Source organism: Crocuta crocuta, unplaced genomic scaffold (assembly GCF_008692635.1).
Source record: "Crocuta crocuta isolate KB4526 unplaced genomic scaffold, BGI_CrCroc_1.0 scaffold57, whole genome shotgun sequence".
Lineage (NCBI taxonomy): Eukaryota > Metazoa > Chordata > Mammalia > Carnivora > Hyaenidae > Crocuta > Crocuta crocuta.
Genome location: NW_027532163.1, coordinates 4,387,884 through 4,459,972, shown reverse-complemented (window position 1 = coordinate 4,459,972; position 72,089 = coordinate 4,387,884). Strand labels below are relative to the sequence as shown.

General features: G+C 40.6%; 1 protein-coding gene across 1 annotated transcript; it reads right to left on the bottom strand.

Moving 5' to 3' along the window:
* Positions 1-17,400: 17,400 nt before the first annotated feature.
* Positions 17,401-48,972, bottom strand: SEPSECS (Sep (O-phosphoserine) tRNA:Sec (selenocysteine) tRNA synthase). The gene is made up of 11 exons (XM_077776607.1): positions 48,805-48,972; positions 48,283-48,437; positions 45,804-45,922; positions 45,333-45,491; positions 42,380-42,533; positions 38,895-38,997; positions 32,876-33,005; positions 32,655-32,746; positions 21,329-21,422; positions 19,430-19,520; positions 17,401-18,037 (listed from the first exon to the last, which is right to left on the bottom strand). The coding sequence occupies exons 1-11, from the start codon at positions 48,970-48,972 to the stop codon at positions 17,719-17,721; spliced, it is 1,584 nt and encodes a 527-aa protein (XP_077632733.1). The 3' UTR covers positions 17,401-17,718.
* Between the last annotated feature and the right edge of the window lie 23,117 nt (positions 48,973-72,089).

Genomic DNA, 72,089 nt, shown 5'->3' with positions numbered 1-72,089 from the left:
ACTGGGGGAGATACTCCTCCCGTATCACCGCCATCTTTGCTTCCTGGCTGAAGTCAGGCCCATGCCCACCCAGTCATCGTCACCTGCACGGCCAACCACGGGCCTGGCCCAGAGCACGGACCTGATAGGTGGGTGGGTGGGTGCTGGTGTGTGCATAGAAGGAAGAAAGAGCCAAAGAACTAAGAAGATAGAAAAGTAGAAAGAGGAGAGAAAGAACGTGATATTTTTTAAAGGTGGGGGTGGTGAAAAGAGGAAGAAAAGATGAAGGAAGACAATGAGAGGAGAGAAGGGTCAGAAGAATAATGTTGAGCCATTTTTCTGATGGAGACCCCTAATTCTTTATCACTGATTGGCCCCGCCTTTATGGAAGCCTAGCGAATCAGACTCCTTTTCTGCCTGATTCTGATACTCTTGAGACCTGATGTTTTCCATGTTCAGAATTTGGGGGTTTAAAGAAAGATTCGACGGCCCTCTCCACCTTAGCGCCATCTTCTTGGAAATCGTGAGAGCCCAGTGGAGGAAGAAGTGAATGCCCAGGCCGAGGTGTAAAAGAAGAAAGATGAGGCCGAGGTCCAAGCTGCTTGCTTGTGCACCCATAGAAGCCATGGGAGCAGAAATAAGGAAAGCCAGACACCAGGGGCTACACGCCTACTTTCTAGAACTTGATTCCATCATCCTCTGACTACAACGACCACCTTTGAGAGACCCGCCTCGCTCATACCAAAACGGTCCCTTTTGGTCTTTTGCCCTGGACCTGTGACTCTCAGGACTACTTCTGGTTTCATCTGTGGCTAATTGTACCACGTGTATAATAAGTCATGGATTCTGCCGTCTTAGGTGAAGAAAAAATAAATGTTAAAGAGTACTGTGGGACACAGTTCATATGGGGTAAAATCTTGTACACAAACATACGGTTATCTCTGGAGCAAAAATGGATGAATGTTCACACAAAGTGGAATAAATGAAGACTAAAAGAAGCCCTACGTTGTTCAAGTCAAGTCAGATTTTTTTTTAACTTTAGATTTTCACAGGTTCCGGGTCTGGGATGATGTTAATAGAGTGTGGCTGTGTAAAGGAACAAAAGCCAAGCTGAGGCACCAATCTCTGCTCACGCTTCTCATTCCCAGGAAAGGAGAGTGCTGGGGCAGAGAGCCTTTTCCCCGCCTCTGCTTTCTAAGGTCATAGCCAAGGTGTCTTTGGGGTGGGGTTTCCGAAGAACCTATTGAAGACAGACTGTTCGTTCAATGTATAAAAAGACAGTGCTCAGTCCAAAGATGAGAGGCAGGAACAGAAGTCTTCTCAATGAAACTCAAATCATTGCTTTAGTTCCAGACTCCTCCCCGTCTCCCCCTCTCCCCAATAAAACACATTTCCTGGGAAAAAGCTCTATACATCTTCCCAGCTATGCCAAGCCCAGCTGTCCCAAGCTGCAGATGGTCTGGGCCGTATCTGAGTGGAATGCCTGGGAGCCCCCAGCCCAACTCCCAGGACCTAGGAAGCATTGAGAATGTTTCCCTCCCCTAGGATTTGCCCTTGAACCTGGCTGACTGTGGCAGCTGCCGACACAGATCTGCTATCACTCAAGGATCACAAAGCTTGTCCAAGTTCAACTTCCTCCACCTCCTCAAGGGGTGGGGGTTAGGACAGGGCAGAGGGAAGATAGTGAGATTCAAGGCCAGGCAGGTTTGGCTTTCAGTCAGTCCTTGCCACTTGCCTTGTATCCTTAGGCACATGACTTAGTCTTTCTGAAGTTCAATATCCCCCTCTCTAGAGGAGGAATAATGATTTCTCTTGCAGGATTGCTGCAAAGATTAAACCAGATACATACAATAATATACAAAAAGCCTAGGACCTTGGGAAATAGCAACAATTCCTACCTTTGCTGTTCCATGAACCACGCAGTGATATTCTTGGAGCCAATAGCCCATAGTTGCCTAGGTGGTATGTGGGAGGTGGGGTGATGGGGCTGGAGGGCTTGGAAAATGTTTGGAGCAAGTCTCCAAGCTTCTCCTGCACTGGTTCATACTCCCTAAACCTTGGGCAATTTTACAGCTGTGGGGGCCCTCCAGGGACTCTCCTTAGAAGGTTCTCCTGGGTGTGGGGCTAGTTCCTATAAGGGGAGGTTGATCTCAAAACCACTTCTTCCAAGATGTCGGTGTTTGGAAGCAGTCAGTGATGCTCCCGCCAGCTCATCTGTGAGTGACCTTGCCTACCTGGAGGAGGTAGGCCTCATAGCCTCTCTGCCCCAGTGCAGACGCCCCATGAGCCCAGGCACATCTGCACAGGGCACAGCCCCTCAGTTCTTAGAAGGTCAGCTGGTGCAATGGTTGGCAGCTCGCAGGCCCATCATGGTCAGGGATGGGACCCAGCTAACTCTGAGCACTGGAATTGATGCCCAGGACAGCACAAAGGCCTCTGCTGCCTCCCATCCATGTTAGCTTGGGTCTGGAAAGACTGACTACATATGGCCCCTATTCTCTGTGCTGTGCTCTTTGCTCCTGGTGTCTCTCTGTGGAGCCTCCGTGGTCCACGTTGATTGCTTGAGTTCCAGCCATCACATCCACACTCTGCGTGCTTTCCAGAGGCCCCTGACTATTACTAAGTGCATGCCTTATTGATATGGGTGCTGGTTTAGAACATGTCCACAGATTCTTTGACCCTCCTACAGAGAAAGATGCAGGTGTGTGTCCCCTCCCCCTGAATCTGGGCCAGCATTTGTGACTCAATAAAATACAATGGAAGAGAGACCACTAACTCAGATCAGAAAGGTCATGCAGATTCCACCTGGTACTTTCTGGCTGCTGGCTCTGCAGGTTGGGGGTGGGGCAGGCATCACTTAAGAAGCCTCAGGCCCCAGAACTGCCATGCTGAAAAGGCCATGCCCAAGGAGGGACAACATTGACATTGAGACCACTGGATGGGAATCTGAGGGCCCAGTACCAGCTGAGTGGCAGGTACACTTTCTCGCTCTAGTTTGTGAGGAGACAGCCGGGTGCACTGCTAGGGTGTGGGCTCGAGAGACGAGAGTCAGGATTCACATGCTGCTTCATCCATTCACTGGCTGTGTGCCTTTCACAGGCAGCTTTATCTTTCTGTGCCTCTGTTTTCCCCATCTGTAAAATGGGGGTAATAATGTCCCTACTTCACAGAAATGACGTGAAAATTAAATTGGTTACTACCTGTGACAGACTGAGAACCATGTCACACTCAGTATTACCTTGTTCTCTTTACTCCCTGGCACCAATTATTTCCTGGAATTAGTGTGCTTCCTCATTTATAGCTCTTTCTCCACTAGGGGGTGAGTGTTCAGGGCATGCCCCGTGTGTACAATTCTCACTGTTGGGTCACCACCACCTCGAAGAGTGTGTGCTGTATAGCAGGAATTGTATCAGTTTAGAGTAGGTTTGGCTGTGTATAACACATGGATTCATGACAATGGTAGTTTTGTTATTTTAAAAATTTTTTTAGTGTTTATTTTTGAGAAAGAGAGAGACAGAGTGTGAGCGGGGGAGGGGCAGAGAGAGGGAGACACAGAATCTGAAGCAGGCTCCAGGCTCTGAGCTGTTAGGACAGAGCCTGACGCGGGGCTCAAACTCACAAGCCATGAAATCATGACCTGAGCCGAAATCGGGCGTTCAAATGACTGAGCCACCCGGGTGCCTCAGGTGCCCCATGACAATAGTAGTTTTAAAAGGTAGCAGTTTATCTGCCTTTTATGAAGAATGTCTGAAAGTGTACAGCCCAGGGCAAGTTTTGTGAAGCTGTCATCATCAGAGGCCCAAACTCCTAACTACCTACTCCACCTGGCTTAGTGTGTCCACTTCGTGGTTCAAGATAGTTGCTTGAGCTCCAGCCATCACATCTGAATTCTGTGTTAGGATCAAGGAAGCACAGGAATCTGTATTGCTTCCCTTTTAAGGAAATGTCCCAAAAGTCTCATACAATCACTCAGCTTACCTCTCATTGACCTGTCCTTTCTACATTTCTTCACCTAACTCCAAAGCATGCTGGGAAATAGAATTCACTGGAATTGTGCCATTATTCCCAGTTAAAGCTGGGGTTCCAGGGGAGAGGTGGAAACATTGAAAAGAAACTAGCAGCCTCTAGCCAGCGCTCAGCAAATCTTAGACAGATAGATGAATGGTGTAGCCCTTTCCAGTGGGCTTGCCCTAGGGAATTCCATGGAACTGAAGGCCAGTTGACCTCTAATTTGCAGATACCAGGCTATGACTACCGTCTGAGTCAGAGTCAGAAGGTAGGAGGCAGGCTCAGGAGAGAGGGATGGGCAAGGCAGAGGCAGCCACTATTCGCTCTGTGGCATACCCCCTCCTTCCCATAAGGAGGGTCCCCAAATCACGGCCAGAGCAAGCCCTGGGCACAGAAGAAGTGACTGACCAACGATGGGCTGTCTGATGGGGTGGGCGTGGCCAGAAGCTGACCTCCGCCCCTTGCACTGCACCCCAGGACTTCATCTGCTTGGTTACCGAGGGTTCTCACCATCCACCACCACAGGATGCACAGTGTCACCTTACGCGTGGTCAATGGGAGCGTCCGTGGTCGCCTGGGCAGGTGGGGACGTTCCAGCTGACAAAGGAGAACTTCAGGCCCGAGAGGGCAGACACTCCACCTCATCTCTTGGGTCCTGAGAGGCCTGCTCTCACCTCTGGAGCCGCACCCTCTTGGCTCAAGAGCGTAGAATCATCTGAGGTTGGTCTCCTGAGGATTCCAGAAACAGGTGCCAAGCCACAAGCATCTGCTTCTGAAAGGGGAGAGCAGGGAGCCAGATTTGGGCAAATCTAGGCCAGCCGCCCACATGCTGAGCAGACAGACTCAGGACTTTTTCCTGGATTCAGCTCCTCAGCAGCTTTCCGTGCTCCCAGGCGTCTTCCTCTGGCCTCCATCCCAGTCTTCCCCGGTGGTGCCAGAGCCCCGCAGACAATGTCTCCTGGCCTGGGTCTGAATTCTTTGGGTGATGGGATTGCAACGCTCTTTCTAAAGTTCACACCCTCTTAGCCCTCAGGAACGAGAGGTGCATATTTGGCTAATAGACAACTACTCCGCTGCCGCCTCATCAACACCCACCCTGGTCTCCTCAGAACCTGAGCTTGGAGGTGGGCACTGATGAGGTACAGAACGGGGAGTCCACCGGCCCTGCAAGGGTGCTGACCCCATGCACAGCACCAGGGCATGCACTGGACACCTCTTCTCCTATCTTCTCATTCCTATTAGGGGGAGACTAGTGTAATTGCCCCCATTTCAGAGATAAGGAGACTAAGGCCAGGAAACACAAATTCCTTATCCTGATTTCGGGTCAGAAGACCTAACATGCAGCCTGTGCTCATTTAGCTTGAGCCTTTCTTATCACCGATGAGATGATTTTTAAGAGCGTATCTTTGGTTTTAAAAAAAAGGATTTCTGCCCTGTGGGCATGTCTGGATTTCTCTTCCGTGCACAATTTTTCATTGGCACCAGGTGCGGAAAAGGCTGAGGTTGTCTGGAAGAGACATGTATATGTGGGGAGGACAAGCCATCCCTGATGTAGCATCGGGTCACGTACCAAGGGGAAACTTATGACAGGCATTGTTCCAAGCACTTCATGGTCATTACGTTGCATCCTCCAGCTCTTCCAGGGAGAAGCCATCACCTTTTCCATCTTGTGGTTGAGGACACTGAGGCTTATCTAGACCGCCGGCCCCAGATCACACACTTAATAAGTGGCAGGACCAGCTCTATCTAAATGTGCACAGCACGGCCCAGAGCAAACCCCGACCGGCCTCCTTATTTTCGTACAGCTCACGAGCTAAGAATAGTTCTTACACTTTTAAAAGACTGGAAAAAAAAAAAATCAAAAGAAGACGACCATTTCACAACTCATGAAAATTATCTGAAATTCAAATTCCAGTGTCCATAAATAAAGTGTTACTGGAACGCGGCCATGCCCATCATTTACATATTGTCTGTGGCTGCTTTCGAGTAATTGCGGCAGAGGCCGTATGGCCTGCAAAGCCTAAAATATTTACTACCCGGTTCTTGACAAGAAAGTTTGCCTGCCCCTGTTCTAAAGCAGGATGCTGTTTGAAACCCTCGTTCCAAAGTTTCCAAGAAACCTCCGGAGGCCTGAGTCACAGCCCCGCGTGCTAAGGTTTCAAAGGCCCTACCCCTCGGAGTGAGGCCAGATGAGAAATCTAGGTCATCAAATGCCTCTTGGGCTTCACGGCAAACTCGGGATCATCGCCACATGCTGCCCGGCCCCGAAGACTGTCCGAAGAGGAAAACGTGATCGTGTATATGAAAGCATTTTGCAACCTGGAAAGCGCTCTATAGAAACGAGAGGGATTACCGCATTATTTGATTCAGAAAGAGGAGGTTGGTATGAGGGAAATAAGCCAGTGAGCGGAGGGGAAGGGGGTGGAGGGGAATTCTATTTTGCTTCTGCATAATTTATTAATAAAACAGACCAAACCTGCTAGAAATGGCCTTTGTCATAAACCCTAGGCCCCTGGCTCACGTAGTGGTTTCTTTGGCCTTGCACAGTGGAATCCACCCTTAAGCCTCTGCCCTGAAATGGGTTGGGTTGCGGCAGGGAGTGGGGCTGGGGGGCTTGTCAGGTCGGGCCTTCTTCCCAAGGAGTGGGCTTCCTCCTCAGGGGCTCATAAGATGCTAGGAAGACATCCCTGCCCCCAAACATGCCCTGTTCTTTCTGCATGCTGGTTTGTAAAATTTCAAGAACTTCGCTTCTATCTTTATTCCAAACTTGTTAAAACAAATATTTCTAGAACAGGCAAACCTTAAACCCAATTGGTTATGTCTATAGTGTTTAGCGAGTTCATTGATCATTTGTTCACCAAATGTTTACCAAGGTCCTCCAATGTGCGGAGCAAAAGGAAGAAAATGTAGGAAGTAGGCAATGACCCCCTAGAAAGGAGGCAACCCGAGGTACAAGCAGTGGAGGCGAGGAGGGTGAAACCGAGTCTGGTGCCATCGCCACTGTGCTGAATCGACCCCATTTTTCAAGGTATCTGAGGGAAAGAAAGGCGGAGAAGACACTGCAGCAGGAGTCTCAGAAGGTATGGTTAGGTCCGAATAGTTTTGTGATTTAGGAGGGAGGGCACGAGCCACATCTTGAGTCCGGAGGGATATTTGGAGCTGCTGCTGCCTGGTAATCCGGGGTGGGGTCCGTGGCTGTGGTGAGCCCCTTCCCACTTGCAGGAAACCTGCTGTCCCATTGGCTCTGAGCACAAAAGCCAGGCTGGGACCTGACAGTAGCTCTGCTCTCCTATGCCCCCCGCCCGAATCTCCCTGCTGGCACTGTGCGCGCCTGACACTCAGCCGATCTTTTAAAAGTGAGAGACAAACAAAACTGTGTGCAGAATTGGATGTTTATTTCCACCATCTGCGTGGCAATACAAGTTCAAGTTATAATGGCATCCGCTCTCCATCAGTATTAGGGAACCATTTAAACATCCACAGCCATTTACTGATTATAAACACACACTAAAAAAAAGGCGGCAAGTGGCATGTGGCCCCGCACCTGCTGCCTTTGTGTGCGTCAGTCAATTTCATGCCTAGGAAGTGCTGGGCTCCATGGGGATGGCTATATAAGCAGTTTGGTTGGTTGCGAGTTTTTCTTTTTTTCCTTTTTACCCGAGGAACAGCATAAAGCAAGTTATAAACCAACCCAAAATACTCTTATTGCACATAGATGGGAATAAATGGGAAATAGAGCATGATCACGAATGCAAACCAAAAATGCACTATTTCTTAATGTTAAAAGGTCCATTTCCTTACAATCAGTAGATTAAAACTAAAGAATATTTTTTACTGGCCTTCAAGAAAAGTTACAGGGGTCACAGTGCTCCACCCGACCACCAAAACCTCCCTCACACCCACAATCACCCCAGAAAGTTGGAGTCACCAGGCAATGGCAAATAGGGCATAAATTGGACATGGTAACAGCACGTGTGGGAAATCGAAGGAACAGATGTATTTTACAGGGAAACGAAAATTCACCCAAAAGCTGTGAAGATGTTCTCTGGATCAACTTTTTATCTTGCAAAGGGTTTCTTCACCTCCTTCAGACCTGCCCCTGTCCTGTTGTGGGTCCACTGGAGGCTTCAGCCTCAGTTCTGACTTTAATTAGCCGTGTGACTTTGGATCCTCATTCTCAGAACCTGTCTTCTTACTTCGGAAAGCTGTAGGGGGTTGCGGGGGGGGGTCATTAGACCAGTGTGTTCCCGGACCTTCGGATCACACATTTCCCAGTTAACTTCTCCAAGGAGGGGTTTTGGCTTTGTTTTGCTTTGCTTTGTTTTGATTGTTTGTTTTGCCCCCTGACAGCTTTCGCACTGTACTTTCTGCATTTATGTTGTAAAGGACCCATCTATTGCCTATGACCAAATTTTTTGGAGGGGGGAGTGCAGAATAGCTTTCTCTCGGCTTTTTATCTGGTCAGAAACTCCAAATACTTCCTAAGAGTTCCTTCGTCTTTCTGATGCGATCCAGGAGACGCATCAGGCTGACTCTTGCCACAAGAGAATCACACTCACTGCTCTCATCAATCCCGGGGGGCCTCTCTGCCTCCCTTTTCTTCTGAACACTGGCTTTGAGATGGCGCTCTAGATTCCACTGCTCATTAAGCCTGGCTGGCTGGAACCAACATAATGGCTCGATTAGCCTTCGAAACATTTGTTTAGAATAAAGGTTCCCTCTCTATAGCTAGAACGATCACCCCCACTGACTTGTAGACCTAATGCAATTTGGGGTTCTAATTCACAGCGTTATATGAAGGAGGTTGGCACTGAAATTGTATATGAGTCCGGACTGAAGTCCATTTCTTAGGTTAACCAGCAAAACCAGGAGCAGATCAAATCGTGACTTCTCCAATGTCCTGCAACATCTTTAGGAGCCCATGCAGAGCACGAATACCCTCCATGAATCCAGTGTCATTAAGTCTGTGGAAAAGTTGTTAGAAAAACACCATCTCGTGTGTTTTGCCTCTCCTCTTTCTGTGCTGGTCAAGTTTTCACATTTCCTCGTGTTACTTCTCACCTCTTCCCCCTTTTCCACTAAAATCTGCCCCTACGAACTTACATGCATCCTGACTCAACCATTTAAAAAAAAAAAATAAAGGTAATTAGAAAAATGGACACTGACAGCATATTTGATATGAAGGTATTCACATTAAATTTTTTAAGTGTGGTAATGGTATTGTGACTTTAAAAAAAATGAGTCCTTTGCTTTGGAGATACCTATTGAAATGAGCTATCTGTGAACCGATGCCTGAGATTTAATTTAGAATAGGGTGGTGTAGGGGACCAAACGACTTGAGTTAGTGTCGAAGCTGAGCAATGGATAGGAGGTTTCATTATAAGGTTCTTTTTGCTTTTGCATATGCTTGAAATTTTCTACAATGAAAAGGATTTTTTTTGTTTTTGTTTGAAATAACCCGCTCCTAGGGACCGTGATAAACTCATCTACACTAAGATGCCACTAGCTGATAAGGATAAATAGCAGTTATCTGATTTCTTGGTGTATCTGCATTTTAACAGGAGAAAATAGACGTAAGACAGAGCAATGAATCAACAGTGGCAAGTCAGGAAGGGCCAAGGGACATGGAGGGAGGCAGCGGGCCATGAGGGAAAAGGCCACTTGAACCAAGAACTCTGAATACAGTTCCAGTCTCAATGTTCTTTTTTCCATCTGACCTAAAAGGATTTAATAAAGATCAGGCCGATGAGCACAGCTGTATATTAAAAAGACGGTTTCTGGTATTACTTTATTGAGGATACCTTCCAGGTTTTGCTAACCGCCATGTAAAAATAGCTACTATCAGAGCCCTTGCCATATATCAATCAGGCTCTCTGCTAGGAACTTCACACATGTGATTAAATAGGATCTGTATTAACCCTTTTAGATCTTGTTGTCTCTATTTTACAGACAGTCAAACGTGACTTGTGCGAGGCCCCTCAGCCCGGGGTGAAGTCTGCGTCTTAATTACTTCATGGTCACTTTGTGCCTTGAGCAAAACTCTTCCTGGAGGTTGGTCATTGGATGATTCCCAGCTCTCACAGAATATGGACCACTTATCAAAGTTGAGCTAAATTGGGATTAATTCTGTTTTAAATGTCTGGTAGAATTCCCCAGGGAAGCCATCAGGTCCAGGGCTCTTATTTGTTGGGAGATTTTTGATCACTGATTCAATTTCTTCACTCGTTATGGGTCTGTTCAGGTTTTCTATTTCTTCCCGTGTGAATTTTGGTAGTGAGTGTGTGTTTAGGAATTTGTCCATTTCTTCTAAGTTGTCCAACTTGTTGGCATATAATTTTTCATAGTATTCCCTGATAATTGCTTGTATTTCTGAGGGGTTGGTTGTAATAAGTCCATTTTCATTCATAATTTTGTCTATTTGGGTGCTCTCTCTTTTCTTTTTGATAAGTCTGGCTAGAGGTTTGTCAATTTTGTTTACTTTTTCAAAAAACCAACTCTTGGTTTCATTGATCTGTTCAATTGTTTCTTTGGTCTCTATNNNNTAAAAAAAAAAAAAAAGTTGAGCTAAATTATTAAGTCTTGCCGCATGCTCAAAAACATTAATTAGTATTTTAAATTATGAAACAGCTAACAAAGGATGCCAGATTAAAATAATAGAAGAATCCGTGATGGCCAACAAATGAAAGATTAATTAGGCTAACGAGGAATTCTACTATGGATTGGTTATTACTTACATGGTAGTAGGTGGGTGCCCTCAGGGTTTGGTCTATTTAGAGCAAGGGAGAAGAGGGGTGGGAGATGAAGCCGACTGGAAAGGTAGGCAAGGGAGTATAGCACCCCCTATAGGCCACGGGTGTCTTAGTCAGATTTTCTGGGAAGCAGAGGCTGAGACAAGTACCAACCTTTCCTGCTTAAGAGTACAAAAGGCTTATGGGAAGGAATACCTGTCAAAGGCAGGGGGGAAGCAGGCAGGGGCAGGGTGAGCCATCAGACTGCAATGCAGACCCATAAAATTCAGCCAGCTCTGTGGGAGACTCTGCAGCAAAGACAGCCTCTTAGAGGAATCTAACATGAGATGAAAAGCTGGGCCCTTGTACCACTGCCTTGCTCAGAATTTGCCCAAAGGGTGTGACTTTGGCTCAGCCATGAGGTTTGAGCTTAATCTTGAAGGAGCTCACAGCAGGGAGGCTGTCAGCTAAGCACACTCCCGGCAGCTGGGTAGGAAGCCCTTTTTTGAAGAAGGTCTGAGCAGTCGTGGAAAACCACAGAAGAGTTCCAATCAGACCTGATGGGACTGCATCTATGGTTATATGAAGATTTAGAAGTGCCTACTGAATCATTCCTATGACAAATATTTGAGTGTCTGTCATGCTCCAGGTACTTTTTAGGTGCTTGGGATACATGAGTGGACAAAACAAAGATGGTGCTCTAGCGGAGCTGATGTTCTAGCCAGAGGATGAGAGACAAACAGCAGGACACAATAAATACGTAAACTACCGAGTGTGCTGGACTCTTGCCCCAACAGTATCGCCTAGGAGTTTACTAGAAACACTGGCCTCACTCCTGACCTACTGATTTCAAATCTGCATTTTAACAAGAACCCCTGGAGATGGTCCTACACACAGCACAATTGAGGCTTCACTCTCAATGTTAAGACAATCTTTAGACACTAGTAAAGTCGGAGAGAGAACTATAGTATTAAAAAGGATAGTCCGAGTAGACATCACTGAAAAGGAAAATTGTGATGGAAAAAATGAAGGAGGTGAGGCCTTGAGCCAACCGTCTGGGCTGAGGTGCTCCCAGGCAGGGGGAGTAGATGGGGCCAAGGCTCTAAGGCAGAGGGTGCCTGCAGTGTTTGAGGAAAAGCAAGATGGCCGGTTTGGTTGGGGCGAAGGAGGCAAAGGTGAAGAGTAGGAAGAAATGAGTCAGATAACGGAAGGAGGGGTGGAATGGCCACATGCTGTTGAATCTTTGGGGACAGCAGGGACTCTGGCTTATACTCAGTCATATGGGATCAGGAGTCCAGCAGATAGCTGATAGGATGCATGTCTTAAAAGGATCACCTTGGATGTGGTATTCACAATGGACTACAAAGTGGGTAGAAAGCAGGGAGGCTTCTGAGGAGGGCGGGGAGGAAGGCGAATACTGCACTAATCCAGACAAGAGATATGGATGGTTCAGATGCAGCTGGTAGCGGGGAGGAGGGGAGCAGCAGTTCCATTGTGGATAACTTTTTAAGGTTGATCCGTATGACTTCTTGATGGATGAGATCTAGGATGTGAGAAAGAAGTTTTTTTGGCCTGAGAACTTGAAAGAGCAGAAGTGTATTCAACTGAGGAGAAGGCTGTGAGTGGAACAGGTTTTGGGGGGGGAAAGATCAAGGGAATCACCTTGACACGAGGAAGATGAATGTCTAACAGATATCCAAGAGATGATTAGGCAGTTTCATAGGCATGTGGAGTTGAGGAAAGAGGTCTACTAAAGATGTAAACTTGGGAGCCTTCATCGGTCATTCTGCTGAACGTGGAAAAGTCATCTAAGAATAGGGCTAAATATCTGAACTGCTGTGTTGTGGGGCTGCTGGCTATTCCAAAAGACTTTAGATAATACAACTGATGTGGAAGTCACTGTGGCATGAATTGTTACTGTGACATCTCTCCTGAGCTGTGATCCCAGTTCAGGTGCATAAAATAGTACAAGCATTTTAAATACGGTTCTTAAAAATAATTCCCAAGTATAAATGCAAAACAAAAAGAAATTCAGAGAAACCAAAATAGAAAAACTCTGAAAATAAAAAAAGATGGTCATCTAAAAATCAACTACATACTTTTTAATTTATACTGGAGAATGGACGAAATTTATTGATGACTCTTCCCTCAAAAAAAGTTCTAATACATTCACTAGAAAACAAATATATTTTAATTTAAATCTAGTACAGAACGGACTTTATGCCAAGCATTGCAGCAGTTATTAATGGAAAGTGCTATTTCAGGCACTGAGTTAAATCTTTACCTATATTGCTGTCTTATTTAATCCTCAATCCTGTAAGGCTGTACCCATTTCACATGTGACAGGACTGATATTCAGAAATTAAATATGTGAGCTCGCATGATCAAGAAGCACCCATGCAGAGATCCAGCTCCAAATCAAATGAGAAGTACCTGCATAATTCAAACATCACAATTTAAAAATGAAATCTGGGGCACCTGGGTGGCTCAGCTGGTTGAGTGTCTGACTTTGGCTCAGGTCATGATATCCCCCAGTTAGTGGGTCTGGGTCCCACATTGGGCTGTGTGCAGACAGCTCAGAGCCTGGAGCCTGCTTCGGATTCTGTATCTCTCTCTCCGCTCCTTGCCTGCTTGTGCTCTGTCTCTCTCTCAAAATAAACATTAAAAAAATTTTTTTTAATAAAATAAAAATGAAATCTGAAGAAGGCAGTAATACTATTTTATTTATTTTCAAATAAAAGTGTTTCTTTTAGAAAAGACTCAGTACTTCTATGCATCTAGCTTTCTACAGGCAATAAATCCTTTGCAAAAGGTGGCTGGAATGTCATCTCCTTCCTCTTTAAAAAAAAAAAAAAACAACCTAGCCCCCACCCCCATGATTCTCATTGTAAGTATGACTTTTTTTGCTGATACTGATGAACCAATCAAAAATAAATGAGCAAGTCATTTGGTATCAGTTATGTGTACATTCAAATTTTATCTGCAGCAATGATTAGGTGAAATAATGCACTGTCAATGACTTATTAAAAATTTATTTCATGTAATAAATTATATAATTCATTTTTATTTTTAAACAGTCTACACCAAAAATATTTTTTAAAACATCTTTTTCTCTTGGTAAAACGTACAGGGTAGCAGGCTGACATCAGCTTCACTTCCAGCAGGTAAAATCCCCTCACACTTACACAGTTAAACACAGCTTTTCTTCACATTTCTCTAAAAGTTCAAGTTGACACCACTTGATAAAAACAAGATAGCATTAACATTTCCAGATTTTGCCCAAGGCCTTAGACTGAACTGAATATTAGGTGGGATATTATAAGGATATACTCAGTAGCCCTGAGCTCATCACCTTATGTGTCTACACACCATATGGCTCCAAGGAGCAGGAAAGCGAGAAGAAAGGCACCAGAGGACACAGTGGGCACGTCTCAGACCTGTACACCAACGGTGGCCTCAAGAGATGTATAATCAACACAATGTGACACACAAGGAAAAGTTGTCTACAGGAATGTTTAACTGCTAATGCCATATTCATGGTTTTTATCAAATTATTCAGAGGGTGTCAAACTTCTGAAATGACCGGACTTCTGTGTATACAAACTGGTTTATTTTTTAGCTGCAAAATAAAGTCGGCTTCATGAATGCAAAAACATAACAAAACCACTGAAGGGCTTGGGAGAAATTAGCAAATGGGAAGAGAAAACCCAAGCATAGTATGAATGATACTCATCAGAGTTTGCTGTTGTTACTGTCAAACATTGGCTATTTTCCTCTATGAAAGAACACAAGAATTTGACTCTCATGATGAGCTACTGATACAAGATTAAAGTAAGACTGCTGGTTAAAAACATTTGCCTTTATTTAAGTTTTACTCACATCTATCATAGGTATATAGTCTAAAAATAAAATCACATCCAAGAGCTTAGGCCTCAGTGACAGCTGTTATGGGGTGCTGGGGAGAAATACCAGAAAAAACTTAATTTATATTTAAATTTACCATTGTGTATACCAAGTGCCTATTGGCTGAACAGAACTGTATTCAATAATTCACATTCTATAACTTCATTCAACTAATACAAAAAGCTAAATAGAAAGATTTATAGTTGAACACCTAGTTCCTAAGTCTGGTATCACATATCATTTCCTGATAGAGCGAGAATTCATCAACAGAGGATATAAGAACCAAATTGAGAGCTGAATTTTAAAATACCTTTCCCTGCTGTGCGTATAAGTAACACATTGTGTAGTGACCTCAAGAATATTTTGTGTTATTCAATTTTCTTTCCTGGGAAGACCACCACAGTCCAGTGACTTTAAGAACCAAACTCCAAAACTCTACCTGAGAGCCTTAATAAGGGCAGCTGGATCATAAAGACAGGTCATCTTGGTCATGATTAGAAAATGTATCAGCCGACGGCCCCTCTGCCACAGTTCAAGGGTAACTGAGGCCAATTATGAGGCTTACCAAACGGTACTAGCAATTTAAAATAAATAATTATACGTATATACTTTTTTACACTTACATGTGGAAATGGGCTACAGTGAGTAAAAATGATGCTCAGCTGGGCGTGAAGGAAACCCATGACACCCCTTCAAAAACTCTTGTGAATTCCAGGACCTCAAGGTCAGAGTTAAACCAGCAGGAATAGAACTGTTATTCCAAAACCTCTGAAAAGAATAGAACTGATAATTAAAACTACAGCTGATTTTACGCACCAGGAGTGAAATGTTACAACACATCTATCATTCACATGTGGGTTCATGTAATTTATCTTCAATTAGAATTATTATCTATTCAGCAGCTGAGGCCCAAGAAGTGCTGATCCACTGCAGACGAGAAAACATTTGCTGGTCTCTCGGCTCTGGCCTTCTCAGGCTAAATGATGAGCACACAATACAGATCCCTCGTTTTCTACAACGACCTTGGCTCATGTGTACAGTAAGCCACGCTGCCCCACGTAGATTGCAACATCTCCCCTCCTCTTGTGGACCCCAGAGGCTCTGCCGGGGCCCTTCAGCTTTACTGGTTCTACAATTCAGGCCCAAATCACCCCAGAAAACCCTCACACAACCTTTTAGTCTGGGACTTACTCCTCTGAAATGTATTATCGGAGCTATAGCTAAAATATTGGAAGCCCAAAGATACAATAATTTACAAGTAACCTTTACAATATTTATAATTATTAAGTACTTCCAAGGCTGTGAAGTGAGTGTCGTAGTAGTGTCACGTACACACTGATGGGAGTGCTATCCATCTGAGCCCGTGTTTACCAGTTTACACTCTACCAGATCAACAGAGAAAAAGACAACCCAGAAACAAAGGCAGCATCCTCGACTGCAGTGTTTTCAACAGCATGTTCAGGGGAAGGTCAGTAAGCATCTGACTGGAAATAAGGGCTCCGCCTTTGGATAAGGTCACATTCAAGCCAGTTTCTGAACAAGTCTCTGAGCCTTTAATACGCCGACAGGCAGGTGTGCAAAGGCCCCCTGACCACCTGCCCCTGGAACACTTATCCCCGAGAGCACCTCCCAGGGATACTCCACTGGGCAGGTCCTGAGAAACACGGCCGCGCCACTGTGGTGTCCGCAGAAGCTTCACTAATCCCTCAGGCCTCGAGACCATAGTTCTTAAAATTAAGCAACACGAGTAACTGTTATAGCCAGTAAGTCTGGAATATCAGACTCGGAAAGTGAGCATGTGGGCAGGGAGGGGAGAGCGCACCTGTTTATCCTCCTACGTAATTTTCATCACCCCAGCAAAAATATGTCCAAAGATACCCGGTTACCTACTCCTGACAATGGCTGTGCACAACACCGGGACAAAATAACCAATACACAAAGACTGCTTAAAACAAAAACAGTGGAATAGTTTCAGCTGCCCAAACGGAGAGGCGCACAAGTGCCATATAACCCCATGTTCACAACTGGCAACCCCGGTTATTGCCTAAGAGTCTCACCCTGTACGGGCGCCCGGGTGGCTCAGTCACTTAAGCGTCTGGCTCTTGACCTTGGCTCAGATCATCATCTCAGTTTGTGGGTTCAAGCCCCTGTTGGGCTTTGCATTGACAGCTCAGAGCCAACTTGGGATTCTCTCTCCCTCTCTCTGCCCCTCCTCTACTCATGCTTTCTCTCTCTCTCAAAATAAATAAATACACTTTTTAAAAAAAGGAGTCTAACACTGTATAATTTGGTAACATTTATAGAGCTTTCTTCTTTGAAGCACTGCTGAATAATTAAGTTGCTATGGCAAACTTCTTTACTTGTGGAGTTCCTTTACTTTTGAGTAGGCTTTCTCGACCTCAGTATTACTGAGATTCGGGGCTGGATAATTCTTTGTTTGGGGAAGCGGTCTTGTCTGCACTATGATGTTGATGGTATACCCCTGGCCTCGACCCCCAGATGTCAACTGCACTCATCAAGCTGTGACAACCAAAAATGTCCCCAGGTGTTGCTTAGACATAAGCAAATCATCCCCAGTGGAAAAACATTGCTACCGAGTGAAAACTAAAGCTTACGCCTTGACTCTGCTTCTCTGGGCAAAGTCCATTTCACAGGTACACCGTGACTTACACACTTCAATATCTTGTAAATAGTAGTATTAGATCTTTCTATATTCTCTGTGACCAGAAACATAACTAATCTGTGAAGGGTAGAGAATGGTTAGAAGGAAGCAGTTTATACATTTCAAAAAGAATCAGAATAAATTTTACTGTCATGTTAGGAAGAATCACCTGAATCATAGGGGTTAACTGACAAATACTGTAACAACTTGGAAAATGTTAATTGTGTATCATCTGTTAAGGATCATAAGGACTGAGGCATCTAAGAAGAAAAAAACATAACAGTCATCAGTGGCTAGCTCAGATCACATTCTATTCCTCCACCAAACATTCGGCACAAAATTCTCAATTCAAAAACCTCAGGTCTTGTCTTTAAACTGCTTATTCATACTGCAGCCTCATCACTTCTTTCAAATTATCAAAAAGAAACCTTTCACCTGTCATGAAGAATTCTGGTATGTGTCAAGAAGCACATTATCAAGGAGCACATTATCTAGTTTTAAAGCCATTTCTTCAATATCCACATCTTCAGTTCTGTCGTAATTGTCAACTCCGGCTACATTACTCTCTTTATTTTGTTCTTTCCTTACTGCCTTTAAACACTTGTCAAGTCTCTTTATGAACAAGTCCACATCCTGTGTCTTCATTCCAATGGCTGCTGCAGCATTCAGGTAAGCACAAGGGTAATTGTTTGTGTGTGACATAAAGCCTTGGAAAGTGTAGCCACTCACCGTTTGCACAGACCCAAGAGGCACAACCCTGCAAGAGAAAAGATTCAGCAATTTAATATGCCTGGTGATAGTAACAGAGTATCACTTATAAACAAAAGATGTCTGTTACTAAGCCTTGTAACTACTTATTAACAAGTTTAAGAACAGTCATAATCATGGCCTATGAAAACAAGATCATGGCAGCCTTAAAATAAAATTATACAATACATTGTTATTTTATATAGGACAGTACTGCCCAGAGATCACCATTTACTTATCTTCTTTAAAGAGCCATAACCTCTAGGAATTGCCAATAACCTTTGCACCTTCCTCAAGGAGAAAAAAGAAAAGTATTTCTGTTTTGGTACCAAATATGGAATCTGACTTCACATATATATACTTTAATGAAATACTGAAATTTTTAAGTCAAACCACTTTGGTTAATTGCCATGTATCACCTCAAAAAAATCAACAAACTAAAATCACAGCTATCTGATCTGTGCTATGCAATGGAGAGCTCTAAAGCAAAGGTCCAGAAAAAGCTACCTGCTTATGGTGGATGGTGGTCAGAAATCAGTAACATTCAGCAACGGCACGTGCATGTTTTAAGCTAGATTTCACTGGCATACTTGATATAAGCGGATTTCTACCAGTACTTTTTAAAAAAGTCAATTATCAACCTAAACAAAAAGACAAATAGTGGCAACACTAAAAGCAAGGCCAAGTAAACCATTTTAGATGCGTCAAAACTATGCTGTGTACAGACAGAGTTCATCAAGGTAAAAGCTGAATTAATCTAAGATTTTTTTTTCCTTTAAAAAGTTGTCCTTTGATGTGAAATCTCTAATCTCTGGTAGTCAAGGGAGAAATTCTTTCAAAGAAGCATGTAAAGAAGAGTACTTAGGGCAAGGTATTTCTTTTCAAGTCATTTTTTTCTGACCTCATCAAATATAAAATGAAAAATGAAATTCATCTTTAAGCCATGTATATATAAGAGCAAAAAGTACATTTTTCAAAGGTAGTACTTAGACAAGAATTGCATAACCTTTTTAGTTCAGGAAATGGGCTTTTCTTAAAAATGTTTTCATCTAAATTTAGTAATGAAGATGACTTATTTCTAATACCCTAATGTGACACCACTGAAGATTATCCAACAAAGGAAAATAAAGATAAAAATGTGTAGAGACAGGCAGTGTAACTATTTCTGTAGCTCTACGCAAACAGGTGAGACCCCGATCTTCCTGAGGCTGTTTCCGGCGGGGGCCTCTCGCAGGTGAGCATTCACAGCACTACAAATGTTCCACCCCTCCATTCTTTCACTCATGATGGCACCTCAGACGTAGCTCAGCATATACACACGGGGGACTACGTTAAGGAAAGGGACTTTATCACAGGCAACTGGGAAAAGCCAAAGAAGCCCAGCCTCTTCAGACATACGCACCTGGCTCCAGAAACCTGTCTGGTAAACAGCATCGAGCCAAGCTGGGTGACAGCTCTGTCTTGGTGTTCACCTAGTGTCTTAAGTGTCACAGCTGAAAGAGAAAAAAGGATCCGGAGGTACCTTGGTTCACCAGCACAAGATCACTCAAAAAATAAGCACTTCATGATGGAGACCTAACTTATGTGCGTACGTGTGTGTGCGTGAAAATACACATAACATAAAATCTATCATGGTAACCGTTTTTAGGTGTGCAGCTCAGTGGTATGAAACACACCCACGCTGTCGTGTAGGCGTCACCACCATCCAGCCTCGTGACTTCCCATCTTGCAAGGCAGAAACGCCGTGTCTCCATCCTCCCCTCCCCACCGACCCCCAGCAACCACCACTCTATTTTCTGTCTCCAGGACTCTGACTAGTCTTGAGTACCTCGTACAAAAGGAATCCTATATTTCTTATCTTCCTGTAACTGGCATGGAGCTACTACTTTTTATTCATTGTCAAGAGGCATGATTTCACTTTAATGCACTTAATAAACTATAGTAAGAACGTGTTTGCATCCCAGACAAAAATTTGTTAATATAAATTAACATACTCAGAATCAGAACTGAAGAGTGAATTTTCCAATTAAATAGATGGAACAATGAATGATGTGATCGATACGGCCGTTTCTTCAAATTCAACCATGCTTTAAGAACTTATAAAATGAGAATGTGGGGTATTTTCAGCACATGTGTGAGACTATATAAGATCAACTTCTGCATATGTAAATGAGAACAATATTTCTGAGGCTAATGTGGGTAAACCATCTTCTCAGCACTACAACTAGTGACCACTTCCTGAGAACATGACTTACCATGCTAGATGCTTTACAAATATAATCTCAACCATTCTTTAACAACTTTGCATGTGAGGGATCGCTATCTCTATTTTATATAGATAGGGGAAAGGAGGGGAGAGGTTAGTACATAGCAGAATTGGGATTCAAACCATACCATATCATATTCTGTAACATAAACCAGCAAAGGACTAAATGGAGTGGGTGTTATATATTGGTAGCATATAAAATTTATTATACATTGGTTTTCCATGGAAGCCAACTCCTGAAAAAGGCTTCAGTAACAAATGATTGTTTCCTTATTTTCCTCGGATACACATGAAATATGAAACATACTCTATAGATATGTTCACAAAAGGAAGAATTATGAAGTTAAAAGCTAAATGCATAAAAGTCAACATTCATATTAACCTGTTTAGTAGCCTCTGTACTATATGACAAAAATATAGTCCTTTTACAAAGGAAATTATCATAAATACGAAGTTGTCCAACATAAAGACACTAGAAAAACATTAAATCACAGCATTAAAATCACAGCATTAAAAGCNGTCAACATTCATATTAACCTGTTTAGTAGCCTCTGTACTATATGACAAAAATATAGTCCTTTTACAAAGGAAATTATCATAAATACGAAGTTGTCCAACATAAAGACACTAGAAAAACATTAAATCACAGCATTAAAATCACAGCATTAAAAACAATATAGATTTAATTTCTAATATTACAGTGTTTTGTTAAATGGTAAAAATTTTTTTTAAAAATTTTATAGAGTTCTTACTAGTGACTGAATTATTTTGGTTAGAAGCAGGAGTTAAAGTATCTTTTTCTGTATACTCTAATCTTGATATGGATTCTTTCCAGCCTATAGTTTTTAATCTCAGGAATACATTAAAGCATTTCTAAAGGCTAACTAAACTTTTTCAATTTACAAATTAATAACATAATGAATTTATAAATATCACTGTAACCAGAAAGAATTCATACTCTTTCTAGAAATACCAGGTCCTGCTGGGGATGGTTATGAAGCACTGATTTTTTTTTTCTTAAGAAAAATATATTACCTAATGATATAGGATTGTGAGGTGTATGCAACAGTCTTTCATTGTAGGTTTCTGACAGCTTCTTTAGTTGGCTGGACAAATATGAAAACATTTCCTGCAACAACAAAATGTTACGTTTATTTTTTTTTAGATTTTCTTTTTAAGTAATCTCCACACTCAAGAGGGGCTCAGAGTCACAACCTCAAGATCAAGAGTTGCACATTCTACCCACTGAGCCAGCCAGGTATCCCCAAAATGTTACACTTAAAAGAAAATCAAATAAATGCTTACTGAAACACAACAGATTTAATACAACAAAATCTGTTTGGTGTGATGTCTGTGCTGTAAATTAGCTCATCGCTGTGCCCTGGGAGCCATTTCTTAACTCCAATACAATATAGTGAGCTTCAAAGCTGCCACAATGATCATAAACCATAGGATTTCGGTAAAGAAAGCAAAGGACCAGCATATTTCCTGCTTTGGGGCTATTATGGAGCTATCACAAATCCATCCTCTCTTCAGAACCTCCAGAGCTACCACTCTGGTCCAAGCAGTCATCAACGAGTTCCCTGGACCACAGCAGCAGATTCTAAATGATTTCTCTGTCAACTTTCCTGTCCCTCTACAATCAGAGGCCAGAGCAGTCTTTCATATGCATAAATCAGATCATGTCCTTCCCAATGATTCCCTTCTGTAAGAACTAAAAAATGAAACTCTTCACCTATAAGGCCCCAAATGATCTAGCCCAGCCAATGTGCCCCACTCAGCAACCGTCATTCCCGCATTTAGTATAGCCAACAGCTACGTCAGCCTTCTTTCCAACCACTGAGCATGCCAAGTTCATTCTAGTAGAAGACCTTCAGCCTGCTTCCCCCAGACACAAGACAGTGCTTCTCCCAGAACTTCTGATAAGCCCTCCCTTATTATTTGCCTACTAAAGTCCTCCCAGTCTCCCTCCTACAACCACTACCTGTTTTGGTTTCTTCACTATACTTATTGCAATCTGAAATTACCTCATTTATTAGCTTAAATGAATACTTCCCGTGACCATCTACTCAAATGGGAAAACTTGCAAGCAGGGACTCTGTTTTTCACTACTGTTTTCCAAACACCAAGAAAACTGTGCCTTACTTTTAGTATGTAAGTAACAGAGGAAAAAGTAGTTTAAAATGTATTTCCTTTAAATTGCACAAACTCAAAATTAACAACTCCCTCAACTCAAAGAATATAGCAACTGAAAATAAAAAATTATATCCTTGGTCCTGTTCTGGGAAATAATGTATAGCTAATAGTAGAAAATAAAATATTTTATAAGTACAGTTTCACGTGCACATGTATGTAAGCAGTTTATATATGTAAAGTATGTAAGAGTTTAATAAAATAAATAAATCTTCAATTGGCAATGGTCTAACCTAAAATTATACTTTCTTCTAGTAAACCCTTTATAAAGTGTTGAAATAAAAATCTGACCAAATAAGAAGCTCGTTTGCATTGACGAGCTTTGTGGCTCCTCCAGCCACAGTCAAAACACAGAAACTCTACAGATACCCTAAAGGGCCAAGGCCAACAAATGATACTTCTCCTACTTAGAAGGCCACAAAAACTCCTTGAGTTTTCTCTAAGGTAAGGGCTGGATAGTCTGATCCTACTTAATCCATCTTTTGCTAAGTAAAAATTAAGAAGAGGAAAAGTCCTACCAAGTTTATTAATTATTAGTAAGTCCACTTAAGGCCACAAACATTTTTACGCTTGTCGACACAGTATATTTTGTACTCTGAAACATTTTAAACTAGTAGTCATTCTTAAATTTTTAGGCTATTTTATAAGATCAATTCTCTCAGCATATCAGAATTGTGAAATCTTAGATCACTAAAATAAGCTGACTTTTTTAAATTAGAAAAGTTAACATCCACACTGGTCATATCTAATGAAGCTACAAGCAAATGTTACTGTTAGATGTAATAAATCTTTCTCTTTCATGAAAAAATAGCGTAGGGGCGCCTGGGTAGCTCAGTCAGTTAAGCGTCCAACTTCGGCTTAGGTCATGATCTCGCAGTCTGTGGGTCCGAGCCCCACACTGGGCTCTGTGCTGACAGCTCAGAGCCTGGAGCCTGCTTCAGATTCTGGGTCTCCCTCCCTCTCTGTCCCTCCCCCACTCATGCTCTGTCTCTCTCTGTCTCAAAAATAAACGCTAAAAAAATAGTGTAGAGAAATAATTAAGGGAGCAAATGTTACCACCATTTGCAAATGGTAAAGAACTGTTTAGGCAACTTTTCTTAGACATATAAAGACATCCTGGTCCCTCCTTCTTAAACTACTGTTCTGATATTCACTTCAGAAGACGAAACAGTAAGAGAATCAAATGGAATGCAAAGATCAAGAGTTTTTCTGACAACTGGAACAATTCCTAATCTTTTAATACTATGCCAGTATTAATGAACAGTAGAATTTCTGTATTTCATTTATATATTTTCACCTGCTATAAAGTAACTAGGTCACTAATTTAAATGCTCAATATTATTTTAAAAAAGAAAAAAGCAGTCACATTTTAATTTATTAAATTTTCATCGTCTATATTATACACCAAAGTCTTAATCTACATCTGTCTAACTCTCTTAGTCTCAAATTCAACCTCTCAGAAGCACAAACAAATCTGATAGCTAGAAATACCTTTCATGGACTCCTACACTTTCCACCCTAAGAGTCACAGCGAAAATACTTATTTCAGTGGTGAGGCCGAATGTACAATACTATTCTGTCTAGTATGGCTACCCCAATAAGCACCAGTGTGGTCACACTTATAAACTATGAAGCCTGATGAGTAATTAAAACGTGCTTATTTGTACTTAGCTATTTCCAAAAGAAGAGGAAATGTTTCCCTAGTAACACCCCTAGAGGGTGCTTTTAAACTTACTGATGCATACATGGCTATTAAAAAACTGGGATTCTCCTAATACTCAATTTCTAATACTTTAACAAATCAGTTTTAACCAGTTCTATCAGTTACCAATACCATTAGAATTCAGTCTTACCTACTACAGCTACCATCTTTAGACTACAAACATAATGGTAAGGTAACTAAATCTTACATATAACTAGTATGGGAGTAATTAGGCAAAAAAGAGTCAAGTTCACATCCATCTGCAAATGCTTTGTGTAAAGGGTTATGATAGGTAATCCAAGAAGCAAAGAAGCTCAAATATCTTAACGCACAATATACTGAATCCTACAATATTTGTCAGGTTAAGGCCCTCAATGCTCTCCCGTTAATATCACTACATTTAAAAAATATCGTTTAGGAGACTGTACCACTATTTCCTACACTACTACTTAGCTAAGCAGTTTTTTCCTGATATATTAAAGGTACTACAAAACCTGCACTATTTTCTTGCCACAGTTAAATCTATAACTGACATTTATTATAAAATACTTCTGTAAAGGGAGAAATTTATAAGCACCCAAAGCAAATGTATATAGAAAGATCTTACTTAAAAGAAATGAAATATTATTGATTTTCTATGTCTTTTGTGCTGTATTTAACTTAATTTTAAAGGACTCTTCACAAGAGATAAACTGAACTGCATACCTGAATGCTAATGTCAGCTATATTTCTAGAATAAAAATACAAAACTTTACACCATAGTTCAAGATGTTAATGGAAGGGAAGCTGAGTTATATTAAGCATTATCTTTCACATGGCCTTTTGCAAATTGATTTGCAGCCGTAAAGCCCAACGTTTAGCCTATCCCTCCCCATGACCCCCAAATGTGCATAATTCACTCAATTTTAAGGGAAAATGTCTTATGTCCTCATGTTTTTTGAAACATACTGTTTTGTGTTATAAGATGAAAACAGAGCTTCAGAAATTATTATAATATGCCTTACAAAGTAGGTAATAGATCAAAAGGGAAACGTAACAAGTGGTCTAATACGTCCGCGGTACCGTGAAAGGACAGACGACAAATGGCAGGCACAGACCTAGCACCGAACGCAACCCGCTGCTCTGGCCGTGGCCAGCGGACGGGACCTGGCCACACTCCCCAGGCCCTGCACCCCAGGCTAACGCCCTGCTTTCAAACCCTTTCAAACCCTTCCGTGAAGGCCCCATAATCAGGCCTGCCATCTGATGCTTTGGTTGAAATTCAACTACTCCATTTCTAGGGCTGCAAATCTACTCATGTGTCCAAACTCAGCTTTGTTAGAGGACAGTGCCTGGAGCTGTATGTCTGATGTTCTTTTAGTACTTAGCTCGTCTTCCAAGTCCAGCTGGCCAGCGCCAGCCGCTGGAGCAGCCATTCCGCTGTCACTCCTCGTCCACCCTGGTCCCACTCAGCAGATACTTGCAACGACGAATGATTAGGTGCGTGCCCTGTTCAGCAATGCACTCTTCTAGAAGGAAAGCTAAGCAGAATGATGGCCTTCTCTGGAAACCAACAGAAGTGAGGAGAAATTTCTAAGACTGATCCTTGTTTTCGCAGAAAGAAACCCATAGAAATGATGTCTTAAATTTTAACCCCTTTCTTAAAGGCCTCTTCAGTTAAATTCATGGCCATCTCTCCCCTCGGTGAAGCAGATGTGTTGATCAGGAACGGGCTAAGGGCAGAGGTTCAATTCATACACAGAGTGCCACTCTCTCTGATCCTTTCACCCTTCAAAAAAGAAAGCTTGAGAAGGAATGGCTTCAAGCTGAGTTCTTGTCTGCTTCTACTGTGAAAAGATAAAGCACTTTCTGAAGAGATATACTAGATGAAATAACCTCTAAAAATATCATTGTGGTGAATAAGGGCACAGAATTAAAAAAAAATCCTAAGTTTTCTTTTAACACTCCTTTTTTAGTACATAATAACACCGCTAATATAGAAAGGAGCTCTCAGTGATGGTATATAAATAGCTCTGGCTGAAGCAAAATAACTTTGCCTCAGCTTCTCCAGAGCTGAACCGATAAACTATCACGATTAAATTTCCACAGTTCAAAAGCAAGTCCGTTTAAACAAAAGAGGCCCTTACTTCTGCAACAAATCCAATAAAAAAACAATATTTATGCTACATATATGCAATTATGGTTTACGGCGGACATCCACATTTTTCAGTGAAAAGCTCTGCCTGTTGAATGAAGCTGTTAAAGAGTAAACTTTTATTCACTCACAGTGACAGAGTTCTTAAAGGAGCACTCTCATACTCTCAAGATTACTACTACAGGTAGTCTCTAAGAAATTCTATACAAAGAATTTTAAACATTAGTCTTTGAGGTTTTTATCTATCTCCAGTAGCTAAGAAGAGCGGGTCGTGAGATCATGGTCTTCATGGCCCTTATTCCTAGCACAGAGCAGGGAACTGTGCCCCAAATGCCAGCTGAGGGACTAGAAGCAGTGGGAAGAAACTGTGATAAGGCACAAAGTGCGGAGGCTTTAGAATCACACAGACCTGGGCTTCATGGCCGTTCTGGCACTTCTTGTGCTTTTTGGATAAGTACTTAACTTCTTCGAGCCTCAATTTTATTTGTATGATGGGGATCGCACCTATCTCATAAACCTGCTTTAAGTAGTACGTGAAATAATGACTATGATAAGCCTAGCAGAATTCCTGGCATACAGCAAACATTCATAAAAATGCTAACTTTCTACCCACCTACTTTTCCCTCCTAAGAGTTTTCTGGTTACGATAATTAACATGAGCCGGCAGGACCCTCACAGACACGTGGTAATACCCCGTAGCTATAATCCTATTCTTGTCGTCCCGTGTATTCCACTCTACTCCATTCAGATGAAAGGAAAAGAAAAAAGTTCTGGATGTTACAAAGACAGGTACTTCTTGACATCTGAGATGGAGCCGTCCAAGTTATAAATATCACTAGACGTAAAATTAGTCCCATAAAATATTTATTCGATGATTAACAAAGAACAAAGTCCCAAAGAGAGGCAGAGCGGGGCTACCTGCTGGATCTATTCACTTGTTAAGCTACATATTCCTACAGGTCATTCTCAAAGCAGGTGGATTTTCTATGCTGAGCAAAACATACACATGCCTGGGTGTTTGGAATCCTCTAAATGTCCCTGAAAAATTTAAAGTCAAACGCTATCGGGGCGCCTGGGTGGCTTGGTCGGTTAAGCGTCCGACTTTCGCTTAGGTCATGATCTCGCGGTTCGTGGGTTCGAGCCCCACGTCGGGCTCTGTGCTGACAGCCAGCTCGGAGACTGGAGCCTGTTTCAGTCTGTGACTCCCTCTCTCTCTGACCCTCCCCTGCTCATGCTGTCTCTCTCTCTCCTAGAAATAAATAAAAACATTAAAAAAAAAAAAAGTCAAACACTATATGTCAAAAGTCAGAAGAACCATGGCATCACGGAAATTCTTAAGACTCCAAAAAGATGACAGACCCCTTCTAAAATCAACAATTCCAAAATCTTACGGTAAGGAAATAAATTTGGAAGAGGAGAACCCTGATACAGCACCTGTTACACGACAGCTTATCACCATTTTAACTGGTTCCTTTTCACAAATTATTGTGAATATTTAGAAATACTGAGAAATATTCCCATGAGAGCATCTAATTCATAATGCAAGTCAGTATCAAAAGTTATTTGCTCTCTAATTGAAAGATATTATTCTGTGTCAAACAAGAGATGACCATGCCAAGCTAAACCTAGGTGTTCCCTAATACCTCCCACTAGTTCATTCAGTCAACACCTGATGAGCATCTAGCACCTCCAGCAAAGGGCGCTAAGCCCAGAGGGATAAATGCAAACTGCAAGGTGGACACTAGTCTCCCAGACCCCCCATCACCCAGGACCAAGTCTCATTTCACACCCCTGATGGTGATTTCTGGGGGGGTACGCACTCAGGTTATCAGTTTAACATGCTAGTTAAATAAACTTAACTAGAAAATCACTCAAGACAGATATTAGTTTATTACGGCAAATAACATAATTTTATTAGCTATTATCATATACAGTTTCAATGGAGGAACAGAAATAAGAAATACTAAACAATACAACTTATTTGATACTACAACAGCACATAAACATTTTTAAAGTATCGGGGCACCTGGGTGCCCCAGTCGGTTAAGTGTCCTACTTTAGCTCAAGTAATGATCTCACAGTTCATGGGTTCGAGCCCTGCCTCGGGCTCTGTGTTGACAGCTCAGAGCCTGGAGCCTGCCTCGGATTCTGTGTCTCACTCTCTCTTTCTGCCCCTCCCCCAGCTCGCACACGTGCACTCTCTCTCTCAAAAATAAACATTAAAAAAAATTTTAAAGTTTCTATATGATAAACAAATTTTAAATGTCTAACTTAAAACTTGATGTAATAGTCTTATCAGAGATACTGTATTTCCAAAAATGAATTTTTGGCCAAATCTGCAAAGGGACCATTATAAGGCAAAGAGCAACAACACTACAAGAAATGACTATAACTAGGACAACTAAAGAGATCAGAAATAGATAACTAACAGGTTATATTTTCAAAGCTTTGATATTTTGGGGTATTTATACAGTCCATCTTAAACTCCATAAAATATTATCTACCTATGTATTATAACACTAAAAAGTTATGTCTCTCCTCTCAGTTTCTGTTACAGATACAAGTGACCTGTGTGCCCCCAAAGTAACGGGTTTCAAACTAGGATGCACACCAGATTCCTAGTTTGTTAAGAACACAGTTGTCTGAGCCCCATTCCAGACTTATTGAATCTGAATTTATCCTAAAGAAAAGTTAATTTTATAAAGTAATCTAGATCAAACTCTCTTGGAACTACACAGGACTTTGCTTTCTAGACTCAGTCTAGAATACCCTGTAAGTGGGGCACTTAGGTGGCTCAGTCAGTTGAGCGTCTGACTCTTGATTTTTGGCTCAGGTCATGATCTCACGGGTTCCTGAGATCAAGCCCCACATCAGGCGCTGGCAGTCTGAAACCTGCTTGGGATCCTCTCCCTTTCTCCCTCTCGCCCTCCCTCTCTCTCTCTCTCTCTCTCTCCTTCTCTCTCTCTCTCCCCTCTCTTTCTGTCTCTTCCCTGCTTGCACTCTCTCTCTCTCAAAATAAATAAACTTAAAAAAAATACCCCATAAGAGTTATACAGTTATTTTAGCCATTCACTCTAGTTTATGATGACACCATAAGAGTCTAATAAATGCACAAGTTGCACTTTCATAGAACAGATGCTCCTTCCTCAGGGAGGCTTTCCCTGACCCTCCCAGAACTGGGTTAGTGCCCCAGCTGGGGAGGGTGACGCACGCTCTCATATCTTCTGCTTGTCCTTTCATAAAATAAATTACAAATAGACTTGTAATTATTTATTTAATATCCAGATTTCCCTCGACTATAACTTCCATGAGCGTAGAGACTGTGTAAGTCTCATTGTTGAATTTAACCTTAGAGCCTATGCATAAACATCTCTTTGCCTGAATAAATGAGCACGCAAGGTCCAATACCGCCAACACAATGCGGGGAGCAGACTGCAAAGGATCGTGATGGCAGGCTAAGGGGTGTGGACTCTGTCTTGCAGGCAACCAGAACTCAAAGCAGAATAACTCGAAGAACTTTAAAGGGTTACCCTGGCACTCATTTACAACATAGCAAATGAGAACAGGCTACGGGTCAGAAGAATTAGTAAATTCCTGTAGCCATCCTGGGGTGATATGGTGAGGGCCTGAGCTAGGAGTGATGGCAGCGGGAGGGAAAAGGAGGAAACAACTGCTGGGAAACATTATGAAGGGTTCAAGGCATCAGTGCCATAAGTCCAGTTTAAAATAAAAAACGGAATTTGTTGGTCCATCTCACAGCCAAGGCTATCAGCAGGCATGGCTAGATCCAGAAACTCAGATGACTCTTTGGTCCAGAAACTCAGATGACTCTTTGTTCTGTTTTCCCTCTTATATTCTCTGGTCCCAAGAAGGCTTTCTTGGCAAGGTCAGAAATATGGCAGGTGAGTAATAAGATCATGTCCTTACAGTTTACTATCTGCAAAGCAGCAAACCCCCTGTCTAAAGAATCTATCAAATCTGCTGGATGGCATCGACCTCCACATGCCTACCTGTGAACCACGCTAGCCGGGTCCTATGCTCACCACTCCGGCAAAAGGAGGAAGGGACACTATACCAGACAGTGCTACTGGGATCACCTGGAGTCAGAGGGGCAGCCCCCCGTCAACAGTGATTCTGCACAAACAAATACCTTATATTTTTTCTAAAACACCACTGAGCTTTTTTGGCCAGGGTTGCTAAATTTATTCATTGTCTTTGCCTCCTTTGTGTATTAGCAGACATAAGTCTTCAGATTTACAGCTATGTACGATAACTACACAGCTACCAGGCTAGATTATTTATCCATATAAGAAGAAAGCAGCAGAGTTTAGAGGTTAAGACAGAGGATCAGAGGTCCAATTGCTTAGCGTTAAACGCCACGATTTACCCCATACATATTACTTCTCCATCCTTCCATTTCCTATAAAAATGATGACAGAAAACACCTTACAAAAAAAAAAAATCTGCAAGTTCAAATACCTTTTCCACAATGAAACAACCAGTTAAAGGAGACCTAAGGCCCATGGGCACCTAATACAACTAAACTCTCATATAAACAAGACAAACAGATAATAGTTTTGCTCATCTATAAACAGGTCTCATCCATCAAACAGAAAATGTTCCTTGGAAGATACGTTGAGGTCTTCTCTTGGCTACAACAATCTACTACCATGATGATTACTTTTGAGAGTTTAGCAAACTTGAGTTTTATTCTCATCATTTGGAAATGTTTGTTAGGTTTATTGAGGCATAATTTACATATGGTAAAGTTTCAGAGGCCCAGTTTTTAGGGATTCACTTCTACGAATTTGGACAAACATACAGTTATGACTATCAAGATCCAGAACAGGTGATGGCCCCACGAGTCCCCTTCGCTCAACTCAAGACTCGCAACCACTGCACTCTTCTCTGTCCAGATACGCTTTGCCTTTTCCAGGATGGCATGTAAATCATATAATACGTATCTTTAGAGTATGGCTTATTTCATTCAATACAAGGCCATTATTTTGAGAGCCATTATTTTGTTGCACATATCAGTAATTTGTTCCTTTTTATTGCTGAGTATTATGTACCAGAGTTTGTTTATGCACCAGATGATGGACATTTGAGTTGTTTCCAGGGTTTGGCAATTATGAATAAAATCACTGCAAACATTCATGTATAGGTTTTTGTACAGACATAAATTTTTATTTCCCTTGAGTAAAGAGCTAGGAGTGGGCTGGCTAGTTTATATGGTACCATATGTTTAACTTCGTAAAAAACTGCAAAAGTGTTTTCCAAAGTTGCCGCACCATTTGTGTTCCTACCAGCAATGTCTGAGAGACCTACTTGCTTGAGATCTTTGCCAGCATTTAGTACTGTCGGCTTCCTTCTATGAGGTGCGTGGTGGTAGCTCACTGTGGTTTTCACATGTGTGATGTTGAACGTCTTTTCCCATATCACGTAAATATTAAGACAGGTCCTCACAATATAAAGTAAACAATTACTTTCCTATGGACCGTTTTGGGTGGGGGGGTGCACTCTAAGACTAGAGTAAAATCGGGAACAAAATTTTCCAACTTCTGTTGCATATTCCTAAGGCTGCTGAGAGGATCAAAACATATATAAAATAGCTTAAAATACATGAAATACTATTAACAATCTAAGGAACTATAATTGCTACTGATGGTTGGGAAGTTACAGAGATACAAAAACTGTCCCGGGGCCTCTAGCTCCCGCAGATGGGAGATGAATAAAACATCTTAGTCTGACCCACCCTGCCAACACTGCCTCTGTCTACAATTCTGAAGATTTCCTGAATTAATTAAGCTAGATTTTAGTGTTGGAGACAAAGTCTAGTTTTCAAGCACAAATGTCATTTTCCATTTCACAGCCAACATAAGCAATGAGTTCAGCATTGCAGTAATGGCAAGGGATGAATTTATTATTTCAGAATGAGAAGCTGGCTAGGTTCTGACCTGGTTCTTTCTCCTGCAACTGACATCTCACGCCTGGACAGGTCTTCAGACTTCCAAAAACTAAAAGGATAGAAACCTGCATGTTTGTTTTTCAAGGGCCTCTATCTTTAAGTGAAAAATGAACTGATTTTTACCGAGATAGTAAGAATCTCTGATGTAGGAGTTTATCAAAAAAACAAAAGCAGACTCACCTGTCCAAGATCTCTCACCACATCCGGAGAGAAACCACCCGGAGTAATTCCAGACCCAAATCCGTGCCCTAGAACCACACTAACCAGCTACGCTCTCTAAGGGGCAAACCAAAAGGTAAAAACACCAGTAATGTGGAAGGATTTTAGTGAAGGGTACGATTTTATACCTAAAGAGAAAACTTACCTTTCTTTCTTTCAATAGCTTCTTATAGCCATTTGATCCAAGTGATAATAAAGTGATGAGGACATCTAAAGAAGGTGAAGCAGAAGCTCTTCCTGAAGTAAGATGAACAAGTTACATTCAGGAGGGGGAAAAAGCCTTAGAAATTAAGATTTATTATAGTGGCCGAGGTACAAATGGTATTACTTCAGTTACTTTTTCTGAAGAGCAACTGATTTATTTACCTGGATACATCTTGCTGATTTCCTGAATGAAGGAATCATCAAAGCCAGCAATTATAGCGCCACCTACTGGAACCATGAAATTTTTGTCCAAGCTCTGAACGAAAGCATCTATTCTACCAACTCGAGCCCCCTAGAATGAAACAACATGCAGTATTACACACTGGCTTCTAGAAAAAGAGACAACAACTACTATTAACCAGTAAATACCATTAAACAATGCACGAAAAATCAGAAATCAAACATTCTAATTTTCTCTGTAACACTGCCAATAAAGGATTTTTAAGTATTAAAATGAATTTTTAAATGCTGTTCCTTTTATGTGAAAGAGCACTTTATAGTGTACAACCTGCTTTCATACAAAAGAATCATTAAATCCTCACAACAACCCTGGGAGGAAGGCAGGGTTTCCATAGTAGTTCAGGTGAGAACTCAGCTTTTCACCTTACTGTTGGCTGAGAGAACAGGTTCCTCCCTTGTCTCTCATCTGTGATTTTCTATTTGACAATAAATGCCAACAGTGGGTCCTGCAACTATTAACTTACTTTAAACACCTTCTGTAAGTTCAAGAGTGGTCACCATAATCCAATGGACGTTAGCCAGCTATGTCGCCAATCAATTAGTTTTACATTAAGTACTGTACTTCTCTTTGATGCCTGGGTAATCTACTACCTGCACGACCACTTTAAGCAACAATCTGTGCTCCTACCACCATTCAGACAACAAAAGAGAACATTTATTTTTTTAACATCAACTAATGGAATCTTTTTTGTATACTCTTGGCAATGTTTCTACATAACTCATGTTTCCTAATGTTATAATCTTACATGACCTCATTCCACTGCAAATGAACTTCAAGTGAAAATCTAATATTCTAGTGAAAAATTGAATACTTACTAGAAATGTAAAAACTAAGTTCTAGTCCCCATCTAACATAGTCTGTGACCTTCTATCTAATGTGCTTCAATTTTCTCCTCTTAAAAATAGAGATACTATCTAAATTTCAACCAAGATCGTTTTTTTTTTCTTTATCTGTAGTGACAGATTTTCAATCTGTATTCACAATCTACATTCTTATTAATATTATAACCACATTTGACCTTCATCTTCACACTTTCCCTCCACATCCATATCTCAGGGAGAATAGAAGCAGCAGATAGCTGGCCTAATCTAAGAGACCAGATCCAGGCAATCGGTAGAAACACAGAAGCAGGAAAGAGAAGCAGACTACTTTGGAAGCTACCACATGATTGTTTCAATCTCAACCTTTTCCTATTACTCTTCTAATTTCCTCATAAACTACGATAAAAGAAAATCTTGCTGTATCACAGGAAAGCAGCAAGAAGCATATAAAGACTAGTAGAATAAATAATTGAAGAGCACACAAAGTATTAGAAGGTAATAATAGAGAAGAACACTTAAGAGCTGTCTTTTATTAACATTTCAGTACTGTCCAAGGCTTCCTGAGAGAAATGGAGCCTCAGTCAGGTGCAGAAGCATAAGAGAACCATCACTGCACTGGACTTTGCTAGAATCCCTTCATCACTAAAACCCAGAGAGCATAAAAGGCACCACACTCTGGCAAGAAAACAAACAGGCTCACAAAAAACAAATGGTTTTTATCAAAGAAAGAGAATGACTATCTAAAGATTCAGTGTCTATCTAAATATTTTTAAAAGATAAAACTTTGCAAATAAATGTGGAAATGAAGGGTTTTTTTCATTTTTAAGTGGAAAAAACCTTTTTGCCAGCTTTAGTGAGATATAATTGACACAATGTAAAAGTTAGAAGTGTACAACATGATGTGATATATGCATAGATTATGAAGTGATTACCACACTAAGTTTAGTTAATACCCATAAAGTATGGTTTAATAAATTGCTTAGCAAAAAAAAAAAGATAAACAAAAAAGGAAGGTATACCCACTCTCACCGAAGTGAGAGGATATCAACGAGGAAGGAAGAAAACATCAGAAGGCTGAAAGGGCTTAAATAAAATAGGAATCATATGAGCATGTTCTATGAAGGAAAGGGCTGTCAATTACCAACTCATTCATTTCCTTGTTATTCACAAAAGAAATATCTGGGCACCTATCAGCTGCCAAACATTGCCCAAGATTCTAGGGACAGCAGTAGCAAAATTGTTCATATAATAACTTCTGCCAGCATTTATTGAGAACTCACTGTGCATCAGGCACTGTTCTAAGCACTTCACATTCCTAACCCGTGTAATAACCCTCTGAGGTAGCTGCTACGATAATAGCTATTTTACAGATGAGAGCATTAAGGCACAGTAAAACTAAAGTGACCTGCCCAAGGTCAGGAATGTACTTAATATTAACAGCACGGCTGGGATTCAAACCCAGGCCGTTAAAGCACCTTGATGAAAGTTACCCAGGTGATTAAAGACACAGCAGGGACTAAAACCTAGGTAATCTGGAGGAAGGGCCCATGTTTATAAAATAAATTATTATTCCCATGGCATTTCCATTCTTCCAACTGCCTCAGCCAAAGCCTTGGGCCCTGAATTCTCATTTCCTTACCCCTCACATCTGATTCATCAGCACACCCTCTAAGAGCCACTCTCAAAATACATCTGAATCCAACCAATTCTTAACACCTTAATGGCTCCCCCCACGGCCTGAGCCACCAACTTATTTCACATGAGCTCTGCAACGGCCTTCCGTTCTTGCCTTCTTACTCACATAGTAGCCATGATGACGGTTGAAAAATGTAAATCACATGTCACTCCTGCTCAAAAGCCTCCCATGGCTGATGACCGTACCGAGGATGAAGTCCCAAACCCTAACACCCCTCAGTTCTTACTACCACTGCCACCCTCATCTGCCCGGGGCCAGCCGTACTGGCGTCCTTGCTGCTGTTCGCATACCCCAAGCACACGCCTGCCTCCGAGTCCTGGCACTTGCTGTTACCTCCCGTCTGGACTCCAGAGAGCCGCATGGCTCACTCCTTCCTATCACTCAGGGCTCTGCTCAAGTGTTACTTCCTGGAGAGGACTTTCTGGATTGCTCCATCTAACCTGACACCCCCTTCCCGATCCAGAGCATTTATCAAACTTACTGTTTCCTGTCTGCTTCTGCTCCATGAAGATAAGGATTTTGTTGTATTCGCCTCTGTATCCCCAGTGCCTAACTTGATGCCTGGCACATAGGGGAATCTTGTAAATGTTGAATGAACTGGACCATTAGGTCTGTGAATAAGGAGTATAATATGTACTTTTCCCAAATTCCTTTTTATTAATGTTTATTTATTTTTGAAGGGAAGAGGGCAGAGGAGCAGAAAGAGAAGGGGACAGAGGACCCCATGATCCAAGGGATCCAAATCCAAGGCGTTTCCCAAATTCTCAATAAGCGAAACCACTGTTCCCCACACTTTGGAGCTTTACAATCCATTCTGACTCTAAAAGGATTAATCCTAGGTATTTTTGCGACTCCACTACATCCCTCTCCATTAATCTGTCCCACCATCCATATTCCATCCGTCTTCTAAATGAGTCCGTTTAGCACAGAACAGAAGCACAGGCTGTTCGGAGCTAACTTCAACGACATGTGCGCAGCAGAACGCTTTCCATGCTCAGCATTAAGTCATTCAGGGGCAGCGACTTCAAAATAAAAATAAATAAATAAGCTGACACACTGTAGCTATAGCTCTTTCTTCACTGACGGTTTGATTGCTACACTGCTGTCTTCTCAGGAAAGTATGTGCAGTTTCAGCACGTTGTTTTTTAAAGGAAAACATGGGGCTTTGAAGCCACACCGAACCACATGGGCCATTTTGTAGCTATGGGACCTTGGGCAAGTCCCTTAATCCTTCTGAGTTTGCTTCTTCATTTATAGAACGGAAATAATAAGTATACCTTAAGTTTTTAGGATTAAGCTAGTAAACTTTAAACGTCTGGCAGGATGCCTGACACATGGGGGGTACTCAATAAATGGTATATATATCACTAAGAAGAACTACTGAGATGAATTAAAGCTAAATTTAATTTTCTAGAACATCATGAAGCAGCAACTCGCATTCAGTTAAGACCCAAATATTTATTTAGTTTAAAGCAACAGTGCCAACACCTCTCTTTGTGAGGGCCAATTTGGGAAAATTAAAATGCTGAAGCACGGTTGTTTCTTAAATGTTAATTTTAGAAGTAATACAGTATCTGCAACAATATAGCAGCTGCATTTAAAAACCACTCACCTAGAGGTGACGACAAAGGAAGGCATTCACAATGCACAACTCTAACCTTTTACATCACATCCTGGAACTCATTTTCTTTGTCTTAATCTCTCCAATTATGCTGTCCAATTTTCCAGTATTCAAAATTATACCTTCGGCACCACAACACTAAGCCCTTCTGGGTTAAATATATAATATCTGAGTAAATGTTTTGAAATCACTGAAATGGTCATTATGAAGATTTTATAGGGATGTGGAGAGTACAGAAATGTCTATAAATATTAAATAGTTTCTTGCACTAAGTTTAAAAGAGTTACCACTAAATGTATACAATGACTGTCACTATTGAAAAAAAAAAAGCAATACACATATAAAAATGAGAAAAAAGTGGACCCATAAACTATTAAGGGTATTTGTTTGCATACAGGTTTATGAGTGATATTCTATTCCTTCCTCACTTTCCTGAACTTTTAGTAACGCTGTGCTTAACTTTAGAAAGAAATGCGGCTGTTAAAAACTAAAGAGGAAAAGGGGAAAGGGTGAGGAGAAATTTAAAAAACATCATTGAAATAAAATGTTTTTCAAGATTTCCAAAGAGAATTATACAACCTTCCTCAACTACCATTCACAATGGAGATAATCTAGTCTAGAATTGTGATGAAAAAGTTCCTTTAAAAGTTCAGGAGTAATGGAAAAGGATACGAAAGAAAGGGTAAATAGTTTTCCTCTGACATCACATGCCTACTACTGACTCCAGCTCTGGACTTCGTACATGATGTAAACTAATGGACTTCCTCCCTGGTTAGGCTAATGTGAGTTGGGTTTCTTTAACTTGCAGCCAATTGCATCCTAACTGGTAAAACCTTTGAGTAAAAAGATTAAGCAAATTGGCTAATACTATCCTATAAACCACATTTATATGAGAGATGATACTCCCCCAAATTTTTTTTACCAGATAGGATCTACTGTGCTAAGTAAGAAGCATTCGCCACCACACTGGACAAGGTCACAGATAATCTGTGACTAAGTCCTGCCCACAGAGCATACACCACTTGTGTCAAAACGGAGTATGTGATTTATGTGATTAACATCATTATGCACACAAATTATGTAACTCACACCACACATGGATAATATCTACCCACATCTTCACATGACATAAATAATCCTTGTAAGTAGATATCATACTTCATTTATTCATCCAATTTTTCAGTAACCAGTTATTGAGTATCAATTATGTACCAGATACTGTCTTAAATATTGAAGACATAACAGTGAACAAAACAAAGTCACAAAGTCTCTTCCCTAACAACCTTAACTCTAGTTACTACCAATAACTAGATAATTAAAAAAATACACATCTTATCAAATGGTGAAAAGTGCTTTAAAAAACAGAGCATGAGGTCATCAATTTTGAGAAGCACCCAAATTTTCCACATCACTAGGTAAGAAAAAACATTACCAATTAACATCATAAGACACCACTGATTCTAAAACACCCAATTTCAGGAATGTTATGATGTGGAAAAAAGTGTACCTTAAAATCAATGTTTATGGTAAAAATATAAAAAGGGAGACAGAAGATGCAGGCAAGAAACAGGAACCTGTTATTTTAGACGGGGAGTCTAAGAGAGTCTCACTGACTTCAAGAAACCATGTAACTCTCTGCAAGAGGAACCCAGTGAGAAGAAGGAGCAAGAACAAAAACGGGGCGGTGCACACACACGTGGCACAAGGGAGAAGCAACTACATCAAATTGTAAGAAAAACAAAGTGATAACCTTCTAATATGTTAACACCCCTGTTTCTGGATGCCTCTTTGTAAGCTCTTACCTGCTGGATGAGGTGCATGCACTTGGAAGACTGCACCCCGTAAGCATTGTTGACCACATGTGGGATGCCGTAGTCAGCGCAAATCACAGCCAGCTCTTCTAACCTACGGACATAAACGTTCAACAAAGAGATATGTTCTTACTGTGCTTTTATAAATTAGAGTGTGAAAACTTTTTTAATTTAATAGTTATTCTTAACATACACTAAACAAAAAAGGGGGGAAACTGAAATTTCTATAGCAGTATTTTAGCATAAAATTTAGCAGCAGTCACTTTAGAATAAATCTAAAAAAGCTTTTAAATTAATGTTACCAATAAATGAGAAAATGGGTATTTATAAACATCTATATAGATGGTAGCTTTTAAATCGCTTTAAAATTTCCTATACATAAAGCAAAAAGCAGATTGTAATGACCCCTTACAAGGTGGTACGCTCATTTTTAAATGCTTTTGGTTGCTTATCATACTAAAGCTAATATCTGCAAAATAATTAGCATATCTTGAAATTTTAAGAAATCTTACATTTAACATCTCATAAAGTAAAAAATACATTTTCAAGTAGACTTTAATGTATTAAAAAATACAGAACATTAAAATGTTTCAGTACCAAAATAACATTTTCCAACAACTTGGAAACTAAAGAATCTTTTAAATAGCTGCTGGTTTTAAATTCACTCTTGCTTTCTTATTTGACACTCCTTATATTAAAACAATTTGAGAGTCTAACTCTATGTAAAGTAAGGCAATAAATTTCAGTTAGAATGTAATAAATGATGCTCTGCAAAACCAACTACTGCTTGTGACTGAGGTCATCTCTAACAGAAATGTCTTCACATGCTATGAAGCTGAGACTAAATCCTATAGTTTAATAAACTTAAATTCTTAAAAATTGTTCTTTCTACAATATAAAGAATCTAGAAGCAAAGCACTTTTATTCAGTAAAAGTTCTTTCCCACAAGGATGTATTTCAAGTATCTATTACACAGTTTTAGTGTTTACTTTTGCAAAATACATTTTCCTTTTTAACAGATATGCATAAATATATTTTTGAAGTACAGACAGGACATTATTCTGTTCATCTGTCTGAAGTTTTCAATTTACTTCCTTAAGGTGTTAAGAATTAAAGAGTCATTTTATAATTCACTTTCACAAACCTCACAAATTGATACAGGAACCTTTCTATTACTTAAATTAATCAGATATTGTTTTTAACAAAATAGACCTTCTGGGATACACACTGTATTTTCTTCATAAAATGCACTTTTACATATTTGTATTCTAATGAAGGCATTCCTTATTAACAAAGTTCCTTGAGAGTAAGATACTATAATAACATAAAGTACTATTTTAAGAAGAAAAAAAAATCACTTATGAGTAGTTTTAAATACTCAGAATTTATCAAATATACTAATGTTTAGAGTGTGTATAAAGGTATTTAATGAAAGGCAAGGAGAGACAAATATTTTACATGTGAATCAAACTGATTTCTAACTTAGCAGCCAATTTAAGATGTTTGTCAAATGATAAAATGATATCCTTCTTTTTTATTACATTTCCTTTGACTGATTTTGCCCCACTACGCTGCCAGATCAATTAACTAATAAAGACAACGTGTATATAAAACTATTCAAATTAAGACTATAAAGGAATTAAGCTTAATGCAAAGAAATAAAAATATATTTTAAATATAATAAAATCAGAAAATCAAACATATTACTATAACTGTGTGTCACCATGTTCCTAAAGTTCACCCTTATTAGAAACTTTCATTATATAACACAACTAAAAAATGGCATATGAGAATTTTGCTCACTGATAAAAAACTTTTGTGATTTTTTTTCCAAAAGGGATTATACATGTAAAATATTTAACCCTACACCAAGCATACTGTAAACGTCAAAAAAAAAGTCCAAATGAAACAAAATTATTCTCAAGTATTAACAACCTAACACAGGAGCGCCTGGGTGGCTCAGTTAAGTGTCTGACTTCAGTCAGATCATGGTCTCAGTTTGTGAGTTCAAGTCCTGCCTTGGGCTCTGTGCTGACAGCTCAGAGCCTGGAGCCTGCCTCAGATTCTGTGTGTGTGTCTCTCTCTCTCTGTCTCTCTCTCTCTCGCTCACTCTCAAAAATAAATAAACATTTAAAAAAAATTTAAAAAACCAATCTAACACAAATATCTGTGTGCTGTTAAAATTTTTCTAGATAGCAAAATCATCAGTGAAGAAAGAATAGAGATGTTTAATATTTCAACACAAATTTAAAATCTGATTGGCAAGTAATGAATAAACAACTAAGCAGATGTTACATAATCCTAAAATAGAATGCAGAGTCATAAAATGAGACAAGGTAAATTTTCAAAAGCATGGTCTTAAAATAGCCTAGTAAAACATGTCTATCACAATAAATAGTAATAATAATAGTAAAGTAATAAAAAGTAACATACATTCATTACTACCAAAGGGTGTGATTCCATGAATTAAAACTAAAGTATAACTCAATCTAAAAAGACAGTCCAAAGTCAATATAGTTTTCACAAATTATTAGCACGTCAGTTCAAAATGCTCATATGAAACAAAGAGTTGCTGTCAAAACTAGAAATCTGTATTACTATACTCAAGCCTATTATGTTTTCAGAATAAAAATCTGTGGACATCCTTTAGAAAAGTAAACATTTGCTTTTCACTTTTTGCTTTTTTTTTCCTTCTCTTTTCTCTTTAGAGAGAGAGAAGGTGCAAATGAGAGAGGGGCAGGGAGAGGGGAGAGAAAGAGAGAGAGAGAGGGAGATGGAGAGAGAAAGAGAGAGAAAAAGAGAGAGAGAGAGAGGGAGAGGGAGAGGGAGAGGGAGAGGGAGAGGGAGAGGGAGAGGGCAGCGGTGCCCACACCTGAAGTGGGGCTAGGACTCACAAACCATGAGAGCACTACCTGAGCCAGTCAGACGCTTAACAACAGAGTGACCCAGGTGCCCTTGTTTTTCTTTTCTTAAATGTATGCATTTTTCTCAAAATGCTAAGATAACCACTGTGAACACGTAAGTGTACATGTGAGTTAATCTTCCAATTAAACACATTCTAAAGGCAATAAATAATTCTAAAATTTTCTATTTAAAAATCTGTTAATACTGATTGTTCTTACGTAGGAAAACTAACCATAAGATCAAAGAAGTGGAGATAACAATGAAAACAAGTAAATCCAACATCATGCTTAGAAACTTCTACAAACTAATGAGGAAAAGAGTCACAGAGATTAGAAACAGAAAAAGCAGGAAAACAGAGATGTTTTTTGTCTGCTCAGCTCCACGTGCTACTAGTTGCTTTTCCTCCTTCTCTACTGAATCTTCATTTTCCCAAACCACTGTGCTGTTTCTCCACACGCCCGTTCGCCTATTTACTGCCACGTGTTACTAGAGCATGTCTGAGAATCAGTATGTCTGCATGTCACTTAAAAGACCAATCAACATCTACAGGACAATATTAACAAATTATTTACCTATCAGGCACCCGTGGAGCAAAACAAGATGTCGTGGAATGAACGCACAGAATGTGATCAGGCCCAAGTTCCCGGACTTTAGCCTCCACGGCTTCCAGGTCTGTGCGCAGCTCGTCACCTTCTAACACGTTCTCTATCACCACAGGCTCAAAACCTAACCAAGCCAATCCGAAACCAAAATGTTAGGTGAGCGAAAGGAAGAGAAATCCTGGAACTCTAGGAAACAGTGCCATTCTGCATAAGAACTGTAAATATTTGTTTTGGTCAGTGAACCCTTCCCTCGTGATAAAGACCTGCCTCCATACTGGTATGAGTCAAAGGCAGGTCAAAATAATGTGAAGGATTCCTAGGACCACAGAACTATTTCACACTCACATATGCATGGAAAGATATGCCTATTTCTGGGAAGGAAAACAAATGTCAAACAGACACCTTAAAAGTAATTACACAGCCACTGATAACAAAAAGGATCACTGAGTACAATGCAATTTCAGACCATAGAAAAGTAAATCTACTCATTCTCTGGCTACATTTCATTCTAAGTTCACCTTATGTCAGGAATGGACAAAAGAAAAATAATACAATTCAAGTACCAAAACAAATCACAATCATCAACTTAATATTTTACTAAGGAAAAAGTACTGAATTTTAGTAGCCTAATAATCACTGATTCAGCTTATAGTTTACAAGGGTCTTCTATAATTTAAATATTAAAACATTCCCAATTTTCAACCTAATTAGTACACTTAACTAGCATTTGCTCAAAGGTCCACCCAAATAACAACTATGTAATCTTGTACAGTGAATATTTAGATACCCATACACATCAAGAGTTTTATGTGCAATATATTATATACACTAAATAATGTACGAAGCATTTAGATAGCTAAATATTTTGTAATATTAGTAAGTACTTAGGGTAAAAGTAAAATCTAAGTGCTTAAATCTTACAAACTGGATAGAAAATAAACTTGGGAAATTTTACACATAAAGTGATTATGTAGTTACATTTTGAGTCTTCCTAAACAGCAAATCTACAACAGGCTGGACTCATGGATTTAGGGGATATAAGAGGTTTAGAAACCTATTTAGCTCACCTCACTTGTGTCAAAGGTAAGGAAGCTGAAGTTCAGGAAAATTAAGTGGCTTCCTCAAGATCACACAGCAAAATTAAAGCACAGTTATGAGCAAGTAGTTTTGTGTTTTAGAATCCATATCAGGTTTCTGCATTCTATCTAGAGAAATATAAAAACCTGGCCACTATAAAATCATCAATTCAATTATGTTGGTGCAGAGATGTCCAGGTTTTATATCTATACTTTCAGTTATTAAAACAAGCAAAACTTTACTTAAATAAGTAACTTCCTAATGACAGCTAATTTTCTATTATTTCTCAAATTCTCTAGACACAACGCTGTTTTTGCCTTCAAACTTTTAACATGCAAAAAGTTTTTTGAGAATACAACTATCTTGTTTCCTAAGAATTAGGCAATTCTAAGAAAGGATAAACTATAAATTGTGGTACAAATCCTAACATCTTTCGGTAAAGTTTCCAGTTTTTCAAAATGTCAACCTTTCCCAGAAGTTTGGTTATTAGTTCTTTGGTTAATATGATGTAAATAAACAGACTTAGCAACTTTATACCACTTAAAATAAGTCAGCATATTTTTTAAAAGTCTATCAGTTTCTGCTCTATGTCCTTATTATGAATCCCTTTACATGATTTTCTTTAGGATTATTTATAGAATATAATTATAGCTTAATACAGTTCATTTCATACAATAGACTGAGACCATTCAAAATTCACCTCAAATTCTCAAATTTGCATGAATTAAGCATGCCAAATACTAAAACACCATTGTAAAGTTTTTGTCTCATCTATAATCATGTCTGTATCCTTACACTTTGGTTTTTATTTAGAGAGAGAGAGAGAGAGAGCGAGAAAGTGTGTGTGTGCGTGCACATGAGTGCAAGCACGGAGGGTCAGAGAGTAAGGGGGAGAGAGAATCCCAAGCAGGCTCTGTGTGGAGTTGGACACTCAATCCCATGAAACGAAACGTGGTATCATGACCTGAGCCGAAATCAAGAGTCAGACATTCAACCAACTGAGCCATCCAGACACTGATTCATGCTAATAATTTATGTATATTCCACTTAAGTATATACAACCACCATTCCTGAAGAATCTTTATTGTTCCAGGGATTACTATTGGGCATTTCATAGGCCATCCTATTTAATACTCAAAACAATCTTGTGAGACAGGTAATCATATCCCCATTTTAAAGAATGGAGATATACGATATAGCAATTCCACTTCTGAGTATACACCCCAAAGAATTCAAAGCAGAGCCTCAAACAGGTATTTATGCACCCATATTCATAGCAGCATTATTCACAAGAGACAAAAAGTGAAAGCAACCCAAGTGTCCCTCAATGAATGAATACATGAATGAAACATGAAATATATACATATACACGTGTATTAGCCTTGAAAAAGGAAAGATCTGCTGATACATGCAGTAACATGAATGAACTTTAAAGATATTATGCTATAAGATATAAGCCAGTCTCAAAAGGACGAATACTCTATGATTCCACTTACATGAAGGACCCAGAGTAGTCAGATTCATAGAGACAGAAAGTAGAAAGGTGACTGCTAGGAACCGGGGGTAGTGCGGGGAGGGAGCAGTTATTGTTTAATGGGTAGAGACTCAGCTTAAGAGGATGAAAAGGTTCTGGAGATGGTGTTATGCAATGGTTGCACAACAAAGTGAATGTATTTAATGTCATAGAACTATACATTTAAAAATGATTAAAATGGTAAATCTTGTTATGTATATTTTATTACAATAAAAGGAGGGAATAGGAACACATTTGATTTCTTTCTCATTCATCTATCTCTACATAAAGTCTGAATCTTCTGCATTATATACGCCACTTCTTTTCCTTTACCTGCAGTGATCATGGATTTAAAGCAGGACTTCTGGTCTATTCTTGGCCATATAATATACTTTGCCTTTGGTCTTTTGTGTCGTAATGTTAAGAAACACAATGTTAGACTCATACCAGTTGCCATAGGAACTACAAAGCAGTTGGTCACTGTATGGACACCTAAAAATAAGACATAAAAGAGGAATTAGTTATTTCACTGAAAAACCAGTACCTTTCTTGAAGAACGATCTACTTCTTCAATCAAATAGTAAGAGTTATAGACTGAATGCTTCTACTGTACATGGCCTCAGGAAGCTCACTGCCAAATTCAGTTTGCTTATAGCTCCAGGCTTATAGCTCTGATTTTCTATCTTTTTCTAAACAGTTTTAAAATATACATACATATTTTGGAAAGAGGCATTAGTAAAAGATATTAGGCAAAAGTGTGTGTGGCTGGTCAGCCAAAAGTGTTATGATTAACATAGTACATACCAGCCAACTTTATGATGTCCAGGACCAAAGAATTGGTAATTTTGTTCAAAAGGCTAGAACCTGCAGCTTTTGGTTGCACAGCAGAAATATCACCCGATCGTCCAATTCCATGAATGAACCTAAGCAAAAAATGGGCCAATAACTGGACAAAAATATTTGGTGTTCTAAGTAATCCACTGTGTAAGTATACAGATACCATAATTTAAAAAAAACAGGTAACACTTGGCTATTGTAGATATTGTTCATAATCTATTAATAATACAAAAATATCCTACTTAAGTTGAAACAAATTAATCATTTATACTGTGGTAGCTAGTCTCCCAAGATGGCCACCATCAATCCCTTTTCTCCCTATGCTATACACTACTGTCAACACCAAGAGATAGAATCAAATTCCTCTACACTGGATCTGCACTGGCCTTAGTGAACTGCTTGGCCAGGAAGAATCTAGGTAGAAGTGATGGTCTGGAATTTCTGATCTAGGTCCAAGAAGCTTTAAAACTTAACCTGACCTCTTCCTGAAGGGCTTGCTTTTGTGGGAGCTCCTTCATAACCCAGCTGCCATGCTGGGAGAAGCCCAAGCCACCTGGGAAGACCATATGATCTCTCAGCCATCTAAGTGAGTCAACTTGGATAAACTGTCCAGTTGAACCTAATGATTAAACTCTCAGCCAATATCTGACTACAACTGCATGAGAGACTGCAAGCAATAATCACCCTGCTGAGCCCAGTTAACCCCCAGAACTGTGAGAGATAATAATAAGTGACTGTTTTCAGCCACTAAGTTCTGAGGTGGTATGTTAGCAGCAACAGAAAACCAGAATATACGTAACATCAGGTTCTCTTCTTTCTTTCCATTTCCTTAACCAGAGTAGTGGGCTAAGTTTCCATGGGTATGAGCTGCTTTTTCAGGTATCACCTTAATTTAAAAAATACTACAGCTGACCCTTGAAGGAGTGGTTAGGGGAGCCCCACACAAAAATCCCCATATAACTTTGATTCCCCAAAAACTTAATTACTAATAGCCTACAGTTGACTGGAAGCCTTACTAATAACATAAACAGTTGATTAACACATGTTTTATATGTGTATTATATGATATTTTCCTACAATAAGTTAGAGAAAAGAAAATGTTATTAAGAAAATCATAAGGAACAGCAAATACATTTACAGTACTGTACTATATTTATTGGAAAAAAATCCACATGTAAGTGGACCTGCCCATTTCAAACCTATTTTGTTAAAGGGTCAACTATATATATTCCTTAAAATAGTGTGCAAATCTACTCATTTTATGTTAGATGATGCCATACACATGAAAGATACCTCTGAATATTCTTTGAAATCAAAAGTCTGTTTATACTTTATAGTTAGATCAGAAATCCTTCACACTGAGATTAACACAGAACACTAGTGTTACACTTCATTATCACTGAAATCTAATGTAGAAAGCATTTTTTTACAAATATTAAAAATCATGTTATCAGCCCATTTTAACCATGAATTTTTCATCCAATTTATAGATTTATTAATTTTGACTGCAATGGTTTTGATTGAAATAAAATTCTATTATCTGCAGAAGAACTTCATCACTGAAAATTTCAAGACAGGAGTTTTTAAAAGTTTACCTATATTTCACAGAAATGTTGAAGAACAGAGAAATGATCATCTTTGGAAATACTACCAATTAAGTGGTTAAGAGAATTGATGAAAAGGTTTCTGAAATATTGCAAAAGAAAAAAAGTGACTTAATAATCTAAAATCAAATTTAATGTATCTTTCCTGCATCTACTGCAACAATGCAAGGTATTTACAAAATAGCATTCATTTTAGATATAGGTAAACAACGTTTTAAAGTTCTACCTATATATCATTCTCTAAAAAAAACCTTGCAATGTCAGAAAAGAAACAGCAAGCTGGGGCACCTGGGTGGCTCAGTTGGCTGGACATCCAATTTCAGCTAAGGTCATGATCTCAAGATCTGTGAGTTTGAGCCCAGCATGGGGCTCTGTGCTGACAGCTCAGCATCTGGAACTGCTTCAGATTCTGTCTCCCTGATTCTCTGCCCATCCCCCACTCATGCTGTCTTTCTCTCTCTCTCAGAAATACATAAACATTTAAAAGTTAAAAAAAAAAAAGAAACAGCAAACTATAAACAACCTTAACATTTTAAACTCTTACAGCCAAATAGGTTTACTACATTAAACGTTATTAACAGAACGTATAGGCAGTATTGTTAACCACTCAGAAGCTGACATAATAGCCACCAATGTCATCCTACTGTCCTGAAAAGCACCTATTCGTACTGTTTCCATCCTCCTGTTACATCTAGTTTCTACATCCATTTGAATAGGGAAGAAGTAAGTTACCAATGGACGTTTTATAATTTAACATGATTGCAATTACCACCATTATTTTTAACAAAAAAAAAAAAAAGGAAAGGAAAGAAAAATGTCTTCTATTTTAAAAATATATATACCTGTAATGACGCCGAGCAACTAATGCAGATGCCACTCTCCCTTCTCTTTCACCCACACCACAATTGCCCAGGAAATTGTTGCTGTCCATGACTGCAAGTTCATGTAAAAAGAGCTCAAGTGTACTTTCATCCCAACCGTCCTCTGGACACTTGCCCTTTAAAAAACAAAACAAAACAAAAAACATGTATTTAAGAAAACCGTCCTCTAGAACCTTATGTCAATGAAGTTTTTCAACCCTGTAATGTGAATTTTGCCACGCTCCGTGCTTTCTAAACTTCAGACATAAATTCAGCACTATGAAGAAACCTCGAATAGGCAAAACATTTGTTAGACTGCATTACAAGTACCTACAGATTGCCAGAAGTGATAATACATGAATACGATGGTATTTATCAGGTTTAATGTTTCAACGAGTTAAAGTAACTGAAAACCAATAAACCTGATCTTCAACGAGGATTGTTCAAACCAGGCTGCTAAAACTAGGGCTTGTCAAACTTCAGTGAAATTAAAATTCGGGATACCGATAGGAAGAAGACCTGTGACTTTCTGGGGCAGCTCTTGGTTCGAGTTAGTATATTGTGGTTTACAAACATCAAGTGTTCCCTGAGTCCTTGGCAGTAGTCAAAGACGGAAGATGCGAACCTTGCCCTTTTCGCAAACAAAACGGTAAAGCCAACTGGGACTTCCATATCCCGAAGTTAGAAAACAACAGGACTCAAAATCCCGACCGCCCCCCGCCCCGCTCCCTAACAATACTCTCTGGGTTTTGCTGACTTTGGTGACGCTGGGAAGGAGCTGAGCGCAGCAAGTCAGCACAACGCTTGCCAAGCTGCGACAGACTGCTGCGGACAGGTCACAACCAGCAAGCAGGGGCGTGGCGGGGAGGGGGACAGGACTCAGCACTACCGGGGCGCCGGGGGGAACCGGAGGCTGGGNCGCCCGCCGCGAAGCTCTCGCGGTTCATTTCGGCGGTGGCGACCGTAGCGAAACAACGCTCGACACACGCTGCAAACACTACTGAACCCCGACGCAACTCGCCGCCTGGACGGTACGGCAAGGCCTTGGGACAAAAAAACTCGTCTCGCTTTCGCACATGCGCAATCCGTATAGATGGGGCACCAGAAACGGTGGGTTTGAGCATGCGCAGAGGTCTGCGCGTGTAGCGGGCTCCTAAGAGATTTAAGGGGAGAGTTTGCGCTTGTGCCGGGGGGGCTGAGGAAAGTAAAGGGGAACTATGTGAACTTCTGTGCAGAAAACTTTTCTATCTTATGTGTTCCAACTCCGTTGAGTGGTGAGATTTGCGCAGTCTGTGCTTCAGACTTACACCGTATTTCTCATATTCCAGAACCTTTCATCCTTACTTTTCTCATGTCTCAACATTTACTATTATTGCCTGACAACCCGCTACAGACTAAGTGTCCCGTTCCTTCCGTCCTTTGCACTATAGAAAGCCCCAATACTTACCACTTATCACCTGATTTTACTTTTTTTTTTGTATGGCCCACACCCACACCCGCATACCTATGGATATAAACTTCCTCAAGTCTAGGGACTTGGTTTTCGCTGCCATTATCTCCCCGAGCGCCCAGAAGAGTGCCCAGAATATAGTAGGGAGTAAAAAAAGTTCATATTTAATTAATGAATTGCTTTGACCATTAAACAACCTAGCGCTAGGTATGGAATATATAGAAATGAAAAGGTAGGGTCCCTGCTTTTGATTTCCTTGCACTCTTCTTCGATGACCCCACAGAAATTCCTGACATTGGCCTTGTTTGGTGGTGTGCGGAGCCCACTTGAACTGGTTTGTACTCGCTTGCAAGAGCTGATCGTTAAGTGTGCAGTAATTTTGTGAGCTGGTTTTTAAATACCGCCACTTTTTAACAATAAGTTATGTATGTTTATAGTAAATAATATTAAAAGCAAAAGTGATAAATACACAGACTTTACCACTTCCTACTCATTTTTACTACATTTTATTGTTTACTGCGCTTCTGAGATTATTTACCTCTATTGTATCTGTGTGGAAATAGAACAGAATGATGTACTGCCGCATATCTCTTAACAATTCCCTTTTTAAGGGGATCATGGTGAGAGCTCAGAATTGGTCGTGGCTGGGTATTTACACCCTGGAAATCAACACCTGCTACAAATCAGGCCCTGACCTCCCTGCGCTGCCCAGGAATTAGTTGTTTTGGATGTAGCAACTCACCACTGTTCCCATTACATGTTCCCACGGCATCCTACCATTTGTCAGCCTGGTACTTGTCAATGTGCATCTCAATTGTTAATTTTCTGTTTTCCTCAACTAGATTGTGAGCTCCTGTTTGACAAGGCTGTATCTGATATCTGTGTTCAAAGCACAGAACTAAACACAAAATAGATGGTCCACAAATACTTATTTGAATGATAGACCGTGTGAAAACTTTGTAAAATTATACAGAAATCTAAGCCACAAAAATAATGAGAATTTAGCTCATTTTTAAAGTAAACAGCAGCCTTCAACCTTTTGATGACTTGAGTTCTTATTCCCAAAATACAACTATTTTTGCAACTTCTTTGGAAAAGCCTTCAGAGGTGTTTTGACAATCCCATGCCAGTGTGCAAGATTCATCTTATTATTGAGTGGACACTCTAGGTTTTTGAGCCAGCAGTTTCTCTTGCCTTCCTTACCGGTCTTCATTTGGCAAAACATTTGTTTCCAGAAACTAAACCCATCATCAAGGTATGACTTCATAGAAATTATTTTTTTAATGTTTTATTTATTTCTGAGAGAGAGAAAGAGAGCATGAGCAGGGGAGGGTCAGAGAGAGAGGGAGATACAGCCTGAAACAGGCTCCAGACCCTGAGCTAGCTGTCAGCACAGAGCCCAATGCGGGGCCCAAACCCATGAACCATGAGATCATGAACTGAGCCGAAGTCGGACGCTTTACCAACTGAGCCACGCAGGCACACCTAGAAATTATTTTTAAAAATGCAGGCTGTGGAGGCAATTTCAAAAGAGGTGTTCCAAAATTATCTTCATCCATTCACTCACCCTATGAGTATTTATTGAGCATCTAACATTTTTTTCACTTTTTTTTAGAGAGAGAGTGCATGCATGTGCAAGTGGGGCAGAAAGGCAGAGGAATAAAGAGCAATAATCCCAAGCAGGCTCCATACTCAGCACAGAGCCCAACGTGGGCCCCGATCCCACAACCCTGGGATCACGACCTGAGTTGAAATCAAGAGTTGGATGCTCAACTGACTGAGCCAGCCAAGTGCCCAGGCATCTAATAATTTTTAATAGAGTGACATCAGAATAATTTGTCTTTACAAGATGAAACATAGTTAAAAATAGATCCAACATTCATAGTGTGAATTTTACTTGTGTCACTAGTTATATGACTTTGGGTACATTACTCGTACTTTCTGAGCTTTGCTTTCTCCATTGGTAAAATACGGATGTGGAGGAGACCGTTGTGATTAAATTAAATTAAATGCTCAATGCCCTCTTTGCCTTGATAGACTGGTTATACAAATGGACAAGGACCAGACCTTGTCTGAGGTTATAATAACCCCACCCCATAATCTCTGCAATAAGTAGCTCAGGAAGCCAAACCAAAATCCCTGCACCAAACTCACCAGAACAGTTAGGACTCAGTCAATGACTTCCAGCTTCCCAATTTTTTCACCTGCTTCCAACTCAGGACTAACCACAGAAAGCCAAATATGCTCCCTAAACCAATGACATAAGGTGCCCTTTTCTCGTTAGCCTACTTCCATCTTTCCCTTGCTAACAACTCCCAGTCCGAGCATACCTGAACCCTTCCCATTTTCTTCACCATAAAGCTTTTCCGCCCTCCGGCCTGACTTTGAGTCTCCAAATGCAAGTGATGGTCACTAACTCACTTGCTATAGGAAGGTCTGAATGAATAGTCTCTGTTTACTATTTGGGTGGTCTTTGTTCCTTGCCACAGTTTTCCTGGAGACTCCACTGAGACATGGTCTGCACTGTCCATCACCGTGGCCCCCAGCCTTTGACCAGATGTGGTACATGCAGAGGACCTTTGTGCCTTGATGCTTATGGCCTGTCGAGTCTGTGACAATGTCGTAAGTCAGTGCTGGGTCTGAACTCTGCTGTCTTTGCATTGAGCTCCTCAGCGATTTGTTGTACTTATCCTATCCTTGGTGGAATCAGGCCATTCCTTTTCATCCTTTCATGGCTCTCTTTTGTACTTTTATTTTGTATTGTGCTACCTGAAAATGCTGTTTGTCATAGGAAGGAGGATCATAGGGTAGAACACACCCATAGGCCCTGTAAGCCTGTTGTTCAAGCCAGCCTCAGAGACCAGTGAGTTTCAGTTCTCACCAGGTGGCCATCCGTTTGCACAAACTTCACTGGGGGCTACGAACAAAACTGGGTGAGGCACTCCTTCTATCTTGATTTTTTGTCCTAAGAGTTTGCCCTTAAATTAGAGAGAGAGATCACTGTAATTTTCTACCTGCCAGGGGGCACAGATTGTCAAGTCTGTGTTTGGAGGGGCCAACCCTCAAGTGGGGGGCCTGAGACACAAAGAGCATAAGCATCACTTTCAGCCAACCATTGCCATCTCTCCTGGGGTTATCTAAGCCTACATCCACTCTGCCAGGAAAAACTGCTGCGTCTTATATGTGGGGTCATTACAGTCCTAATTCTGGTAGCCGTCTCTCTTAGCGGCATAAGTTTAGTAACGAGGATTTGGGCCTTCCATGACCACGCTGAGGAACATTTGACTTGGATAACTTTGGTATTGATAGGCAACCTAGAAAAAAAGGGGAAATAAGATTCCTCAGGTCAATGGGCAGCAGTTTTTAACTGGTATGCAGAAGCCTCCAAAAGAAATTCTGGTTCAAAATTTATTTCACTTAAAGATTCTTTGGCCAAAGCTTGGGAGCAATTTGACAAACTTAGGCAACAAGAAACTAGACTCACTTTCCTAGTAAATCCTTCCTGTCCTTGTCTTCCAGTTGCCTCCCTGTATCCAATATCCCTCTACTTCTTTATCCTTCTTATCTGTCTTTTCTCACTTCTGTCAACTATGCTATTCTCTTCCTTTTGAGCAGACACCCCCCCCCCAATGTTTGCCCAACAGCCTCCTGACAGCACAAAATTATTACATGCCTCTAAAGATCCATGTCTCTTATGAGCCAGATAAGCAGACAAGTGTAGAATTTAAACTTTGGGCCCAAGATGAATTAAGAGCTATAGTTAAGGACCTCCCTACAAAACCTCCAACAAGACCAGCAACTATTCCTAGAAGAATTTACAGTGCTTTTGGGTGCATATGATTCAGGGCTACTTAACCTACATCAGCTTGTACCCATGTTGGTCAGAATCTCAGATGTTAAATCCTGGATAGCAAAAATTGATTGTATTACCCAGAAAGGGATCTACAGGCTCTCTTTTTTTCCACAATAAATCTAAGATTAAAAAAAAATCCTGAAAAGTAGGACAAAGCATCTTACAAGCAGTACCCCTAAACATTTCCAACAAATTGAATTGGACTATAATTTAGTCATTAAAATGAGAAAAAGAGGTAAAAATATAAGGGATTTTTTTGTTCTGGACTAGAAAATACCTCTGACAACATTCAGAAGTTAATAAAGATGTCAGTATAAAAGCAGCCCTTTTATCTCATTCTGTCAATGGAGTTAAACCTTAAGCCTAATTCAAAATATAGAAATTAAAATAGGAAATAGCACCTTTGCCTAAAGACCTGTTGGAATATCTGAAGAAGGGTTTAGAATCAAAATGAGACAGAGTCTAAAATAAACTATGATCTTACAGATCATCAAACAACTAGGTGATACACCTTCCAAGCAACCATTTTTGACAAGGACACTGTAGGTATTATAAATAAAAGGGCACTGGCAAAACAGAATGTCCCATATCATAAAAGAAAAACCAGGGACAAAGAAATATCCTCAATCCTGATCAAAAAGAATACTCTAAAGAAGGAAAAAGTGCCCATATCCTGACTTACCCTTAGACGCTCAAGTTGAATATAGATGGTAAACCTAATCAATTCCTAGTAGATAAGAATGCCTCTATTCATAGTCAAATTGTATCTGTCAGGATATACCTTTGCCCTCCTCAGTATATTTTGTGCGTATTCCAGATAAAGTTCTTGCCACATACCTGATATTCTATGACCTTCAAAGTCCACTGACACAGAAGAAATAATTGGAGCAGAACCCAGAAAGCTCTGCTTACCAAACAGGGAAGGGTTATCAAGTTTTTCAAGACATAAGGACAATCAATAAAATTTTTGTCCCTTGCTTCCCAGTAGTACCTAACCAAATATCATCTTGGCATAATTCTATCTAAAGTTGCTTCACTATAGTTGATCTTTGCTTTGCCTTTTTCAATGTGCCAGTCCAGGATGGCACACTGTATTCAGTCGTCATGTCCCCTTCACTTCCTTCAGTCTATTGTAAATTCTCAGTTTCTTCTTGTTTCCCATGACTATGACAATTTTGAGGAATACTGGTCAGGTATTTTCTAGAATGTTCCTCAACTGGAGTTTGATATTTTCTCATGGTTAGACTGGGGTTATTGGTTTTAGAGAACTCCACAGCAGTGCAATGCCCTTCACATATTAGGTATATGTGATATTCAGATGACTTAATCACTTGTGGTATCCTAGATTGGATCTTGAGGTGGAAAGATATTAATGAGAAAACTAGAGAAAGCCAAATAAAGTCTGAAGTGTGGTCAAGAGTATGTGTCAAGTTGACATCTTAGTTTTGACAAATGTATTATGGTATCATTAGTGGAACCTGGGTGAAGAATATATGAGAACCTTCTGTTTTATTTCTGTAATCCTAAAATTATTCCAAAAATTTTAAAAAGTTTTTAAAAAATCAAAGAGAAATTTTCAGATAAAAACAGAATTCTCACCAATAGAATACCATGAAAGGAAACCCTAAAGGGTGTTCTTAAGGCAAAAGAAAAATGGTTTCAGATGGAATATCAAATGCAAGAAGGGGTAAAGAGCAACAAAAATGGCAAGTTATTGTGGTAAATGTAAGTTAATATTATCTATGTAAAAAACTACAATAATGTGTTGAGGGGTTTATATATGTATAGAATCAAACTACATGATTGGCATTTAATTATGGAGGGACTTAGTAAATGGAGTTAAGTGTTCTAAGGGGCTTTGTACTCATAGAGTGGCCCATGAAGGTTATTAGAAGGCAGAATCATGGGCTTCTTCCCAAACTTACTAAATTAAAATTCCTATTTTAACAGGGTCTTCTGTGATTTATATACACATTTAAATTTGGGAAATTCTGTTCCAAAGTTACTTCTATTGACTCAAAAGAGAGTAAAAGTACCAATTGACATTAGGTTTTTGTAAATATAGAATTTATTTTGTAATCTCTACAATAACCAATAAGGAAATAGTAAAAGATTATATAATTTCCAAACTAATACAGGGGAAAAGAGGATTAATAAAAATTACCAGTTCAAAATGAAGCAGGAAAGAGAGAAAAAGAAATGAGTAGGACACATAGAAACCAGTATTAAATATGAGTGAGCTCAATAATCCTTTAAAAAGAAGATTATTATCCCACTAGATCTTTAATGACAAAAACAATTACATGCTCTTTACTGAGAACACATCTGAAATGAAAAGCTATGAAAAGGTTAAAAGTTGAAAGAAAAAGAATGGGAAAAGATATAACATACAAGTATGAACAAAAAGAAGGCAAGCATAGATTATGAACATTAGACAAAGTACACTTTAAGCAAATGGCATCAAGAGGAATACTTCATAAAGATAAAAGATTCAACTCACCAGGAAGGTAGAATAATTCTAAATTTGTATATACTTAATAACATAGTTTCAAAACACATAAAGTCAAAACTGGCAAAAGGAAAAATAGACAATTTTACAGAAACTGGGATATTATAGAATACATTTTAAGAACCAATAGAACAAGTTACCCCCCAAAATTGATAAAGATACAGAAACACTATGTTTAGTAACTTGACATAATGTACATTCATAAAACGCCATACCCAGCTGCAAATCACACATTCTTTTCAAGCTCACATGGAACATTTACCAGGATTGACTAAATCCTGGGTCATGAAACAAGTCACAACAACTTTCAAAGCTGTGAAATTATGTAGAGCACATGCTCTGACGTGATGCAACCAAGCTAAGAATCAATAACCAAAACAAGGCTTATTTGGAAATGAAGTATAATCCATACATCAAAGAAAATATTATGCTAGAAATTAGAAAGTATTTTGAACTGAGTGGTAATAAAAACACCACATATCAAGACTTACAGGAAGTAGCTAAAACCATACTTTAAGAGGAAACCTTAAAAGTATATAGTAGGGGAGCACCTGGGTGGCTCAGTCACTTAAGCAGCTGCGTCTTGACTTCAGCTCAGGTATTGATCTCAGGGTCATAGCATCAAGCCCCCTCATTGGGCTCTACTCTGATTGTGGAGCCTGCTTGGTATTTTCTCTCTCCCTGTCTCTCTGCCCCTCCCTGCTTGTGCACGCGCACACACACACACACACACACACACATACACGAGAGAGAGAGAGAGAGAGAGTCTCAAAATAAATGAACCTAAAAGCAAAAGTATATAGCAGGGGTGGTGGGATGATAGGGAGGAAAGCATAGAAAAGAAAAAAAAGGCTAAAACTTTCTGAGCTGGGATTTTTATCTCAAAAGTTAGTGAAAGAACNCCAGGAAGGTAGAATAATTCTAAATTTGTATATACTTAATAACATAGTTTCAAAACACATAAAGTCAAAACTGGCAAAAGGAAAAATAGACAATTTTACAGAAACTGGGATATTATAGAATACATTTTAAGAACCAATAGAACAAGTTACCCCCCAAAATTGATAAAGATACAGAAACACTATGTTTAGTAACTTGACATAATGTACATTCATAAAACGCCATACCCAGCTGCAAATCACACATTCTTTTCAAGCTCACATGGAACATTTACCAGGATTGACTAAATCCTGGGTCATGAAACAAGTCACAACAACTTTCAAAGCTGTGAAATTATGTAGAGCACATGCTCTGACGTGATGCAACCAAGCTAAGAATCAATAACCAAAACAAGGCTTATTTGGAAATGAAGTATAATCCATACATCAAAGAAAATATTATGCTAGAAATTAGAAAGTATTTTGAACTGAGTGGTAATAAAAACACCACATATCAAGACTTACAGGAAGTAGCTAAAACCATACTTTAAGAGGAAACCTTAAAAGTATATAGTAGGGGAGCACCTGGGTGGCTCAGTCACTTAAGCAGCTGCGTCTTGACTTCAGCTCAGGTATTGATCTCAGGGTCATAGCATCAAGCCCCCTCATTGGGCTCTACTCTGATTGTGGAGCCTGCTTGGTATTTTCTCTCTCCCTGTCTCTCTGCCCCTCCCTGCTTGTGCACGCGCACACACACACACACACACACACACACACGAGAGAGAGAGAGAGAGAGAGAGAGTCTCAAAATAAATAAACCTAAAAGCAAAAGTATATAGCAGGGGTGGTGGGATGATAGGGGGGAAAGCATAGAAAAGAAAAAAAAGGCTAAAACTTTCTGAGCTGGGATTTTTATCTCAAAAGTTAGTGAAAGAACAGAAAATAAATCCAAAGCATATGGCAGGAAAGAAATAATAAAGAGCAGAAATTAGGGAAATAGAAAACAAAGAGGCGACTAGAAAACCAGTAGTGGTTTCTGTGGAAAAAAACTACAGGTGAAGCGAGGAGAGTCCAGGTCCAAAGGCCAGGGAAACTGCAAGAAGGCAGTGTGGGTGGAGACTGATGCGCAGCAAGTGGCCAGGCCGTGAGAGAAGGGGCCAGATTTTCAATGGCGGATTTGAAGTGAAATGCTGTACGTTCTAGAGGAAATCCCCATCTTCTTCCTCCTATGAAATAGTGAAATAGTCTTTTCTTGTTAATCCACTGTAGGTTTGGGCCTATTTGAGGGATGCCTTGAAGCACTAAATCCTGTTGTAAGGGAGGTGACTGAGTGAAATAAAGGTAGCTCAAAAGTACCTGATCCTCTGATTTACACTAATAAGTGCTCATACCAAGCCTGTGTACCGGGCGTTCTGCTGCTCTGCTCATACCAAGCCTGTGTACCAGGCGCTCTGCTGCTCTGCTCATACCAAGCCTGTGTACCGGGCGCTCCTCTAACTTTACCTGCAATCACTCATCCAGTCCTGCCCGCAACACGGTGACGCTGGTGTGATTATCCTCACTCCATTTTACAACTGAAGAAGCTAGGCATCAGAAGGGCCAGGTAGGATGGTACCATTGGTCAAGGGAAATAGCCAGGATTGTGACCAGACTTCTGACTCCGGAGACTGTGATCTCCCCCACTCCCCGACTCCCCCGCGCTGTCAGTATGTAGCATCAGCATTCTGTCCACTAGGATGTGGATGAGATAACAAGAATAGAGGCAGAACGGGAGAGAGGACAACTTGCCGAGAAGTGTACTAAGTCAGAAGGCTCATTAAACCCCATGACCGGAAGAGCCCCCGCCCCCCATTGGTGCCAGGATTCCTTAATGCTGAAAGTGCAGGAAGCACCATAGACCCCTCGGCTTCAGCCATGCATACCTCACTCATCAGCAGTCTCATCATGCCTCACCCCACCCCTTTCTCTCCACCTCTCACACCAGCGCCGAGACCTGGCCTCTGTCATCTCCCCTTGGACAAACGCAGTGGCCTCTCTGCTTCCACTTTGACTTATCACCCCTCATCCTTCTCCAGTCCCCCTACTCAGCAGTGAGAATTATCTTTTAAGTATCTATCAAGTCACATGCTTCCCCTTTAGTTTTCCCATCACACTGAGGATGCAATCGGATTGATGTGTAAGGCCCTGCAAGGTCGGGTCCCCACTGACACTGAGCACTACCCTCTCTACAGTGAGGTGGGCTCCCACCGCCCTGACCTCCCTGCAGACCCGGAAACACACTCAGTTTTTCTTTTCCCACCACAGTACCTATCCACGTGCTGTGCCTACTGCCTTCACTGACCTTCCCCTCTTCATTTTGTATGGCTGGCTTCTAGTTTCCTTCCAGTATAAATGTTCCCTCATCTGAGAAGCCTTCCCCGAGTGTCTTATCTAAGCAGGAATCCTATATATATTCACTTAAAATTCTTTTATGAATTGATTGCTTGTGTAATGTCTGGGATAGAAACTTCTGGAAGACAAGAACTCTGACTATTCATCTACTTTTCCTAGCACTTAGCACAGCGCATGGCACTTGTATGCACTCACAAATATTTTCAAATGGAGAAATGATAAGAATGGGTCCCAAATATTGCTTATCATTTGGTGGTTGCTGAATGAACCCAGGTGTGGAGAGAGGCGAGAGCAGGGGATCAGGGACAGATAGGTGACATCTCAGATTATGAGGGCATTTTAAATTGTGGAGGAGCTATTCCACTGGGAAATGGAAATAGCAAATAATGACCATACCACTTTGTTATTCCGTTCACATGTGCTCTAAAATGTTTGGGTAGGAGAAATGACAAGTGTCTTAAGCATGGCAGGATCTGGCTGTCATCAACCTCATTAATGAGGCCTCTTAAGCAATTTGAAGCAAAATAACTTCCACGCCAACGCCAAGCTTCAAAGAGCACTTGGAAGGAGGAAGTGGGGGAAGAGTAGAATCAGTAACTAGGTTGCTCAGAGAGGTCTCCTGTGATTAGAAAAAAAAAAAAAAGTAGTAATTACATTTTGCTGAGACTCAGGATTCAGAAGGCTTGGTCTCGCCTTCATCTTCTCTATTTCAGATGGAGAGAGATGAAATACAAGTAGATGTGGATGTAGCAGAAGGTAATTTAAGACCTTCCCTGGGATGAGTAAAGCAGCTTCCTCTCTGGAGGGAGGAGAGAGAGGTAGGGAAAGCCGTCTCTGAGCACTCAAGCTGCGGACATGGATACAATCCCCTGGAAAGGACGGAGCAAGAGAAAAGCTGCAGGAAACTTGTCAGGAGTCTGGGAACCGGCCCAGAGCCTGGGGCTTGCTGACACTTGCAAAAGAGTGAGGAAGAGCTTCCCAGGCCTTTGACACAGAGAGAGGGTCGAGGTGGAGCTGTGACAAAGGCAAGTGGTCAAGTAGTACTGGGAAAGGTGGCTCTGGAATCAGATTGAGGGAGTCCAGAGCTGGCCCTCTTTCTTCCTCCTTGCAAGTGTGTGCAAATTACCCAGTCTCTCTGGGCCCCAGCTTTCTCCTCTGTGAAAGGGGCACAATAATAGCACAGGGAAGGCAATGAGGGATGGAAGGGGCTCAGCGCAGCACAAGGCACAGAGGAGCACTCCGGAATTATGAGATTTGACCTCTGCTTGTTACAGCTAGTCATGGCCATGGAAGTGAATAAGCCACTGGAGCCCAAGTGTGGACTGCTCGCTCAGCTTCCTTCTCGTGGACCTCACCAGGGGCGGGACAACACGCACTACATTCTCCAAACTCCCTCCCAACTAGCATTCTAGAAGCAAATTACCTGTAGCCCATTAGACGTACTTACACAAGACTTGGAAGGTGGGCATATTCTTGCTTCTTTCACCTGTGTTGTTATTAGCAAGCAAGCCAGTGGAGACATGAGGGATTTTTTGCCTTTTAGAGTCTGTTCCCTTTTAGAGTCTGTTCCCTGGGTGTCCAGAGGCAATGTGTCTTCCTGATTCGAGGAACAGTCTCAGTGATGGGTTCTTGACATCATAGTCCTCACAGAGGTCGTGCAGGTGGTAGCGCCCCCGGTGGGTCAGTTCTAGAAGCCCAGTCCAGAGCCCACATCTCTAGACCTCCTAACGACCTTGTAAACATCTTATTCCTTCATAGGTAAGTTATCTAGAGTCATGTCAACTTCCTGCACTCAATCCTAACTGCTACTCTAGGTGTTTGCATTTCTTTCCTTCATGATCTCAATTATGTACCACATTTTTCTACAAGTGAAAAAACATTTTAAAGCATCATTCATGGCACCTGGCAATATTATTCTTCCCACTTCATTCACAGCTATGGAAAGACTGACTAAATGTCCTGTCTCTAAATAAATAAGCCTAAGGCATTGTCATCCCCTGGGACAGCTGTCCCAAACTGCAACTGTAACACTGGAAGGGAACATCAGAGTCAGAATACTCAGAATAGGGCAGACTTCACAGTCCCAAACCGAGACAGTGAAGCCCAATCAATACTGACTTTCCTATGAAATGTTGAAAATGGAGACATTGAAGGAAAAGAAAGATGGAGCATCAATGACTCAATATGCATCTTCCCATATTGAATCTTGGCAGATTCAGCCTTTTCAACAAGCATGACTCATCATGCCTCTCTGGTGACTGCATTACTTAAAAATAGCCACTCCCTTTGCCATGGACTCAAATCGTTTTTGAAAAGACACAGAAAATAAATACAGTCTACAAACTTCTTATCTTAGTTTCCCCACTGATAAAAGATCATGCTGAGCATCTGGCACCTATGCTGGTGTGGTTGTCACTGCTCTATCTCCCAAAACACTAACAAGTTAGCATTCCAGACTTTTTTCAAGCCTCATAGATCTGAAATCATTTTCTAAATGATTCAGTTCTACAGAGCCTGAGAACCATTTGTGAACCTATAGACCTGAGTCAAAATCTGAGCTTGACTCTATGAAAGCCTGCTGACTCTGAGACCCTTCTGCCCTCAGAGCCTGACTTGCATTCCCACAAAGACAAACATACACTCCAATAGGTTTTTTAAAAATTTTTATTTATTTTGAGAGAGCGAGAGAGAGAGAGAATCCCAGGCTGACAGTGTGGAGCCTGATGCAAGGCTCAAACCCACAAACCACAAGATCTGAACTGAAGTCCAAGAGTCAGATGCTTAACTGGCTGAGTCACCCAGGTACCCCAAACATATTCTCTTTGGTCAGTTCTTAATTGTCTGCATGTGGCTTGTTCAAAACCATGTATTTTCATTTAATTAGGAGACTACTTGAAAAGACCAGCCTCTTCAGTTTAAGAGATATGGGTTCAGAGGCTTCCTGGCTCTCTGATCTTGAACAAATTATTTCATCTCTAGGTTTCACTTTCCTAACATGTAAAAAGGGGCCAATATGAATACCTCCTTTGTCTGAGATGAAAGATATACAAAGTAACTAAACTCAATAAATTGTAGCAATTGATATTTTTTGCTAGATGTTGCGGGAATACAAACATGAGCAGGCCACAATCAAAACCCCTTTAGAAATAATCTAGTTGAAGAGGATACCGTCTGTATATAGGTAACTATAATAGTCTGAATGAGATATGCTGTATGATTGAAGACTCCATTCAATTTAGATATCAAGCTTAAGTAGGAAGTATCATTTCAAAGTGGACCAAGGCTCTGTCCACAGATAGAGTATTCCAGGAGAAGGGAAGAGAAAAAGCAATAGTGTAGGGCTAAAAACAAGCCTGACGGGCCTTTCTGGGGAAAGCCTAAAGGTCAATTTGGGCTCGAATAGTTGGATTGCAAAAGCAGCTACAAATGCTTCTGCCCCCCAGCAACCACACCCTAGGTAACTCTGTCATACAGGTGCTGAATTTGGTCATGCAACTTGCTTTGACCAGTGGGATGGATGGTAGCAAATGCGATTCAGGTAGAGACATGAAAAGCACATTCCCTGATGCTACACGTGGAATCCTTCTGCCACCATGTGAACGAGCCTGCCCTATCCAATTGGATGATGATAAGAAACATGTGGTCCTGTCCTCTCCACTGCCCCAGTCCATAGTCAGCACTGTCAGCGGAACAGCAACTGGGTGCCCTGCCGCCGGCCGCAGATGCAAGAGTGAGCCCAGTCAAGACCAGCAAAAGAATCCTCAGCTGGGCCCAACCCACATTATAACTCACAGGACTGTGAGCAAAATAAACGGTTGTTGTTTTAAGCTAGTGCAGTTTGGGCTTTATTAATGAGGCAAAAGCTTGCTGATCATGTGGAGCCACTAAAAGGTGGGGGCAGGTGTGAGATATGCTATCCACATAGAAGTACACTTAGGAAATTGGAGGCACATCGTAATTACTGGGTTAGGCAAAATAATTATTAATGTAAATGTGCTTCAAAATAAGTAAGTTGGTAAGTGCTTATTGAGTGTGGAAGGTAGCAATTCGTAATATCCTCCACCCTTGCTACTCAAGTGTTGTCTGTGGGCTGGAGGCAGCATCCCTAGAGCTTATTGGAAGTATGGAATTTGGGCTCCCCTCCAGACCCTTTGAATCAGAATATTAATTTCAGTGCCATCTCCTAGTGATAAAATTTGAGAAGCAACTATCCTATCCTAAAAATGCAAACTGAATCCACATTGAGCATTCATTCACCTCGTCTTTCCTATTCTACTCAGATATTTTTTACTTCTTTTTTTTGAAAACATTTTAAAGGCTATTTATTTATTTTGAGAGAGAGAGTAGGGGAAGGGCGGTTACAGGGGTGGAGAGAGGATCCCAAGCTGGCTCCCGGCTGTCAGGAAAGAGCCTGATGTAGGGCTCGAACTCACAAACCCCAAGATTATGACCTGAGCCAAAATCATAAGTCAGATGCTTAACCAAGAGCCACCCAGACACCCCTAGATTTTTTTTTACCTCTTTAGATGCTTCAGTACACCCTCTTTCCTACCTGCTTCCTACCATAGCTTGAGTAAAAACAAAGAAAAACAAACAAAAAACCACCTTTATCTTTTGAAGTTGTATTATCAAGAGTGTGTGTGTGTGTGTGTGTGTGTGTGTGTGTGTGTGTGTGTGTGTGTGGTGTATTCTCTTGGGAACATTGAGTAGGGCCCACTAAGTAAAACTGCTTTCCCCAACCAGGCTTTGAACCAATTAAGAAAGAAGATAAATGATAGGGCAGACAGAGGCCAAAATATCATCTTTATCACTGAAGAAGTCTATGTCAGGGACATTGCCAAATGCACTTCCTATACAGCATCCAGAGTTAGCCAGACTTATCCACAACAGGTGCCAAACCAGGGCAGGCTCTCCACAGAGAAGGAAGAAACGCCTGGCTGGGGGGAGGGAGAGGAGTGAATGAGGGGACGGTGAGAACTGGGAGTGTAACCTCTACATAAAAGGAGACCCTGGGAACGGTGATACGGTGATACGTATGCATGTGGTGGTGGGAGAGACGTGGTCTGTAGAATGCAGTCAACACAACTGCTTAAAAACCCAATTCTTTAGAAGTAATCTTCAGTGATGGCTGATTAATGGTAAGATCCTCTATTAAAATGAAATTAAGATTGTCATTTGTGATTTTTTTTAATGTTTATTTATTTATTTTTGAGAGAGAGGAGGGGCAGGAACAGGGAAAGGGGGAGATAGAGTATCAGAAACAGGCTCCCCTCTGTCAGCACAGAGCCCAACATGGGGCTCGAACCCATAAACCATGAGAACATGACCTGAGCCAACATCAAGAGATGAGTTCTTAACTGACTGAGCCACCCAGGCACCCCTGTAATTTGTGATTTTTAAAAAATAAGATTAGAATTTAGGTTGAGTGGTAATAACAAAAAAACCTGTTTGAAAGTTTACGAACAAGAATAGTGAGAAACTGAGATGAAAGAAAAGTGATGTCGATGTGGGGAAAGCAGGGCTTTATTTATGAAGTTTAGTATTTGGCCCTGGAGTGGAGAGAGCATTGAAACACTACCATGGTACCCTATGAGCTTAAGTTGCCCCAGGACACTATACTATTGCCATTAATAACACCGTGATAATGAAGGTGAAGCCTTGCGAGCACTTACTATGAGCCAGGTACTGAGCTACAAGAACAATATTTTATTTAAGCATCACAAGAAGCCAGTGAGGGCAGTATTTTTATCACCAGTGTTCTAATTTTAGGGGTGAAATCAAGACTTAGAAAGGTTGATAACTCATCCAAGGTCACAAACTGGTAAGTGGTAGAGCAAAGATTCAAACCCAGGTCACCAGTTCACTTTTGTGACCTTGTCCCTTTTATCCTTGTTTTATGGTCACCTCTATTAGTTCCCTTTTAAAAAAATAACTTCTTATAATTATTATTTCAAGTATGACACATTTTTGTTATACTTCTAAAAATCTAGAAAATACAGATAAAAAAATAAAAGCGGTTAAGCGTCCGACTTCGGCTCAGGTCATGATCTCATGGTTGATGAGTTCAAGCCCCACATTGGGCTCTGTGCTGTCAGAGCCTGGAGCCTCCTTCAGATTCTGTGTCTCCTCCTCTCCCTGCCCTTCCCCCCAACCCTTGTGCTCTATCTCGGTCTCTCAAAAATAAATATTAAAAAAATAATAAAAATAAATGAATAAACAATAATCGGCTAAAATTTCCCTCAGAGGGATAACCCCTTGTTAAAATTGTGGCATATGTCTATCCAGTCTCTCTTTTGTGCACATATTTACTGGTTTTGTGGTTGTTGTTGCTTTACAAAAGAGGGGACACATTGTAGGGGTGCCTGGGTGGCTCAGTCAGTCAAGCATCCAACTTTGGCTCAGGTCATGATGTTGCAGTTCATGGGTTTGAGCCCTGCATGGGGCTCTGTGCTGACAGCTCAGAGCCTGGAGCCTTCTTCAGATTCTGTGTCTCCCTCTCTCTCTGCCTCTCTTCTAGTCGCATACTGTGTGTGTCTCTCTCTCAAAAATAAACATTAAAAAGAATTTTTTATAAAAGGGAACACATTGTATAATGTTTTGTTCCCATCCTTTTACATTTAACAATGCATTATAAACATTTTCAATGTAATTTTAAACCATGTATTCTAAAATGCCATGTTCAATATAACATTTTTTCTGTCATATGAGTCCATTCTAAAGTATTTAACCAATCTCCTATTATGTCTTATTCAGGTTGTTCAAATATTTTCACTATTATAAATAATTCTCTGATGAAAATTTATAGCCTAATCTTGGCACTGATACTTACTTCAGACACTGTTTTTTGCCCACTCCAATGCCATTTCCTTTGCCCTCTTTTCCCCCTAAGAACACCTCCCTTTTGGGAAGTTTAAGAGAAATAACCTTTCATCTAGACACCTTTTCTCAGCCCCTGTTGCAGTTGGGTGTGACGATATGGCTGAGTTCTAGTGGATGGAATCTCAGTGAACTTGACACACACCATCTCTCAGTCCAAGCTCGAAGAAGGAGCTGTGTCTTCCCTTCCCTCTGTCTCCAGCCACTGGAGAGTGGGAACAGCAAATATATCGTGGCCCTGGAGGTTGACTGTATTAGTCAAGGTTCTCCAGAGAAACAGAACTATTGGATATACAGAGAGAAAGAGATTTACTATAAGAAATTGGCTCACATGATTATGGTGGCCAAGAAGCCCAAGATCTGCAGTTGGCAAACTGGACACCTGGCAATCCAATGGTGCAGTTCCAGCCTGAGCCCGAGCCCAGAGATAGGAGGAGACTAATGTTGCGGCTCAAAGACAGTCAGGCAGAAAGAATTCTTTCTTCCTCAGCCTTTTATTTTGGACTGGATACAGATTAGATATGGCCTACCCACTTAAGGAGGGCAATCTGCTTTATTCAGTCTACAGATTCAACTGTTAATCTCCCCCAGAACACCCTCACAGACATACTCAGAAATAATGTTTTCCTAAATACCTGGCCACCCCAGCCAGATCCAGTTGACACATAAAATTAACCATCAAAGTGATAGAGTCACAAGATAAAAACAGTCTGGATGACTTGATTGCCAGTTGGAGGAGAAGTGCTTGTGGGAAAGAATAGCTTCCTATGCTCTGCTGTGGGTAAAAAAATAAACTATGATGTTGGAGCCATTATACAGATATTTTTGCTGTGACATGGAATAGATAGTGCTGAAAAACACACATTCAGCAAAATTGTGTGTTCAAAATAATGCTTTTAGGAATATTAGGATTATAGTCAGATCACTAAACATTTATGTAACTTTGTAACCACAGCACTAACAAAAACAGTCATTGGTACCTTGAGAGACAGCTTGGACAGTCCAGGCAGGAAGCTCAGTATGGTTAGACATTGCGTCAAAGCTATTAAAATGCTAGTAAAAAATAATTGTGGGAGATTATAGAGATGGAGAAAGGATTCGCTGTTGCTAGGAGTTAAGGGTGGTGGAAGGGAATGGCCATGGCCATGAAGGGGCTGCATGAGGGAGCTTGTGGTGATCCAGCAGTTCTACAGTTTAGTTACAAGGGTGCCTATGCTAATCCACTCATGTGATAACACTGAATAGAACTACACACACACACACACACACACACACACACACATACTGCATGTAAACCGGTGAAATCTGAATAAACTCTGTGGATTGTACTGATAACCAACGTCATGTTTGTGGCTTTGATATTTTGCAATAGTTGTACAAGATATTACCTTTGGAGAGACAGAGGATGGGGTATGTGGAACCTCCCTGTAGATTTGCTTTTGTGCAAATTCCTACAAATCTACAATTTCACAATCAAAAAATGTTTAAAAATTCTGCAGAAATGCTGTCTGTACTTGTAGAAATGATAGAGATGGAAATGGAGCTCTGAGCCAGTGGGACTGCATCTAGGCGGCCAGAGGAAGCGAGGCAACCTGCCCTCAGCAGGACTGGGGGGCAACCTGTCTGGGAAGGCATCACACTTTTATTTTCTTAACAAATACCCGAAAGAGCTCTTGCCTGTGTTTCAGCCAACAGGGCTTTTTCCCCTTCCTGTGGAAGGTTATATTTCAACTCCTGCTATTCAAGCTCCTCTTCTTTCAGAACTTGTTAATGTTTTGAATTTGATTTGTTTCTGTCTAGTCATTTAGACAGGCATGCTTGATGGCATGTGGGGTGTTTTCAAAATATAAGCCATAATATATTTAAAAGACAGAGAGTTTTCTGGGAAGATTTGAATTGTATGAACATACTTGCCCTTTGTGATGGTCAGGGTATTTCTGGGACTAGGCTTCTGCAGGTTGTTGATGCCCTTGTGGATAAGGAAATAAACAAACCTCCGGGCACCTGGGTAGCTCAGTTGGTTAAGTGTCCAGCTTTTGGTTTCAGCTCAGTTCATGATCTCGTAGTTCATTGGAGCCCCGCATAGGGCTCTATGCTGACAGCATGGAGCCTGCTTGGGATTCTCTCTCTCATCCTCTCTCTCTCTCTGCCCATCCGCCATTCTCTCTCTCAAAATAAATAAATAAACATTTTAAAAAAGTACACAAGCCTCAACCAAAATAGAGTCGGTGACTGTGAAAGCCCTCAACTCCTAGATTTTAACCATCAAGTGCATAGGAATCACCAGGGGCATTTGTGTAAAACACAGGTTACCTGATCTCCCATTTTGAACTTCTGAAGCTGTTGTTCTGAATTTCCTCATCTGGGGATGAGGTCCAGGAATGTGCAATGTAACAAGCGCCCCTGGCAGTGTGGCTGCTGTTTGCCTGAGGATCTCCGTTTGAAAAACACAGGCATAAATCCTCAACAAGGAGGAGGCTTGCCCACTAGCTTTTAAGTATTTAGTTGAGTTCCTGCTGAAATAGTGCAATTTGGCTGAACAGTGAGCTGTGGAAGAGACGAATAGCAGCGATGCTTCAAAGACATGCTGAGCAAACTGAAAAGCAAGTTAAAGCACCATGACATTGCTTCCAGAAGCCCAGGATTGACAGCAGCTGACAGTCATGCTGGTACCAGTGTCACCTCTGAATACAAAGAATATTGGGTATTTTGACTTATTTCAGCAGGGATAAAATGTTAGGGAGGAAAATATTCCCCTAACTAGTTCCCTCCTCTGAAGCATCAGTGTGGAATAATAATGCCTTATATTCATGCATCAGCTTTCCAATCACCAACTTATTTGAAGCCATCACAAGAGAGATCTTTTAAATCATCTGCCCTTAGGCAAATGGTACATTTCTTGAAATTCCTTGAATGTTGAAAAATGTACTTTTGAAAAACACATTCCAAGTTCTTTATAGCTTAGAAACATTTCCTTCTCAGGCTTTTAGGAGATGTCCGGCTGAAATAAAAGTGAATACAAACGAAGGCAGAAAGTTGGTTAGCAGATGGTTAAGACATCGAGGAAAATTCTGCCCCTGACACTGAATTGCACTTGAATTTATAAAAATTATGAGACCCAGGTTTTTCCAAACACTACTCTGAACATTAATTGAAGAACACTCTCCTTATTGCACTCTCGGATACTTGGATGGATGTCTGGTCCATTTTTAGAATGTGGGTTTGGAATATTCTTGGCTTCTGAAGGACAAAGACCACAGTCCGTTTGTTTTGTTTATTCTACATTTAGTATATTATCTGATGTACAAAAGGTATTCAGTAATTTTGAAAGAACGAAAGCTCTCTCTCAGAATGCACTAAACAAGGAGAATCCGGAATGAGTGGGGAGGGTATCTCCTGGCACCTCCATCTTTTTGTTAATAATTTGCTCAGATACACAGAGGTAACCAAGCTAAATGAGGTGGTGATGGCATTGCTATAGGCCAGAGGGAACAGTATTGATATAGAGTAGGAACTGCAAGTTCTCCTCATAAAGCTGGAGATCTTCAAAAAGAAGACCAAGTTCCTAGTCTGGCTGCTCTAATTGGGCATTTGAATCACATATAATTTAGGGTTAATAATAACAATACCCATATGTTCTGTACCAGACCCTTTATTTGAATGATCCCACTTAATTCACACCACAATACTATGACACAGATATTGTTGTCTGTAAGGGACCGTGTTTGTGTTTCCTCATCCTTGCATCCCCAGCCACTACTACAGAGTGGATGCCCAAATAATAATGCTTCAATAAATGAAGCAGGGAGTGAGTGAAACTCCACCTTTTCATGTAAAGAAAGCGAGGCTCCGAGAGGAAAAAAAAAAACTTGCCCCAGTGGCACAGCCAGTCAGTGGCAAAGCTGCAGTTTGAACCAAGGTCTGCCTTCTGTAGGAACCCACGCGACTTCATTCCTTCGCTTCATCTCTGAAGAGGAGACATGGCTTTGTTTTATAACAAGGGAACTTAAGTTATAAACTCATATTCTATTGCCTGTTTACCAGATTGTTTGTATCTTCTGTATAAGACTTATTTCCTCAGACTTCTAAAAGTGTCCTCATGACTTTGAGGACACACCGAGTCCCTCAGAAATGACAGAGCTTATACATTTGTAGCGGCAGTTCTGAGTGTGGAGACATGGTCAAGCCTACAAAAGTAAAGAGAGTAGTGGCGCCTGGGTGGCTTAGTCGGTTAAGCGTCCGACTTTCGCTGAGGTCATGATCTCGTGGTTCGTGGGTTCCAGCCCCGCGTCGGGCTCTGTGCTGACTGCCAGCTCAGAGCCTGGAGCCAATTTCAGAGTCTGTATCTCCCTCTCTCTCTGACCCTCCCCTGCTCACGCTGTCTCTCTCTCTCTCTCTCTCTCTCTCTCTCCTAGAAATAAATAAAAATATTTTTTTAAAAAAAGTAAAGAGAGTAGAAGAAATGGCAAACTTAAATATGTAATAAGGTTAAAATGGGGCGGAAGGGGCAAGATCAAGTGAGACACCATAATGAAGGAAATGGCACAGACCTCGTTGGATGGAGACACCAGTGGAAGGTGATGGAGCCAAACACATCATGGATGCCCTTCAGGGATTAGTGAGGTTTCTTGGAAAACCCATGAGTAACTGAAATTTCATTTCCTACATACCTAGACTCTTTTATTTAAGGCATATTTACAAAAATGGGTCATATAGTTGATCAGAAAGACAACCTCAATAAATTTTGAGATATATTATTTCTAGAGACCAAACACAACCCCCCAAACAAAACAAAAAAACAAACCTTAAGCAATTAGGAATATTAAAACTGAACTTTAGGGGTGCCTGGGTGGCTCAGTCAGTTGAGCATTTGACCTCAGCTCAGGTTGTGATCTCATGGTTTGTGAATTCCAGCCCTACATCGGGCTCTGTGCTGACATCTCAGAGCCTGGAGCCTGCTTTGGATTCTGTGTCTTCCTCTCTGCCCCTCCCCCTGCTCATGCTTTCTCTCTCTCTCTCTCAAAAATAAACTTTAAAAAAATAAATAAATAAAACTGAATTTTAAAAACAAAGCAAAATTTGGGGCACCTGGGTGGCTCAGTCGGTTAAGCGTCTGACTTCGGCTCAGTCATGATCTCACAGTTCATGAGTTCGAGCCCCGCGTTGGGCTCTGGGCTGACAGCTCAGAGCCTGGAGCCGGTTTCAGATTCTGTGTCTCCCTCTCTCTCTCTGACCCTCCCCCCTGCTCATACTGTCCCTCTCGTTCTCTCTCAGAAATAAAAAAAAATAAAAATAAAAAAAAGCAAAATTAAACAATGGAACAATTAGGAAATGATTTCATACCTAAGCCTATGCATACAGGTCACACGATACTCAAATGGCAATGTATAGACTTAAATGCTTTCATTATTTGAAAAAGCCTGAAAACAAATGAAGTAAGTAGTCTATTTAAGAAACTAGAAAAAGAACAAAATAAAGAAAGTAGAAGGTAATTAATAAACATAAAAGGTAAAACTAATAAAAAATCCAAAGACAATAGAAATAAAATACACTTAACTTATTTTTGAAAGAACATTGAATATTAATAAGCAAATTAGCTGAATAATTAATTATTAGCAAATCAAACCCAGTAGTATATTGAAGTATACCACTTCCATGTAGATTTTATTTCAGCACTGCTAGAATGGTTCAACATTATGAACTATATCAGTAAAATTTATTATATCAAGTGAAAGAATAAAACTGTAATTAAATCAATAGATGCCAGTGGAACGGACCAGAGAGACCTAATTGCATTCAGCACTCTTCTGGCTTTAAAGCTTATTTGTCATC

Coding starts and splice junctions, on each gene's coding strand:
- SEPSECS (XM_077776607.1), bottom strand. CDS start 48,972: ATGGAAGTCCCAGTTGGCTTTACCGTTTTGTTTGCGAAAAGGGCAAGG. Junction 45,923..48,282: donor GTTGCTCGGCGTCATTACAG/GTATATATATTT, acceptor TTTTTTGCTTAG/GTTCATTCATGGAATTGGAC. Junction 45,492..45,803: donor GGACATCATAAAGTTGGCTG/GTATGTACTATG, acceptor TCTTATTTTTAG/GTGTCCATACAGTGACCAAC.